This window comes from Neltuma alba, unplaced genomic scaffold (genome assembly GCF_004799145.2).
Source record: "Neltuma alba isolate B1F8T4 unplaced genomic scaffold, ASM479914v2 tig00011585_pilon, whole genome shotgun sequence".
Taxonomy (NCBI): domain Eukaryota; kingdom Viridiplantae; phylum Streptophyta; class Magnoliopsida; order Fabales; family Fabaceae; genus Neltuma; species Neltuma alba.
Genome location: NW_021636238.1, coordinates 484,925 through 557,013, shown reverse-complemented (window position 1 = coordinate 557,013; position 72,089 = coordinate 484,925). Strand labels below are relative to the sequence as shown.

Genomic DNA, 72,089 nt, shown 5'->3' with positions numbered 1-72,089 from the left:
TTTCAATGTTTTCCAAGGGCCTAGGGAAAAAGCTCGGCAAGAGGTAGCATTTTTCCAACTTCTACAATAATTAAATCTATGTTTGGTTGTTGTCTAGATCATGTGGATGCCCTGTTTGGATAAATAAGGTTTATCTCAAGTTGAATATCTGAATTTTCTTTTTTGGAAAATGATTTGTTTGACGTTGCTAACCATAGGTACATTCTCATCCAAATGTAAAGGCATGGATGTGGAGAAATGAAGATTTATCTTAGAATCCTCTATTATGCCATTATTGAGCCATAAGTTTGTATAAATTGTTTTAATGATTTCAACGATGTAAATGGTGGTGTTCATGCTATAAAACTCAACTATGATGCATTATTAAAGATTATCTAAATGATACAAATACCTATATGCATGATTATGATGGATTTGAGGATAATATCTCCATAATGCAAGGAGTAGTTTTGTAAAGTTGAGTGCGGAGAGAGGATTAAGAGCGTACCTAAACCTGTACATTGGAATATTAAATGCACACATCCTAAGTTTTTAAATAAGTCCTAGATTATATTGTGTCAATTAAATGCTATGATTTTTCATTGTTTGGGTTAGAAATTTGAAAACTTCTGGACCAAATGAACTTAATGAGCACCACCTGAATTTTATTTGCATTGTCTAGGTTTTCATACAGTTCATGTTTACCCTTTAAAGAGAATTTGATAATACTTCATTAAAGACTTTGAAACACCTAGAAACAATTGATGAAGATCTAATTATGAACTTTTAAAGCAAAACTTTTAAAAAATGCCCAATGAACACTGCTCGAGAAATACTTTTCTAGGTCAAAGTTTTTTTCTTTAAAAGTTTTAAAGGTTAAAATTATAATATTCCAAATCTTAAAATTACGAATTAATAAAATGTGTAGGAGGCTTAAAGAATAATTTAGCGCCTCAAGAAAATAATTTACTCAGTAAAAGCCTATCTTCTGGTTAGAAATTCAGAAAAATCAAGGAAGAAATAATTATTAAAAATATACAAAGGTCAAAGTAATTAAGGAAAAATTACAGATAATTATTTTGAAAAATATATAATTATATGAAACATTTTATTTCTAAAAAGTAAAAGAGAATTTTTGAAATTAAAGGCTTATTTTGTTTGAGAAATTCCAAAAAAATTGTCAGAGGTTAATTTTTAGCCAATAAATTTAGGAAAATTATTTTATGGGCTAATGAAGCTAATTAAGGAATAAAATCCTTATAAAGTATTAACAGTTAATTTTTGGAATTTAGTTGGCAATTAAGGAGCGAAAAGGGTAAATTGATCACCCTAGGCAGCAAAAGTAGAATTGGGCCACATATGAGCCCAATTCCTGAAGCCCAAAACGTGATGCCCATGTTAACGAAAATCTCAGATTTTAAATTTTGGCCCAATGTGATGCCATGCAACAAAGCTTGTGTGAAGCGTTTTTAGCTTGGACCGAATACTGGCGGACAAATATGCATATGGATATATGTGTGTTTCCACGCTGTTTGCATTCCTTTTTTTTTTTTTTTTTGCCCCCTCTCTAAATTTTAATCAAGCTAGTATATGATGATGGAAATTAAGGATGCTGTCATGAGGCCGAACTGGTTGATGAAATTGAAACTGACCATACTTTTCTTCCCCTCTTTTAATATCAAGCTGAATGCTTGGGTCTGATTGTTCTTAGCTGATTTAGATTTCATTAGGCATGGGGAATCATATTTAAACGATGATGAGGATATTTGTAGGTCCCTTACCTTTGAACAAAGCTTCTTGTCAATTGTCAATTTCAAAAAAATGAATTTGAATATGTTGAAGGACTAGAGGTGTTTTATTGTTTCTTATATGAGAGATGCTAGAGATTCTAATGAAATAACTGCTAATTTAAAAAACTGAAAACGTTTCAGAATTGGTGAAGTGCTGTTCGTAGTATCTTAGGGAATCGTGGAATGGTCAAATGATATAATGTTATGAAATAAGTATTGTTTACATGCTTATTGAAGGAAAGCTGGTGGAGTCCGAAATGTTTAAGTGAAAATAGGAAGGAGGCTATTGCCTCATGCTCTCAAATGCTAGATAAGGATATCTGTGCATGTATGGTGCTGGAATTTTATTTGGACTTTGCTGTTTGATGCTTCTTTATGCTAAGTAATTATATTAATTAAATTGTGCTAGAGATATTTAAAAGATGTTTTTACACTTGAAAATAATTTCAGACTAAATGAGCGGGGCTGTCTGAAGTTATCTTAAGCACTGAAGTATTTGTATGTTAATGGAATTGAGTTGTAGGAATTGGAGGGTATATGGTAAACTCATGTTGCCCGAAAAATTCCGTGGAAGAAGGTGTTCTAATCTAATTTTACGGTATGAGCTTGGTTGCTGTAAATGTGAGAATATATATATATATATATATATATATTATGTATGTATGTATGTATGTATGTATGTATGTATGTATGTATGTATGGACATACAAACATATATGGGTGGATATGGGTGGCTGTAACAGAATAGAAGCTGGATATATATATATAAGTTATGTCGAATGCTTCCTATGATGAATTGAATTATGGATACTTGAAACTAATTGTACCTGCTGTCTGGATATTTCTAAAGACTAAGCAAGTATTTCAAAGTAACGAAACATGACTAAGGATCCTGAAGTGGTGACCTAAGAATGTTTGAATATAATTGAAATAGAAGAATAAATGTATAAACTTATTGCATACAAAACTAGTTGTTGTTATCCGATGAAAGGATTTCTTTTAAAGCTGAAAAATATGCATGTTGTTAGTTATGCCAATTGAAATATAGTTAAAGGGTTCCTTTGATAAGCTTGAAGGTGTGTTTGATATGTTATGCATAAACTTAATTTTATTATTATTGCTTTCTATCCGTTTCGGCCAAGATAGGCTAAGGGAATCAGGGTTGTGTTTGACTTGCTTTGACGACTTCAATGAATTCAATACGAAATAGTGAACTCTTAGGTAAAGAAAGGGCAGTTTAAATGTTCTTAAACATAATAAGCACATGTTTTTTAAGATGACCAACTATTACAAAAAGGGAGAATTTATTTAACTGGGAAATAAGGGAATTAGTTAGTTGTGAAACGTAGACATTGCAAGTACCGACTCTCCTTACAACCCTGATGAGTGGGAACTTGCAAGGGGGAAGGAGATGGAGGGTCGGTTGTCACTGGTCGGAGGACCTTTCAGTGATGAGGGAGGATTTTTGGTGGAGGGTTGTTATTTTATCTTGAGGGTATTTTAGTATTTTGTCATTTAAAATATATATTTTGATTAAAAGTTATATATGATTTCCATGCTCATACCTGACATGTGTGTTTATATCCCATATTTTCCATATCCATTTCCATATCTATCTCCATTTTTATTTCCACCAAAATCAATTCTGTGTACCAAGCGAGACTTTTCTTGTCAATTGTACTTATACAAATTGTGACTTTGTGTAATACCCTAACTTGTCAATTGGGCCATGGTAAGTTGTCATTTGGTGTACTTGTCAACTGAGTCACAATAAGTTGTCAACTCGCACCCTTTTACTTGACAATTTTGCATCACGGAGTGACAATTTATATAGACAGAATTAACAAGTAAATAAGTTGGAATTGACAAGGAAAGGTGGAGAGGATGACAATCTATATATCAACAAGAAAATCTGGTCAATTCACAATTGCAATCTCTCATCCACGGGTTTTTTAGGACTTAAGATTAATTGAAACATTTCAATGAATCTCGTAGTAATACAATTTCTTACTTAGGACATGAGTGTAATTTCTCATTTTATTATCTTTACTTATTTATTTGTTTTGTTTTAGTTTAATTCACGTGCATGCTGAGTGAGAGCTATTTATTGTTTAATTTAGTAAGCATTCATATCAACTCTAATTAATAGATTAAAAGTATAAAGATCAATATCTATAAGTAAGGAAATTATAAAAACCCAATAAAGGAAAAAGAAAAACTATAAGTACCTAACAAAAAATTAATAAAACTATAGCAACTAACATACTACCTCCTAGTCCTAATTATAAAACCTCATTGGTAGACTGCAAATGAGGTCTTATAATTAGGACCGGAGTAGTATTATATTTCCCTTAGTTTTAAAGAAAATCAAGAGATAAGAAACATGTGGGAACAAACATTATGAGCATAGCAAGGAGACATCAACCTTTAAATCAAGACCAAATGACTCCAACTTGTTAACTGTTGCATAAGTTATGGATTTTCAATGTTATGGTTTACACATTGTTCGAACCGCAAGTGCACTAGTCGTGACAAGTAATATAATGATGAGAAAAGATCGTTCCCATAGAGATTTGTGCAAAAATCAAGATCAAACAAAAGACTAAGTGAATTTAATTAAGTTGAGCCAAACAAATTTTTGATGGGAAAAGTTAATTTTGAAAACAAATTTAATTTAAAAATAGAAAGTAATGAAAATAATTGATTCTTAAACTTCAAGGAATAAAAGGGCCCAGGATTATTCATTTCCCTTGCATTTCATAACCTTTAATTTACCTCTTCTCATAAAGGTTTTTAATGAAAATATTTGTTAGTCTAGGATTCAAAAAGGACTTGTAAAAGCTTTCTCAAATCAAGTATAAGTATTTAATTCCATTAATTGCTCAATCTCTTGTTACAATTAATAAAACCCAATTTTAAGCTTCAATCCTAAAGTGACTATGCAAGGTTGGTAAGTATATCTCTACCTTACCAACAAAACTATCCATTCAACAAGTAAACTTCAAATTCTTACACAATTTTACCCAAGTTCTACACTTAACCTAACCTTCTCAAGTATCAATCAAGTGAACAAATCAACTAAATGGTGATCAAGTATTTAGAAGCATTAAGAAAAGAGTAAAATAAACACATATATGTCATTAATCACAAAGAGAAAGGAGCAATCAAGAGTTAATCCATACAAGGGTTCAAAATAATCCTAGAACAAACTATTTAGCTACTTATAGTTAGCCACAAGCCACAAATGCAAAGGAAATTCGTAGTCATAGCAAATTACAAGAGAGGAAATGGAGGGAGAAGTAGAAAAAAACAAGAAGATGAAGCTCCAAATCTCTTTCAAAGCTCAATCTCTTGTTCCAAACTCTTCAAACACCCAAACCGTAGCACACAAAGCTCCCAAGAATGCCCAAGACGTGTAGAATGCCATCCAAGGTCAAAATTTGTAGGCTTAGTTGAGCTATGCATTTTGCTATCAGCGAGTATGCTGTGGCCAAGTTTGTCTCTATTTCAGTTGGGCTGCAGCTACGTTAGAGAGCACTGCGGCTCACTTTGCTTCTGGAAAATTAAACTCCTTCTACATCAAATAAGGATCTCTACCCATGTTTTCACTTCTAATGATTCTTCTTTGTTCTTATAATACCTTCATGACACAACCTTGATCCTCAAAATCTTTGAAAGGCTTCCAAAGTCGGCTTGACATTTAATTCTTGGATCAAAATATACCTTGCAAAAGAGCAACTCTATAAGCTCATAAATAGCAAAGATTAAAGCCAAAATATGCACAATTAAGCAATAATGTGTAAACCAAAGACATCATGCATATTTTCCTATCTTTGAGTATTAAAATATGCACCAATGCACCAAAAAGTATCAAAAGCTTAAGAAAAATGTGCTGAAATGACATGAAAATCTAGAGGTTAACACACATCCAAATGCTTTTTTTTTTTTTTTGCTTATAGAGGATTCAAAGGTTTTAAATAAAGAACTAGAAGTAATGTGACGCGATTTTTTAGAATTAATTATAATGTTTAAAGTTAATTAGACCCAAAAAAAAAATGAAAACACCACAAGAATCGTAAACAGAAAAGTGAGTTTGAAAATTAAGATTCGGTTCTTTCTTGACCTATGGACTTCTAAGATTCTTCGTATCAGTTTGCGTAGAAAGGTATTAAAATAAGGGTGTGACAAATAGTACTCTTTAGGTTCAATAATTAACCAACGTGAAAGACAACAGACAATGTATCATACACACACACACACACACACACACACATATATATATATATATTACAGAAAACAGTAGTACAGCAACTTGCATTACATGTTTACAGATTTCTCTCATTCCCATCGATATAAAAGAAAACAATTACGTATACCATATGTAAGTCGCCATAATTGTATCATTTTATAGATTTATAAAAACCTTAATTACTATATCGCTTCATTCTTATTTTTACTTTCTAGCTTATTTGAATGTTGCACAGACTTTTAGTTAATAATTACATGAAGCAGTTTCTATAGTCTGAAAAGTCATAACGACTTGACTTTCAGCTTCAGTTTCTTTTGCTTGTCAATTAGATTTATTTAGGAGTGCAATTCATCTTCAACCTTGGGACCTTTGCTGAAGAAATTTCCTCGAAACTCTGCACATGTCATGGATCTGTAAGTTGGTGTGGAGCTTCCATTGACTAAAACTTTTGCAGGCTCTATAATGCTTTCATTTGAAGGATAAACGAAATAGGAAACACTTGTTCGTGAAGTGCTTGAATTTGTCACTACTCGGTGTTCAGCACCAATAAGCCTTCCATTACTGATTATCTGTTTCAGTCAAATATAGTTAATCAAGCTATTGAGTTAAGTAAAACAGACAGATCAAATAAAAAGTTTAATTACTGTTAGGAACATTCAGGTTTGCAAGGTGGGACATGCCGTAAGCTTACTAGTTCATGTCAATAGCGTAACTATATACAATGAATCATACTCATATTAATTAACTAAACTGATTGACGTAATCATTTATTTTAAGAAAACATTTTCTTCTTTGTCCGTACAAACTTGATTATGTCAACGACAATAACAATTGGAATAATAATGGCATACATCACCCAGGCATAAACCAATATATGTATAAGTAACATACTCCCTTATTCCAAACGTAGGGGCTAGCTAGTTGGGGGTTTTATTTTGTTCTTAAATGTAAAATATCAGTCTATTTTGTTTCTCAAATTTATAATTTTTTCCAACAGGCATATTTTTTTATTGTATATATTAAGGAAGTTTCTATCAAGAAATAGTTTTAATGCAAATGATTAGAATATTTTACGAAAAGCAACATACACTTTTTTTAAACAAACAATTAACTTAGTAACTAATTTTTTTTAATCTTTGCAAAATAATTATCTAGTTTTTATATTTAACGATGGCAAAAAAAAAAAAGTTCTTGTATTTAAGACAAAAGAGAATACATTATTTACGGACGAAACTATGCAATCGGCAATTAATGATACTTTTTTATATGAAATATAAATAATACCTGTAAGATGAGCCCTATGTTAACCACAAAGGCATTAGGAATAGGTTCAACTCCAATCCATTGTCCATCCTTGACAACTTGAAGTCCTTGAACATGTTCCTCTTGAAGCAGAATGGTTATGAGTGTAGGGTCTCTGTGCTTTGCCAAGCCTAGGGTTAAACTTGGGTCAGGGCAAGGAGGATAGTGATGAACCAATATCATTGGATTTTCAGAAAGATCTCCACTGAAATAACCAGGGTTTAGTCCTAACCCTTCACAAAGCAGCTCCAGAATTTTCAACCCCAGTTTTCTCAGTTCTCTTGTGTATTTCCCAACAACCTCACTAAGGAAAACCGAAAGAAATCATGTTAGTTGTTACAATTAATTGTTTAATTTAATCAAGAGAAATTAGAGAAAGTTTACTTGTGTGATGTTGGGAAAGAATTGAATACAAGTTGATTCTATCTTTCAAATATATTTATAATTTTGATAATATTAATGCAGCCGGGTGACCTAGATTTTCTCGTTACGTCTTTAGTTTTTTTGGAATTAAATTTTTCGTCATCTAATTGAAGGCGAATATTTCATCGATGTTTGATTATTCTATGTAATGATATGGAATGAACTACAATGAAAAACTCAAAAGGGTTACAAAATAATAATATATACATTCTGAATCACTCCCTCTGATTTTAAATATATGATTATTCTATGTAATGTAAATTCTCAATCAACTTAGCAAACATTAAAAGAGTCTTTTATCGATGCGGTTTTCCAATGAAAACAAGTAAATGAGGTATTTTAGAGAAATCAAAACACATTTTTACAATAATAACTAATTTTCTTAATATTTGTTAATTAGTTATCTAATTCTTCTTTCTCGCCAATATTATCTGACTCCTATATTAAGGTGTAGAGGATTGTTATAATGTTGACTTAATTATTACCGATAATTAGTTGGTTTGTGAGGCCAATACTGAATGAAGTCTCCAGAAGGAGGACACGGGTGAGTCAACGAGTCCTTCCAATACTGAATTGCGTCTCTCTTGTGATTCTGGCTGCTTGTGTACAGCTTGCAGCTTCCATTTGGGTCCTTTGAGCATTCCTCTATCTTCTCCTTCCCAGACATCGCATGAAATTCCTTGTAAATGCTCACAGTCTCATCCATCAAATCCTTCGAAACTCCATGGTTCACCACCTACTTCACAGTTTAATTGATAGCTAGGGGTTACCATTAAATCGATTAGGAGAAGCACGCACACATACACACACTTCCTTCAATCTTGATTATAGGAACTAGATAGCTAATTTATAGATATTAAGAAAATTAGCTAAGTTAGTTATTTATAATAAATATTTATTGATTTCTCTATAATAATCCCTTTTAGATCATTATGTGCAGTACCCCATTGATGGAAATCCCTTTCATATATGCAATCAATAAAGATAACTTGAGAAAAAGTTTATAAATTTAGAACACAATGAATTGAGGTTTTATATTTTAGACCAAAACAAATACTTCAACTAGCCCCTATATATTTAGGATCAAAAGGTGGTGTATATATATATATGCACTTGATAAAGACATCAGAGAGAGAGAGAGAGAGAGAGAGAGAGGAGATTCAAGATGAGATTTATCTCAGAAAGTAGGGAAAAGATTAAGAAACCTGGAAAAATCCATACTCCTCGGAAGCTTTCAAGACATGCCTCACAATATCAGCTCGATCATGTCCTCCAAGATCTATCACCGGAATTGCCTCGCTGGAAGCAGCAGCTAGATTCCCCGGTCGGCATTCCGGTGGCTGTATGTACGATGATGGCACGGAGGAACGAGCATTATACCAGCTTGACACAAGCATCTCATCCAACGTCTCCATGCTCATGTAACTCTCAATATAATGATCACAATCGTCTTTAGCTGCAAATTTTAACAATAAGAAGCCTAGCCCTATATAGATGTTCCCATAAACTACATAGAGAGAGAGAGAGAGAGAGAGAGAGATCTGAGAAGAAGTCTTTTTCCTTGGTCTCTCCTCTCCCCTATTGGAATAAGGAATCGATCATTGTAGAACAAGAATATTTAGAGATACATATGTCATGATATTTATTATATTATTTCGGATATTATTGTTTATTATCATTAATTAACTAGTCATTGTGCTAATCTTCAATAATTTGAATAGATAGATACGTTTACGTAATGGTGGAGTTGCTTTCATACCCTTGTTTGGAAAACAGATACGCTTATGGATTAATTTAAAAATATGCAAGTTTAGAGAATATCAAATTAAAGGAGTGCCTGCTTTCTTAATTCCACAATGTTTTTTAAATTTTGTTGAAAATATGACTATATTGAGTTTGAATTTTTTTTATTAAATCTATATTCCAAAAAATATTTCAACACACATATATATTAATTAAATTAAAATGCTTTATTTCAGATCCAATAACGGAAGAAATTGAAGTAGATCTAATTAATAAGAAAATATACTATCGATCAACATCTATATATAAATATATTTTTATTTAAAACCACGCATATAATTGACATATGAGTCCAATATAAATTATATAAGTATAATCATTTAATAAAAAAACAATAGTGAGTCACAACTTTTATTAAGTTGTGAAGAACGCGGAATTCATTTTAGGCTATGTACAAAGCATATGACCTCCTCCAATTATAATAAAATAAGTCTAAGTCATCCCTCCATCAAACAATTAATTCCCAAATAAAAAAAATGAATTGATGTTTCCTTTACTTCCATTAATTGTTCTCAATTTAAAAACCCCAATCAATAAAATAAATCAAAATTGGCGGGTTTGACTTGTAACTTCCTGTACTGGAGCTCAAAACTGAATGATGCACATGCATTATTGTAGTTAGGCAAATTTAATACTCCCTCTTGTTCCAAATATAATATTTACTATATGAATTTATTTTGATTTTAAATATAAAACCGTAATTGATAATTTATTTTGTCTCCTAAATTTATAATTTTTTCTAAATTTTTTTATTAATTGCAGATATTAGTTTTTCCAATCAAAGACATAGTATCCAATGAAAATTATTAAAAGGGAGACTTTAGAAAACTTGACACATTTTTTTATAAATACTTAACTTAAAATAATTTTTATAATATTTATAAAGTAATTATTTAGCTATTATATTTAACACTGGAGGAATAATAATTAAAAGGTCAACTAGCAGCCAAGCATGTGCATTCATAATTGATTTATAGAAAATTGAATAAAAGTTAGTTCCAATCTATTATAATGCACTCAAAGTTCCACTATTAAACCATATTTGTCTTTAAAAACCTAGGCTTAATAGCATTAACCCTTATTATTTATAATGTACAGAATGGCCTGTCTCTCTTGGGTCTTCTCTCCATGGTCATCGGGTGTTGTAAAGTCTCTATCTCTTATATGGAAGAAAAATCGTAAATATTTATAATTTAAACATTATTTAAAAACCATACTTATCCTCCTAAGGCATTGGAAATAAAATAAAAATAAAAATAAAAACAGTTTCACTGGCTATTTGACAATGCAATCCTCTTTAGTGGAATAGTCTTCATTATTATCAAACTCACATGTTAGTTCTCGTGTTTAATGTTTTTACAGTTTTAGTTTATAAAATTGTGTCAACTCACTATTAAATTAGTGATAGCTATAAACTTGATTGAACCTACAAATTCACTCACCAAATTTACCATTTTTATGTTTTTAACTTATAAAATCATGTTAACCCATTCTTAAACTCATGCTAAATTTTTTAATTTGATTATGTTCAGTGACTTTATATGTGAATTTCATAGAAATTTTCTTGTTGTATATAGTAAATTATGAATGTTGTTGGATTTAATTTCAATTATTTGGATTCAAAATATATTTAGATAAAATTATTTCTATTTTTAATATTTTAATTATTTATTTATATACTTTTAATACTAATTTATTAATAAAAGTGAACTCTTACGAATTTACGGCTCGAGTTTATGATCTGACCTAGCATCCTTATCACGAGTTTGCTTAAACTCGTGAGTTTGACAACCTTGATAATCTCTCCTTTTACCAATTTATTTTTAAAAAATGAAAACATATTTAATAAATATTGTGCTGAACCGGTCCATTTTTTCAGGCGATAATATTAATCAAATCCATATTTGATTCGTAACGAAATAGCATCTACCTTGAATCGGTCGTTTGAGATTAAATTAAATTATTCATAATTGATTTTTGAATATATTTTAATATAGTTTATCTTAAACAAATTGAGATAAAAACTAGGAAAAATGAAACTTTGGGACATTGTAAGGAGATTAATTATGGTTAAAGACGTAGAATTGTAAAGAACCGAAAATAGTGAGAAGTAGCAGAATTTCAGTTGGAAATTACAGAAGTTCAATGAGCAATAATCCTTGAATATTTAAGATCCTTACTAGCTAAGTCCCAAATTATATTTTAAAAATATATATTATATATCTGATTTTAAATATAAGAACTAGTGAAAATATTTATTTTAGTTTGAAATATAAAACTTCAATTGACTTTATATCTTAAGTTAATTATATTGCAGTTACTAAATTACGAAATAGTTTTCAATTTAAATAATTAATAAAAAGATATTTTAAAAAACATTGACACACATTTCTTACAAACAATAATATTAACTAATTTGTCTAATATATGCACAAATTAGTTATATATCTAACTCTTAATATATATATATATATAATAAAAATACATTTCAAGAGAAGTACCCGGAATCTAAATAAGTCACTCTGTCATATATTTAAAGCAACTGATAAATACGAAATTAAATTTCTCAATAATCTTATGAACTGGCAAGTGTCTATCACCCTCAACATGGCGCGCATATTTTCCTATAAAAAATTTTAGTAAGTTAATCAATCAAACAAATGACAAATTTAAAATTCCTTGATAAACATAAACATACATAGAGAAGGGAGAAGAGTTGGTAAAATTAAACCCTCCGTGCCTTCGCTGAAAAAGGAGAGAGATAATAGGTGGGCATGGCCTACTAGGCCAAACCAAAACCAGAGGGGATCTTGACCATTAGGTATATAGCTAGAAAGGGAAGTTATTAGCATGTGATGTATAATTATTAGTACTATAAAACTTGCCTCAGTTATACTGATGTTTGATTTTTGATTGCCAAGTCACAACTAATAATTCTTTATTCAGGCCTAAATTTAGGTAGCCAATCGATCCAGGCACTAGCTAGGCCACAGTATTGAGGGAAAAAAAAGGAAGTACATTTTAAGTGATGATCGACATTTTAGGGAAAAGGAAATAGACCAAATAATCAAAATATTATCCTATAAATCCCAACATTTTTTTGGTGACTAACTTTAGAATAATTTGTGAATTCTTGTATGACACCCTGACGGCCTATTTATGCACAACTTTCAAAACCTAAAAAGGAGTGGGCAAAAAAGTTTATAAAAAACTTTGAAATATTAATATTCTCATAGTCATGCTATCTTGTTAAATCAGGATTAACTCGATTATAGTGATTATGAGTTTTTCACATGTTGCTGTCAAAAGTTAACTAACTAGATGTGTATTTGTGTGTCTGTGTTATTATAATATATATTGTAATAAAAAATTATTGAGAAGGAGATCATCTTAGTTGACAATTTTGATAAATATTATCAATAAAGGTTGATCTAGTTAGTAAGATGTTGATTTATAATCCAAAAAATTCTAAGTTACATTCAAATCCTATAATTGATGTGAGGACCTTGTTGGTAAGACATACTCTGATCTTGATAAGTTCTCGAGACTCAACTCACATAAGCTTTTGATTACAAAAGAAAATTGATAGTGGTTAAAAAAACGCATATCATTAGAATTAGTTATTTGTTTTAATTTAAAAAATTTTTAGAGTTGGACTGAAATAAATAAAAATTTTAATCATAATATTACATCATATTTAAACTGAAAATCGACCACCTGGTTTTTTTTTTTTTGAGCGAAAAGAGATTTTATTAAAATAATAGATGACAGAGGGGTCTTTAGAAAAAAGGAAAACAACTTAAAGATTACCTAGTGAGTTGCTTGCGAAACTCAGCAACTCTTATAATTTGATCAGTCAAAGAAAGGACTTCATTAACCAGTCTTTGAGGCTGGGTTTCTCCTTGGCTGAAGAGTCTTCTATTGCGGGCGTCGACCACCTGATCTTTTTCTTCTTGTTATTTTCCACTTGACCTATACGTCGTAAACCGAATGAGTTCTATTCAGATACAACAGCATAGGCGGCAGCATGAGTACTCATTGGACTTTTGATCTCTTGCCAGGTGTCATTGCGCTGTTTCTTTGGTTGGTTTTCCATGTTGAGACTCTTTTGTTTCATAGTGGATGGTTGATATTTTTTATTTAATACAATTTAAACACATGTAAAAGCACAAATATATCAACTAAACCTAAGACCTCATCTAAACATGGTAGGTGGCATTACCGTTAAGACAACTAGCCGTTAATATACTGATATTATTTCGATGTTCATGAAGCAAGATATATGATAGATTAAACTAGATTTTTTTATCATATGATAAAAAAAAGTTTCTTTATGGAAAGTGATAGTTAAACTCATTTAAACCTACATTCTAGTCAAATTACACTGTATCGAAAAGTAAAGTAACAAGTAGAGTGTCAACAATCTAATTGACCATTTTTCTTTGGCTCAAAATCTAACTGAGCATAAAAGCTATAAGTTACACTGAGTAAACAAATCAAAGATACGGTCAATATTGTTAGTGGTGATTTAGGTACCCAAGTTGTAGTTCGGATTATTATAATCATGATTAACTTCTAATTAAGTGTATTACTTTCTCCTCTAATTTAATTACAATTAAAATTTTATTATCTAGTTTAGGCCTTTTAATTACCCGTACTAGCATCTTTCAACCCACTAAGAACATTTCAATTATATTAGGCACTAATTTCTTAGGTGATTATTTAATTAGACTTAACTAAGTATCAAGTCTTATAGAAAGAAAGAGAAAACTAGCAATTGGTTTTGAATTTTTAATCTATTCTACTGATTTTTTTTGGCTATGTATGGATAGATATCTTTCTATTGGAGACAATTCTATTTAAAATACTATCAGGTGCTAAATGTAGACATCTCATATAATAAGAATTTAAATATTGGCTTATCACGTTATGAATGATTAATATATTGTGTTAGACTGTATCCTGTTTAGTTATTCTGCTTATCTTTTGCATCCCTAAACCATGATCAACTTCCTATGTCATGAAGCCCATATGGCTATGCTAGCAAAGTCCATGTGCCAAGAAAAGCCCAAAATTTTGAGCGCTTTATCACACCTCATAGCCGGCAAAGAGCGCACTTCATCAAGTCGACCTAATTGAGTCCATGAGAAGATTGACAGCCCACTGATGAAGAAGGGCCCAAATGATGGACACTAACAAATTTTATGGGTAGTTAGTAGTTAGGAAGTTGTCAAATGATGAGCCTGATTCAAAAAGTTTAATTGATCTGATTCATGAAGAAGCGCACAATATAATATTGCAGGTTGGTGCTCCTTCAGATTACTAAACGATGGCTTACAATTGGCATTTGGAAGTTAGACATATATCTAGAATCTACAACATGGTGGTCGATGCTTCGGCTAAAGTTTTCTTATGTTTGTCCTACACATGGGATCAGTTTGGGTATTTATCATAATAATAAACACTCTAAACTCATCAGATTTTATTTTAATAAATATAGAATCTAAAATGAGGATAATTTTTCAATTATAATTCTTTAATTTCAAAAAATAATTTTTATTTAAAAAATTAATTAAAATTTTAAATTTAGACTGTCAAGATCTAGTGAGCTAAACTGAGTACCGTAATCATCATCTCAGGACTTTAGTGCAGAAAAATAGCATTGGATTCATCCCCCCTCTTGTTTAAGCTTTTCTTTATTTTTGGCGTTTAGCCCTCTTTTGTAATAAAGGAAAAAAAAAAGAAGAAAGAAAGATGGCAAAGACATTTTATTTTCTGAAAAAAGATCGAAATGATCATATACTAAAAATGAAAGAGTAACAAATCAGACCTAATAAAAGGACAAGAGCTAGAGAGTTCAGACATACAAGTTATCAAGTTAGATAGAGTTCAAAATTAAGGGATAATTATTAAAAATGAAAATGTTTTGCTTCCTTTAATCATTTGAAACCTTTGAATAAATTGTAATAAATATTTCCATATATGTCATAATTTGAGTCATGAAGCATGCTCTAATTTGGGTAAGTTAGCAAGATCTAATTCGCCTAAATTTTTTAATATTACAAAAAAAAGAAAATCAGAATATGCTTTTTGAGCACTGTAGAGCAAAGTTAGTCGCAGTGCTTTTTATTATCTAGTTTATGAAAACTATAAGTTTGAAGCTCATAGACATAACAAGTGTTATAGGTGAAGTTAACAGTTATATAGTTCTTTTTGTCGTCATATAATTGCAATTAGTGCCGCAATATTGGATTAGATTAAATTACTAGAAGCAAGTATATTAGTTTTAGAAATCCTTTGATGACTCAAAATACAGGTGTCGATCCTTTGAGTGTGTATATATACATATACTCCTTTAGTCTTTAATATAGGATCTAATTGGGAAGTTAATATTAATGCTTTATGTAAAACCTATTTTACATGTTTATCAATTTCTTTTTAAATTAACCTATTAATATTTTCTTAACAATAATCAAGTAGAAGAAGGAAGGAAGGAATTAAGAAAGATAAATATTAACAAATTTAACTAACATCTTTAATATACTCAAATTAGTTAATTAAGTTTTACATTAAAGACCATGGGAGTACAATCTAAAAGAGCCATGACACCTTGTGTTCTTTTAAGAGTTTATAATGAATGGGTTACTTCTCAAGTGTGTTAATGACTATAGTTACTAGAAATTCAAACGCAATTACTAAGCCTATATAACACAGCTAGACTCAATACTCAAGTGAAGAAGACTACCAATCAAAAGGTGACTTAGTGGCTAGCTAAGCCATATTAGTGCATGACTAGCTAATGTGCACAAATGGCTTAGAATAAAGTTACTAAGAATTCAAATGTAATTATCAATCCTATAATTAAGTACTAGACTCAAGATTCATATGAAAATGGCCATCAGCATCAAAAGGTGAGTTAGTGAATTAGGTTTTCTTCTTGTTGTTATCTTCCTCAATCCTTATATTATAACACCTTATGGACGGTATAATTGTTTTTATATTAATCGATACAATTTCAAAAATTGATGTTTAAAACGTTAAATTATTCCTGAAACATTAAAGATAAAAATATCCTTCAAGTTTCAATTGTTCAAGCTTCATTTCCTTACGTACATAGTCAATGTGTTTGTTGAAAAAAAATTTCTAAACATGTATGGATCTTCTAATTAAAATGACTTTAGCAGTGAAGGGTGTGATTAAAACATGACGGTTTGCATTGTTTTTAACATATGGATCTCATAAGAATATAGGCCAATATTTTGTATCTGTTTGTCTCTTCACTTCTTCGTTAGTGATCCTGTTCTTCAATTTCAATGAATGTAAATGATCTTGATATTTTGTTATTTACATTACAGGAGGTACTATATTATTATATTATAGGGTGTTATGAGATATTTTACTAATTTCAATTACCCTTTATCTGGCATAGAGCATGTAAAAATTTATCCCAATAGGTATTAGTTACTCCTCCAATTCTTAATATAGAACTTAATTATTGAGTTAATTTTAGTCCTAAATATAATATTTATTTATCATATTTATCAATTCTTTTTAAATTATCCCTATTGATACTCTCTCAACTATAATCAAGTAAGAGAGGGAGGGAGGATATTAAGGAAGAAAATTACGGTGTTTTAGGAAAAACATGTCATATATCTTATAATTAACCAACTTACTTAACTTTCTTAATCTAATCAAATTAGTTAAATAGGTCTTATATTAAGAATCAAATGAATATATATATATATTTATATAACTAAATGCTTCCATTAATTAGAAGCTAAGCCAATAGTTAGAATGTTCCATAACATCAATACATTAACACAGAAAGGTTAGAATATTCGGATATTCTTACTTCAAGAGTTTTTTTGATTAAGAACTAAGCGAATCAGGTATGAAAAACTACTCTTAGGGGTGTTTGGTTCAACTCAAGCACTTTTAAGGAATGTTTTTATACAAATCGAGACAAAACATACTTTTTCGTATACTGTAAAATTATTTTTAAAATCATAGTTTGGGTTCTATTTAAACACTCCCGTATTCAATGAAAGTATGAGTTCATCATTTCATATCACCCAAAGCATTAATTTATGGCTCCATAAAACATTTATTTTGACTAACACAATCTTTTTGTTGGTACGCAAAAAAAAAAAGAAGAAGAAGAAAAAACTAACACATCTATTTTTAAATGAAAATTAAAAACAAAATTTTCAAATTTTGAGAGAAGTAACTATTGATAATTACTTATTAAACGAAAAGGATCAACAAGAAATCTCATACTCGAACAACTCGTTTCAAGTATTTAAACATTCGAAATACAGATACTTTGTTTGTCTGAAAAAATCGTATTTGCTTTTTTAAATGAGTTTGCTTTGATTCTAAACATAGAACTTCAATTCATTTTATCTTCTAAACTCATGCTTTTTTTTTTTTTATGAACTCTTCCTATTAATTGTATATATTAAAAGAATTTTTTTATCAAATAAGTAGTGCAGATGATAGAAACGGATATTTTAGGAAAACAATTTTTTTTAACAAATAACGAATACTTATTTTATTAATATTTCTATATAAGTTATTTAGTTCCTACATTTAGAACTAACATATACTTTTTTAATAGGGGAAATATCTACGCCCCTTGAAAGATACCTCATGATATTTAGTGGCCATCATTTTCTTTAAGCATTATAGCGTAAGCTACTTTAGAAGATCCTTGAAGCCTCTACAACTTTTGACTGATCCACCTTCACATTAAACAAATGTTTCATTTGAGTTGTTCAATTAAGCAATGTCCAACTATGCTACTGTATACAGTAAACATAAAGAGCCACGTGTTGACTTTATGACGCTCTTCCACGAGTAATCCTTCTATATTAGTTTACGTTACTCTATACAGTAAAAAAGCCATGTGCTGGCTAAACGATTCACCCTTCACAAATTGTGTTCCCCATATACCTCAAATACGAATCTTAAGCTGAGATTTTAGTGGTTTGTTGAATTCAGATAATCTTTAAATCACTATTCATAGATTCCAAGGTTGGTACAGAAACAAAAGTGCCAGGCATGCTTAGAGACTAGTATACTTTATTGTAATTGCTTTATAATCAACATCTAAAACATGGAAGGGTTAAGCGAATCCACCACCTGGCACAAACAGAAATGCCCCACGTTAGTTTTTGATTAGATCGACAAAGATTACGTTGTCCTCACTGAAAGGCTATTATATTGGCTGGGTTTATAAAATTTTGGGGATTAAAATAATTGTGATGTATATATTACATAAGCATGCAAAAATCATTTCAAATGTGGGGAAAATCATTCTTGTAAAAAATTGCATTTATATAATTATTGATAACTACTTGATTACTAAATTTTTTTCATCCCAAAATCAACTATTGTTTTCTTATATACATTTCACGTTTGATTAATTTGTAATTACGAATTTAATCTGTGAAAGTCCTTATACCCACTCGCTCCATTTTGATTAAGAGGACTTTAGCCATGAAGAAAAGTTTAGATGATCGCTGTGCTGACCTCACATTGAAGAATACAATGGAGATTTGAATTCAAAGTTCTTGGGTTCTGAATAATGCCTACAAGACAATTATTGGGCTGTCCCACTAAAGACAGGTAGGTGTCTATATATACATACATATATGGGCAAGAGAATAAACCAAGTCATTCATAGAATCCATTAGAGAGAAGAACAGAGATTGGAGTGAAATTGAAAGCGTGGTGCCCATCATGAGATTGAGAGGCTCAAAGAACGAGTGGAGGAAAGGCCCTTGGACTCATGAAGAAGATAAATTGCTTACTGAATATGTCAACTTGCATGGCGAGGGAAACTGGAGTTCCGTATCAAGATTTTCAGGTGATTAATTAATTATATATTTTGGTTCTAAACAGAAGATGATTGGAGAGTGCCAGCTAGAAAGGTGAAGATGGAGAAAGAACGGCCACTTAAGTTCTAATATATTCTCCATTTTCTTATTAATTGAGTCTTCTTTTTATAATTTAAAAGGAGCATGAAATGCAAATATAGACTAGTCCAATATTTACTAATATCTTTGTGTGTGTGTGTGTATACATATGTTTCAGGGCTGAATAGGAGTGGCAAAAGTAGCAGGTTGCGATGGGTGAACTATTTGAAACCTGGACTCAAGAAAGGCCCACTTACACCTCAAGAAGAAGGCATCATTATGGAGCTGCATGCTGTGCTGGGTAACAAGTAATACAATATATCTAATTATCTGTGTGTGATCTATAGAGTGTGTGTGTGTGTAACTGCTCTACGTACTCAGTCACGAACTGCGAACTATGTAACTTAGTTCTTTGCAAGTGAGATTATCTCTTGTATATTATATGTATTGGGTAATTTATTAGATGACTTTTCCGGCAAAAAAAAAAAAACATTAAATGACGTTGGTGAGTTGATATCTATGAATCGTGCATTTGAGACTAGACTACTTCCAAAACCAAAAAATAAATTATCCCGAGCAATGTTTTGGTATGCAAAAATCTATTTTCTTAAAAAAAAAAAGGATAATTACATTGCTTTTGATTGTCATATATTGTCAGCCAACGTACTTTTCCATTTTCTTTATGAAAAACACTTTTAAGCATACTAAATATTGCCTTAGCTTTTATACCTACCAAGAGAGAGAGATTGGATGATATATAACATGTATTTGATTGTGTATGATGACAGTGATTACATACAACTTATGTCATAATAAGAACCTTGAAAATTGCAGGTGGTCTACAATAGCTAGCTACTTGCCTGGTAGAACAGACAATGAGATCAAGAACTATTGGAGAACCCACTTCAAGAAGAAAGATTACAAGTCCTCTCACAATAAGATCGTCGAAAATCGAAGAGCAAAGATGCTAAGTAACCATCAAACAGTTCAAGATAAACAACCTGAAGAATATGATACAAAAAGCATATCGTCTCATGCGGAGGCAAAAAATGAACCAGGCAATACAACCGAGACACCCGAAAACAAAATGCAGGAGATCATGGACTTAATTCAGAACCCAAATTTCGAAGATCAGTTTTACACACCTTCAATGTGCCAAGAGACGTACTTTCCATCATCCATATGGCAAGAAACTGCAGGAGATGATAGCTTGTGGGTTAGTTTATGGGACCAGCTTGATGCATGAACCACAGTTCAGTATAAAACCACGATAGAACTTCACGTACTCTTCAATGACATATCTCCAGGGATCGATCAAGTCTACAATTTTAATTTGATACATTAATTAATTGTAATTCTTCTATTGGATATTGAGTTAGTCCTTGATGTCTCTTTCATCCTTTTTTGGAAGAATAATTCAGTGATTTCAAGTTCGTTGTGAGAGGAATAGGTTATGCAAAACTGTACTTCGAATCCAGAGTGCCATGTATTGTTAGTTTGGTAATGCAATGTGTAACGAATATGCTCTCGGTTATGATTCCCCTTCCTTTTTGTTCTGTATGTTTCAAAGAATTTGCATCTAAATTAAAAAGAAACTACACCATCTTTAGAGTATTTTGTTTTTGAAAATTCATAAAAAAACTACACGACTTTTTGCCCATGAGATATTAAAATGTCACTCTTCTATTTAAAATGTAATGATAAAAAGAAGCAAGAAAAAAGAACATTTGGAAAGTAGAGGAAATTTACGATGCTGCTACACATAACCAGTTTAGGTACTCACCACTTTTATGAGTACCCTAAAGTCATTAGATCTGAACCATTCAAATTTGATTTTGATGGTCCAGATTTGATTATTTTATTTTTAGTTTTCTAAAATAATTATTTTAATGGGTATATAATTAATATAAAAATAATTTCTTAACTATCATTTTTTCTTCAAAAAAACTAATTTTTTTCTATTTTAAAAATAAATAATTAAAAATTTTAATTCTAAAATGTTCAGATCAAATCTAGACGATTCAGATATAATAAGTTTAGAGTGCTTATCACCTTAATGAGCAGCTAAACTGGTTGCATTGTTACACATTCCAAGCTACCCTACAAGTTTAATTTCTCAAATAATTTTCTGAGTTTTCTTTTATAGCGAAACTGTATTATTCTCAGCACCACAAGTCCCCAAAGGTTTCATCCATGCCTTGGCCTTTCAACTTCAAATTAAAATCTTCATATGCTTGGTTTTTCCACCCAAAAAAAAAAAAAGAGTTCTTCACAAAGACAATAGTAGATTTGTTGTCACACAACACTCTTCATTCTGCTCAACCTTAATGTTTGAATTCTCATCTCTTTTCCGCAACTTGAAGAAAGTTAACCTACTCAGCTCATCTTAGCTGAGAATATCACTTTAGTCTCACAAATAAAGATGGGATTTTTTTGGCTCTTTTTTTTTTTTTTTTTTTGCTAAACTAACTAGCATATCAAAAGAATAAATGAACATCCAAAAGGGGCTTTAATTGGGTGTTTTGAAAATTTCTTATGACACTAACCTTTTATTTAGATGGGAAGTAAATCAGGGAGGAAATAATATCAGGAGAAAACTCTCTAAAGTAGTAAATTTTTTTTACCATTTCTTTCGAAAGTTTTCAGTTTTGGTGTTCCCTTCCCCTTATTTTCCTCACTTTTCCCTCCCTCCAAACATAGCCTAAAGAAAGAACAATGTAAAGGTCAAAATAACCCATAAACAAATTATATACACAAAGATAAACACAAGAGCAACAAATAGAAGAAATTAAGAAATGGAAGCACAACAGATTCGCCATCATTTAATCTAATCACCTCACGTATATGTCTAGTCCCCATGATTGATTTTCCACTATGTCTTCAGAAAGAATAAAAAACTAGCTTTCACTAGCCTCAATGTTAGACAAACTCAAAACGAAGTGTGAAAACCTATTTAATTTCCACTCTCTAACATGGTTAAACCCAATCGCCCACTTAAGGATACCTCCTACTTGAGTAGTCTCACAAAGAATATACTCTTCCTGTTCTAAATTTAAAAACCATTTTGTAGTGTAATTTACACTACAAAATGGCTTACATTTAGCACTGAAGGAAGTAATATATATTTCAAGTGAAATCTCTTGCTAAGAGTGGTTGTGCCAACGAAGTGTCAAATAGAGGTACATGAGAGCTTTAATCTAGAAATAAATGAAACAAGGTAAAATAATGTTATACTCACTACAAAAATATCACTTTTAAGTGTCAAATAGCGGCGACAAAAAAAGTTGCCACTAAAAGTAAAGTGGGACTTTTTAGCGGCGACATAAAAGTCACAGCTGAATGTAGGACTTTCTGCGGCGACTGCATGTGGTCGCCGCTAAAAGGTACAACCTTTGGCGAAGACAAAAAATGTCACTACTCAAAGTATGACTTTCAGAGGCAATATTTTTTGTCGTTGCTAAAAGAACTTTTAGCAGCGACATAAGAGAGTCGCCCCTGAAAGTACTTTCTGCAACGACAAAATTTCACTGCTGAAACATACTTTCAGCAACGACATTTTAGTCGCCGTTGAAAGTGTTTTTCAAATTTATTTTATTATTTTTCATTTTTATTAAAATTTATTATATTTATATTGTAATTGTTTTTATTGATATAATTAACTCTAAATAACTGAAGCTTTTTTATGTATTATTGTGTTAGGAGGAGAGTTAGAGAGAGATAATGTAGTGAGTGAGGGAGAAAGGAGGAGGTAGAATGGGTGGGGTGTGTATGAGATAGAGATGTTATAATTATATTTGTAAGATAGAATTAAGAATGTGTGTGAGGAATAGGGTGCAAGCATACATGAGAGAGATATGTACGTTTGAGATATAAGGAAAGATGGGAAGGTAGTGAGAGAGAGAGAGATGTAATATGTAATTAAAATATAATTGAAAGTGAGATAGTGTGTGAGAGAGAAATACATTATAATTGAAAGGGATAGCATAGTTAAGTTTATGAGGGAGAGATGATTATAGTTAAATTAGTTTGAGTGTACTTAAATGAGTGATAATATTTGATGATGAAGATTTGCATGAGAAAGATGAGTGGAAAATAATATAATTAAAGGAGATAATATAATTAGATGAGTACAAATTTCAAATGAACAAATTTAAACTTGATTTCTTATCGTTATTAAAAGATCATGATCATGTGATCCCCATTTAAAATAATTTGGAAAGGTAATAAAAAATGTTATAGCTTAAATATATGAATCAATATAGTATAAATATATAAATGAATTCGAATAAACTATTCATTTTGCTCCTTCAAATATTATGACTTGTTGATTGATGGTGATTAACTCTAAGTAACTAAAATCAATGCAGCTACTTAATAAAAAATTATCAAATACATAATAAAAAATTTCACCTTTTCTAATCTTAGTGAAATACTACATCCAATCTTTAATATAAGAGTTCATTTGACTTTTATTTTAGTCCTAAATATAAGACCCCAATCCACTTTGTCTCTCGTATTTATTCTTTTTTTTTTTTATGATAGTTCTTGTAATAATAGTAGTTCTAGCTAATACACTTGATTAGCAAGGATATTTTAGGAAAGACAATACATATTTATTACAAATAACTAACTTAACTAATTTTCTTAATCTACTCAAATTAGTCAACTAGCTCTTATATTAACGACCAGAGGTAATAAAATACTACTATATCTCAAATATATCTCATTTAACCATAGATTATGTATTTATTATTTTTTACCAATAATTTAAAATTTAGATATTTATTTTATTATATATATATTTTTGCTGAATTTTATTTTATATATTATATGGCCGTAATTAAGTTGATTTGAAATTTGATTATATAATTTATCATTTTAATGCTAAGTATGATTTTTTACAATAACAGTTTTGTTTATTACTTATTTTTGACACATATGCTGATAAATTAAATTAATTAAAGTTCTAATTTTTCTATTAAAGTAAACATTTAATTTTATTTTTAGATGTGTGTGAAAAATTATATCCCTCCACAAAATTTGCATATTCCCTCCATTTACAAAGGTAAATAGTATTTTACCTCCACAAATTTCACAGATTCCCTCTATTTAGGGCCTTTTCTCCAATTTCCTTCTTTTAAAAAATTACTTCAACATCTTAGGGTTTATTTCACTTATAAAAACCTCTTCACCTCACATCGTCTACCCCTCCAGGGAAAGCGCCTCCATTCCTCCTCCTAGCTCAAACCAAATCGCACCTGAACGTGAAGGTTTTGAGACTGGGAATGTTGGCCTTCCATTCACGTTCTCATCTTCGTTCACATTCTTCGATCTCCTCTCCGGCGTTCAAATTCTATTGCGTTCTCTTGGCATCCTTCATTTCCGTCACTACAAAAAAAAAGGCCATTTACTAGCGGTACATTTCTAGCGGTTAAATAAAACCACTACAAATTCAAAAATTTCTAGCAGTTTTCATAGAAACCGCAAGAAATCTGAAGCACTTTGACCAGAAAGAAAGTAGGCCCCACACATTTCTAGCGTTTATGACTAAACCGCTAGAAAGTTACCGCCACAACTATTCGTGCGTTTTGGAGCGAAGTTGACGCCATATTTCCAGCATTTAATTTCTAGTGGTTTTGTTGCTGGAACCATTAGAAAATACAAATTGTCGTTGCATTTTCTAGCTGTTTCATAACCATTAGTAATTTCAACTAAATTTCTAGCGGTCTTTTTTTGAAACCGCTAGAAATTTTTTATTTTTCCGGCGTAGTTGTGACACGTGGCTGCATGCAGGTGGTGGTGGATATAAACCGCTAGAATGTCTAACGGTTTGATTAAAACCGCTAGAAGTTTCTAGTGGTTCCCTGAAAACCGCTAGAAAATTGCGGCCTATATATACACCCCACTGCGTCATTTTCACTGTTTTGGCGAATTTTGAAGCGAAGCTCTGCCAAATTCTCTCCACAAAGTATATCCAGATCCAGATCCAGATCCATATTTTTAGATAAGGATAGAAGTTTATTTATAAATAATTTTTGTTTTTATTTATTTTATTATATTTTTAATATTGAGTTTAATAGACTGGTTTAATTTAGTTAGAGTTAATAGAAATTTTTTTTTATAGTAGACTAGTTTATATAGAGTTAATAGAAATAGTTATTTTTTTAACGAGTTAACGACAAATTTAAATATAGGAATATCTGTTTTTCAATTATTATTATTTAGAGTTAATAGAAATAATTATTATTTGATATAATTGTTTATTTTTAATAATTGTTAGTTGTAAAATATATTTTTCATTATAATTGCTATTTGCTATTATTAGGATGAGTCGTCGATCAGGGAAGGAGCCGGTTGATCCTAAGAGAGGAGGACCCAATGAGGATCATGGTGGTGGGGCTCATGATGCTGGTGAGCCATTCCCGAGCATTCATGACTACGATCTGAATGAGGAGGATATCCTGAACTTCATGGAGCATGATGATATCCAGCGGATTGAGGAGGCTCATTTCTCAGGGGATGAACAACCCCATGATGATGCTAGTGAGGAGGAGGAGGAGGAGGAGGAAGCAGGTTCAAGGAAATGAGAATCCCCATAATGAGCACATCTTGCTCCCAGACGCCAGACTAGTTTTGAGGTAGAATTTGAGGGTAAGTATTTATTTATTTATTTTAAATTTGACAAGTATTTAATTTATATAAAAATTGTTTTAATTAATTAATATATAATTAATTTCTTAATTAAATTTTGCAGACTTTGAGGGAAACAGGTTCTATAGGAGGCTGACAACCAAAAGCTATCCATGACGACGAGCGAACGGGTGGTTGTGCCACTGAATGAATTGGGCCAACCGACCAAGGAAGGTGGCCAGCTGTATAATAAGTATGTGTGCCTTCTTAATCAGCAGTCGACCATGTTCCCCATTTATGTGAAGGATTGGAAGAAAATCATTGCAGAGAAGAAGCAGCAAGGTTGGGAAATGATAAAGGTAATATAAAATTATTATTTATAATTTTTTTAATTTAATTAATTTGTTATTTATAATATTTTTAAATTAGTTAAAGGAATATATATTTTTTATTTAAATTACTTAATTGTTTGATTATGATGATTTGTTATTGATGTAATTTATTTTTATTTATAATATTTTGAAATTAGTTAAATGAATATACATATTTTTATTTAAAGTACTTAATTGTTTGATTATAAATTTTTATTTATTCAAATAATTTATTACTTATAATATTTTTAAATTAGTTGAATGAATATATATTTTTATTTAAATTACTTAATTGTTTGATTATGATGATTTGTTATTGATGTAATTTATTTTTATTTATAATATTTTTAAATTTGTTAAATGAATATACATTTTTATTTAAAACACTTAATTTTTTATTATAAATTTTTATTTATTTAATTAATTTATTACTTATAATATTTTTAAATTAGTTGAATGAATATATATTTTTTATTTAAAACACTTGATTGTTTGATTATAAATTTTTATTTATTTAATTAATTTATTACTTATAATATTTTTAAATTAGTTGAATGAATATATATTTTTATTCAAATTACTTAATTGTTTGATTATGATTTGTTATTGATGTAATTTATTTTTTATTTATAATATTTTTAAATTAGTTAAATGAATATATATTTTTTATTTAAATTGCTTAATTGTTTGATTATAATTTGTTATTTATTTAATTTATTTTTTATTTATATCAGCGAAATGAATATAATTCTTTATTTTCTTAATAACAGAGTAAATTTATTCTGGGGGAGGAGTTGAGGGCGGATACGATTAAGAGATTTGGGGTGGCATAGAAGAACAGGAAGGTTGACCTGTGGCGAGAGAAGAAAGGTGACGGGACGAGGCCCTTGCAGGAGATACTGACAGATATACTTGGTGGAGTCCCAGAGCAAGATTGGTTGAGTTATGTTTATTTTAAGATGTCGGCTGACCAGATAGTATGATAGTATTGCATTAATTATAATTTTTTTTCATTTTTTGTCCAATTTGACTAATTTAATTTTTTTTACATTTTGTTTCAGGCTTTTTCCCAGAGAAATACTAGAAGCGTCAGGCAGCAGACAATGCGTTATAGGGCTGGATCCAGGAGCTTTGCTATCACCTATGACGCGATTGTAAGTACTTGAAAAGAATTTGTTAAATGTGTATATGTATTTAATTTGTAATTAATAATTTCTTTCGTTTCATTTACAGAGGAAAAAGACACGGCAGGAGCAGGGATACACGCCTACCTATGGTGAGATGTGGCCAACTCTGTACAAGCCTTGAGACGGGTCTCCTGCTTCAGATGAGGTTGAGGAGATAGCGGTAAGTAATCAATTAAATATTAATATCATATTGTAGTATAAATATTATTTCATACTAATTAATATTTTTATATTAATTTTGATAGGCGCGGATGACTCAGGTCGATACTGAGCTGCAGGAGTGTCAAGGGTCTACCTTGGATCCCACCGCCTCACTTTTAGCGGGTCATGGCCGAGCGTAGCACCTTGGTTGAGTTAGCGGGCTCGGTCTTGGACCCACACTGACTAGGTTGCCCCGCTTAGGTTGCACTAGCCCTTCATACACTACAAGGAGCTCTCAGTCAGTAGCATCGTCCCATCAAGCGAGCACAGGAGTGAAGTGGCTGGGTTCCTCACCCTCAGACGAGCTACGAGAGGTGATCAGGCAAGAGGTGGCAGCCATAATAGAGGCAAGGATGGAGGAGCGTGATTGTCAGTTCTAGTTACAGCTTGACCAGTTGAAGGCAGCTGTTATGGCTATGCGTGATGTGGTGATCAGTTTCGCTCCAAACATCCTGATTCCCAAGATCCCTGACATATGCCTGCCACCAGTCCAGCCCTTGCATGACCAGCAGCCAGTCTACCCCAGCACGATCAATAGCCTGCCCACCCCCAGCAAAACCAACAGGAGGATCTAGCGCTCGACGAACATGATGTATCAGTGGTTTTGGTGGAATCGTGTTCATTTTTCAAGAAGTTGTGTGCGAAGGTCTTGATAACAGAAGAGCTTGATCAGCTACAAAATAAAATAATTCTTACACTTTATCACTTGGAGATGATATTTCCTCCATCATTCTTTACTGTTATGGTTCACTTGACTGTCCATCTTGTTCGAGAAGCAAAGGTTGCTGGCCCAGTTCACTATCGATAGATCTACCCTATAGAGAGGTACTAGATTATCTTTTATCCCCACCTCTTTAAATTTCACATTGTTATTTCATTTGCTCACAATTATTAATGGAATATTAACTTACATGTACTTGGAAAAATTAAAATCATATGTTAGGAATAAGGCGTGGCCTGAGGTGTCAATAGCAGAAGGTTATTCCAAAGTTGAGGTCCTAACTTTCTGTTTAAGGTACTTTGATGACATGGAGACATCTTTTAACCGCTCGCGTCACGTAGATGATTCTCCTCCTGGTCCTTCCACGTCAACTTTATTTCCTCCTGTAGGGAAACTAGTTGGAGGATATGAATTCTTAAGACTCACTCCCACATAGAAACTCCAGACACATAGACGTGTTTTGATAAATTGCAGCCAAGTTGAACCCTTCATGCAGTAAGTATTATATAAGCTCACTAACTTTTACACTTTATATTTGTTTCTCACTGACTCTTGTAACAAATTACACTTCACTTTAGTGAGTTTAGAAGTTACCTTAGGTAGAAGCTACGGGGGCATGCACGTTCCGCTAACATTGATAAAAGAGTCCACAAAAAGTTTTCTGGTTGGTTTACACGTCAAATACGTAATGACAACAGCCCATACACAGATGAATTCAAAGCTTTTTCCCTTGGTCTGTTAGACCATGCACAAAGGTTTACTGCATATAATGTCAATATCTTCAAGTTCTGTACAATTGGACGTGATCAGGGATTGCTCACACAAAACTCTGGAGTTTGCGGGACATTCAGGACGAGATATTATGCTAGCAGCAGTGACGGCGATATACGCTTTGGAGGCGTTCCTTACTATGGAAAGCTAATTGACATCATTGAGTTAAGTTACCAGCTTTTCACCATAACTCTGTTCAAGTGCTCCTTGGCAAATACGACAACTTCACGGGGACTCGCTACTGACCACTTGGGCATCATTTCTGTTAATTTCTCTAGACTTATTCATACGAGGGAATCTGAAGATGATGAGCCATATATTTTTGCCTTCGAGGCACATCAGGTTTACTATGTCAAGGACCAGAAACATAAAGACTGGAATATGGTCGTTCACCTCAAGCCACGGGATCTTTATGATATGGGTAATGGCGACATTACTTACGACAGCGAATCCTTCCAACCCACAAATTTTGAAAACTTCTTTCCTCAAGGAGACAATAATTTGGCCTTTATCAGGTATATGACTTTTATTAAATTATTTAAATAATTAACTACTAATTACTAATTTTTTCTAAATATATTATAATTCTAACAATAATTTTTTTAATATCTCCTTTCAAGAAGGATGATGATCAAGAATAGCAGTTTCAAAATTTTTTATCATTCAGATAATTTCTTTTTCATAAATAATTTATACAAATTAAAATTAGCTCATTTTTTTAAAAATTAAAAATTTGCAATTTCTAGCAATTAGAAAACTGCTAGAAACTGTAAATAAATAAAATTGTTTTTATCATTCAAAAATTTTTATCATTCAAATAATTTGTTTTTCATAAATAAATATGTATAAATTAAAATTAGTTTAGTTTTTTAAAAATTAAAAATTTGTAATTTCTAGTGGTTATAAAACCGCTCGAAACTGCAAATAAATAACAATATATTGGCTCAGTTTTTTAAAAATTAAAAAAAAATGCAATTTCTAGCAATTCTAAAACTGCTAGAAACTGAAAAACCGCTACAAAATGAATAAAACCGTTGCAAATAGTAAACAACCGCTAGAAACGTCTTGCTAATCTTTATAAATACCATATCACCTCCTCATTCATTTACCCCATCTCTTTTCCTTCCTCTCCTCTTCTTCTTTATAATTCTCTATTTTCTTCTTACTCTCACATGTGGTGATTTTTTCCTCTTCTTTATACGGTAAGATGGTATTCATTTTATAAATATTAATTTCTTTCATTTATCTTTATTTATAATTTACTAACATATTTATCTATCTTTTTCTTTCAGATTTTTCTTTTTCACATTTGTCATGCCTCCTCAACCGATTCAACATAAGAGTTAAGGTTCAATATTTTAAACTATCCCATCTCCAATTCAACTATCTTATTAAATTAAAAATTCAATTTAATTCAATTCATTTGACATAATCATAATTTAATTACCTATATTATTTATCAAAAAATTCAAATATATAACATCTAATACATTAGTAAATATACATATTAACAAAAATTCTCTAATATAATCTATTTAATGGTTTTTTAATTTATAATATTATATTTTTTAACAATAAAACATTTGAATTTTTTTTTTCACCAGGAATGAACTTTGTAGCGGTTTAGGAACCGCTAGAAAATTTTAAAAAAGAGGGAAAATTTTGCAAAATTCAAATTTGGTTGCACCTAGCGCCAGTTTTCTAGCAGTTAATAGCTGCTAGAAATTTTTGGTGCCAATTTGAAAATTTTGTTTCCTGGCAAAGACGGATTTTAGTACAAAACTTTCTAGCGGTTTTGGCGCCAATATGAAAATTTCCTTTCCCGGCAAAATGCAATTTCGTCTAAAACTTTCTAGTGGTTTCTGCAATTGCTAGAAATATTTTTTTTTAATTTTCTAGCGGTTTTTAACACTAGAAATGTCATCTCATTCACCTACGCTTGCTTGTTTTTTCTGACAGTTAGTGTAACCGCTAGAAAGTTTTTGGCATTTTGACCACACTGCATAACGGTTTCCTTAACCACTAGAAAACTGTTTCTTACACTTGATTTTCTAGTGGTTAGACAAACCGCTACAAATGTTATTTGTTGCGATTTAAACTGCTAGAGACGTCATAATTTAACCGCTAGAAAATACATATTTTTTTGTAGTGCGTCTTCGGTGTTCAGATTCGTTAATGGGTAGCTTCTTGGCATTCTATTTCTCGTTTTCATCTTCTGGTTCAGATTCCCTTTAAGATCTCATTCTATTTGTGGGTTATTTTTTATTTTCAAGTTTCATATCTCTTTTTCGGCTGTGTTGAAAATTTTTCTATTGGTACTAACTGATTGTCTTCACTTGTGACACTGCATAGAATCAGCACTTGATTTGGTTGATTGGATTCTCTGCAATTCATTCTACGAGATGGAATTTGGTAAGTATTTTCTTTTCTGGATGTCAAATGTTTTAAGTAACTTCTTTTGTGGAGGTTTCCTTATGGCTAGAATTAGAGTTATTGGTGTACATGAGTCTCTGTTTAACAAGTATGGCGGCTGCAGATTACTATACGATCACATTTTGATGCTTTGCTTGGTTTTTTGGATGTTTATATACTGCTATGTGATTTTTATCTGAAATTCTGAATCCTGTAAAGTAGTAATCTGTGTCCCTGCAGGGGTTGTTAGGAAAGTTGTTTCCTTTCTTTGTTATTCAAGCTTCCATACAAAAATTTCAAAACCAAGAAATAAATAAATATATTTGGACCATCAGAGCCGAATAGAGGTTCATGGGTGGGTGAATTTATTGTAGTTTAATTTGCTTTATTCTGTTACTATTTTGATTTGGCACCTTAGCTTTCTTGAATGACATTCAAATATAATCATCTAACAACTCAAACAGCTTACATAAACTTTAACCCATGCCCTCTATTTTATATTATGATGTTCATTCTGTTTTGACTTAAAAGCATAATGGATGATTAGAGAAGATAAAAAACATGGCATTGAATAGAACCTGTAAAAAAATTCTGCCTCTGGTCTTCAGCCTATTATTAACGGTATAAAAAATGGTACTTCTCAGAATTTTTTGTATGTTTTAAAGGATGAGAACACTAAGTTAAAAATCTATTGTCTTTGGACTATCAGACTTTGCTAAACTAGTTTTTCCTTTATAAAGAGGAAAGTGAAATGGATTGTACATAAATCTTATAAGAAGGGCATTGGAACTATGATACTAGTGAAAATTTGGTCTATTGGATTTTAATAAAATCTTATATAGGTGAAGGTTAAGTTGATGCAATTATATATATATATATATATTTTTTATAATTTTGCTATTCATATAAAAATTATGATATTTTGTTTCTTGTTTTTGTTCTATTTCTATCTATTCCTTTCTCTCAATGCTCATGAGTATCGCTTATCTCTTTACATGTGCACTTTAATTTTGCAAAATAGTTTGCCATGAATAAGGTTGATTTATGCTTGTTATTCTGAGTACTGCTTGGGTCAGCAGTTTTGGAAAGAAGTTTATCATGAATAAGGTTGATATTTATGCTTGTTATTTTATTTCTCGAAGATTGCTTTCAAGGGAAAAAGTAGTTAGTTTATTGTTGTCGATTGGAACATTAAGTATTGCTTCATGTATATTTCGTATGGATTTTATATATTATAATGTTTGTGATTTTTATTTATTCATTAGCTAATTTATGGCTCAATTTGTTTCTCCACAGTGACATTCAGTTTGCTATGACCTCAGCTCCAACCGCTTGTGACCCCAACAATGGTTCTTGATAGTTTAGCAATTTGGGAGATTTAAGATTTGTTGGGATTATCTTTATTGATGTATTTATCTTTCCATTGTATAATTTGTGTACTCTCTTTAATGAAATTAAATTATTTTTATGATTGTAAGAAATTATGTGAATATTGTATTTGATATATTACTAACATTAATGGTTAATTTTCTCATATAGCATGTATAGTGATTTTAATTTAGTTATTCATTATTTTCTTTTGATATTTATTAAAATAATATATATTTTAAATTTAACAATTTAATTTATATATTTTTAAAATATTTTTTTTACTTTTAGCGGCGACTATTAATGTCGCCGCCAAATGTTACCTTTAGTAGCAACAATTTAGTCGCCGCTGAAAGTAAATTTAACAATTTAATTTATAATTTATATATTTTAAAAAAAATTACATTTAGCGGCGACTAAATTGTCACCGCTGAAGGTAACGTTATGCGGTGACATTAATAGTCACTGCTGAAGGTAGCCTTTAGTGACGACTTATTGTCGTTGTTGAAAGTATATTTTTGACGGTGACTTAATTTTTAATGGCAACATTTTTTAGTTTTAGCAGTGACTTTTCAGCAGTGGTTTTTTTTGTCACCGCTGATAAGTATCAGCAACAGTTGCTACAACAACAATTTAGTGGCTACTTTTTGTTGCCGCTAAAAACTTTCAGTGGCGACTTTTTGAAAGTCGCCACTAAAAGTCAATTTTGTTCAATGCGCGCGTACACACATATGTGCTTCCAAACTTAGCTTGAATTATGCAGGTGTTTATAGATTTTCTATAGTTTTCAACCATTATAAACGTTAACTTGACATTGTTTTAAGAAAATAGTCATCAATTTATACCACATTATTTACAGGAAAAAAAACTATAACACACTATTTCAAGGCTAATATGGTCCACTATTGCCTTTTCAATTAATATAATAATTACAATCATCATGAACGTACATTTAAAAATAAACTATAAGATACACAGAATATTAGAAAGGGAATTACATTATACAAACATTATTGGCGCAATATGAAAAGTAAAATATTGATAATCCAACACATCACCTTCCGTCATTCAAGTTACTCAACACATGATCAATGCTAAACGCACCCGTGTTTCTATAATTGATACTATCCCGACTTTCATTAACACCAGATGTCTCCCCAAGCAATGGTTGAATTTCTTCTGAATTATTATCATTGTTTACCCATGAATGCTTCCTTGTCTTCCTTATTCCCTCTAGCTCCATTGCAACTTCTTTCATGCTTGGCTCAATGAGAGGAAGGAGAGGGGAGGGATTTTAATGGAGGGAAGGGGAGGGGAGGGGAGTGGAAGGATTTTAATATTATCTTGTTTGGATTTATAAAAAAAGAGGGGGAGGGGAGGGAAAAATATTTTAATATGGACAATTTTGCTCTTATTTTATTTAAGGTGTGGGCATAATGGTCACAACATGACAAAATATAGACATAATGGTCACAACATGACAAAATATGGGCATAATAGTCATAATATGACAAAATATTGCCCTTTCCCTCCAAATCCTCCCAATTTTGGAGGGGAGGTTGAGAAGGGGAGGGGAGGGGAAATTTTAAAAATTTTTCCCTCCCCTCCTAAAATTTGTGTGTTGCCAAACAAGGGGAAATGATTAAAATCCCTCCCCTTCCTTCCCCTCCCTCCCAAATCCCTCATACCAAACACACCCTTAAGCATCTCTCAGCAAGGGAGGCCACTTCCCTCAGCATCTCCTTATTATTTTCATCGTTCATTATGCGAACTTCAAGTAGTTCAAACAATTGACCTCTCTTCAAGGATGAAAGGAAATACTTGGCAAGACATCTTTCCTCTTCTGGTTTATCAAATGAAAGAGCTTTCTTCCCTGTCAGTAGCTCCACGAGCACCACTCCAAAACTATATACATCACTTTTCTCCGTGAGTTGGCTCGTTTGCATGTATTCTGGATCCAAGTATCCTAGAGTTCCTTGTACCATTGTGGCTAATTCTCTTTGATCAAGGGGAACCAACTTAGAAGCTCCAAAATCAGACACTTTGGCTGTGTATTCTTCATCTAAAAGTATGTTAGAGGTCTTGACATCTCTATGGATTATGGGTATGCAGGCACCAGAGTGCAGATATGATAGTGCTTCTGCTGTCTCTGCTGCTATCTTCAAATGTGTTTCGCAAGACATCTTGGAAGCCTTCTCTTCATCGTGAATGTGACCATAAAGGGTGCCGTTGTTGACAAGCTCATAGACTAACAAAGGAATTTCAGTTTCTAAACAGCATCCAAGTAGTTTCACCACGTTCTTATGATTTATTTGTGAAAGGACAATGATCTCGTTGATGAACTGTTCAATTCGGTTTTGATCCAAGAGTTTCGACTTCTTGATTGCGACAATTTTTTTGTCCGTCAGTGATCCCTTATAAACAGTTCCATATCCTCCTTCTCCAAGAATTGAGCTATAATGGTAGTTGTCGGTTGCCCTTTTTAATTCCTCTGTGGTGAAAATTTTAACTGTTTGGGAGGAAGCTTCTTTAACAGAGAGTCGTTGTTGCATGATGAAGCCACCATTTTGTTGAAACAATTTTTCCTTTTGCTTGATCAGATTCCACTTTTGGTATATCAAGTACAGCCAAGACACACAAACAACCAAAGCGACAATGGCTCCACTTGTCCCTACATATCAGTATTGAAGAATAGGAAACATTTTAGTGGTGGACTCTACACACACACACACACACATATATGGAGGAATGACACTTTAAGACCAATATTTCAATTCAATACAGCATGAGACAAAAAATAGAAAAAAATTCCACTAAAATAATTTTGGCTGTGAATAAACAAATAAAGTTACACAATTACCTTTTCCCCTTAATTTTTTCACGCTGGAGTTTGATTGATTGTGCAAGTTATTATATAGCCAGTCAATAGTAAATTGTAAAAGACGAGCATCAAACTTTGCAACAAGTACTTCCAAATTTTAGACTATTCAAATTTAGAGACTAATTTTGATATTGATAGAGGTCTAAGAATTTCACAGTGAGTTTCCTAATTTTGATATTGACACACACACACACACACACATATCTGTGTGTGTGAAAAACTTACGACAGATATTTCAACCTTATGGATGACCATATTAATTGGCAATTGTTTTTCCAAATTTTGGCATGAAAAATTTAAAGAGAAATAGTGATTATGTAATTTTATATGAGTATTATTAATGTAAAAACTACTTCTTTGGCCCAAAAAAAAAGCGCTACTTAACTAATTTAAATCAATTTAAAAATTAATAATTTATTAATTCTAACAAATGGGACATGATTTCTCTACGTTAGATTATATGGGTTTCTAATAAATTAGATAATTAGTTTGAAAAAAATGATAAATATGAGGAAAAAAGTGGGTTAATTAAGGTCTTACACTTCGGAATAAAATCATCTCCCTAACTAGTTAGTCTAACATTAAGAACCAGATGAGCATTAAGTGCGAAAGGTCTTTTGCCAAAATTTTGTTTCCAAATATCAAATTAATGAAATGTAATATGCTAATTGTCAAAGTTGTATTATGACCAAGTTTTATTTAAAGATTTATTGCAATTGTGTTTTAGAGGCATAAAGTTGTTAGTTTAGAACTAAAACTTGTTAATTGCGTAACTGAATTTATTTATTTTCAATGTTGTATTGTAATAAACTTTTATTCAAAGACTTACACAAGTGTGTTATGAAAATAAAAAAATATTAATTTAGAATTGAAATGTGTTAACTGTAAAATAAAACATATGTTAATTTAAAATTCTTCTCTTTTAGTTTCTAAGGCAATGAAAAGGGTATTAGAATCATTTCATAAAATTTTTAAATCATTTTTTGGATCATGTGACCTAATTAGGAATTTGACAAATTTAATAACCTAAATAAAAATTTGGATTATTTAAGTGTCTTTTTAAAAAAATTTCCTTTCTCCCAATCATATACACCCCTCCGTAAAATGGAGAAAGATAAAGTTAGAAAAAGTTACGCACAGGTCCCAAGTAACATAAATTACTACTAAAAGGTCCTGTAAAATCCTCAAACAACTAGGAAGTCTTAAGGGGCTTGAAACAACTAGGAGATTCAAAATGTCTAATTACTATTTTTCCCTTCATCACTTGAAACAAAAACTGAATCAGAAAGTGTAGGCTCCGCTCATTCACACAACGCTCTTGGTGACTCTGACTCTCGCTCGTCATTGCTCATCATCATCACTGGGCTCCTTGTGGTCGTTGTGGTCCTTATTCCCCATCACGCCTAACTGTCATCCGTACGAGATAAGCTAATAGGTATATATCATAATTTTCTCTGCTAATGCGAAAGACAACATCAACGAGGTGTATTAACTATCTAATTGGAAGCTGTTGATAAGTTAGGCAATGTCAGCTAACAACTAACTGTAGAGGATAACATAACCTCAACATAGTATCATATTATAACCAAATACTATCATGTAACAACTTTAACGCTAAAATGGAAAGCTGTTGAAAGTTATTAACAACTTTAACTAAACCTAATTGGATTATAGTAGAATTTTGTTACAGACAGCCATTAACAACCTCAACAGTGTGTATTAACAACCTAATGGGAATCTGTTGACAAGTTAGGCAGTGTCCGCTAACGGCTAACACCCTCAACATCCAAATCACACGCTGTGAAGGTTGTTAGTGGCTATCTAAATTAAGTTACTGATATAAGTTCATCATTTCATCTACTTTCAGTATTACATGCTTTCTTTACACTTATAAAGTTAGTGGTTAGCAGACACTACCTAACTTATTAATAGATTCTCAATGGGTTGTTAATACACACTATTGATGTTGTTAATGGTTGCCTGCAACAAAATTATTCTATAATCCTATTAGGTCTAGCTAAAGTTGTTAATGGCTTTCAACAACTTTTCATTTCACCGTTAAAGTTGTTATATGATACTATTTGGTTATAATTTGATCTTATATGGAGATTATGTTATCCTATAAAGTCAGTTGTCAGTGGACATTGCCTAACTTATCAACAGATTCCTATTGGGTTGTTAATACGCGGTGTTGAGGTTGTTAGTGGCTGTCTGCAACAAAATTCTGCTATAATTCTATTAGGTTTAGTCAAAGTTGTTAATGGCTTTCAACAACTTCTCATGTTAGCATTAAAATTGTTACATGATAGTATTTGGTTATAATTTGATCTTATGTGGAGGTTACATTATCCTTTAAGGTCAGTTGTTAGCTGACACTGCCTAACTTGTTAACAGCTTCTAATTGGGTTGTTAATACATGTCGTTAATATTGTCTTTCGCATTGGCTGAGAAAATTATGATATATACCTATCAGCTTATCTCACATCGATGACAGCTAGGTGCGATGGGAAATAGGGACCACAATGACCATGAGGAGCCTAGTGATGATGATGAGTGGTGACAAGCGAGAGTCAGAGCCATCGAGAGCATTGTGCGAATGAGCAGAGCCTACATTTTCTGATTCAGTTTTTGTTTCAGGTGATTAAGGGAAAAATAGTAATTGGACATTTTAAATCTCTAACCCTCAAGTCCCTCAGGACTTCCTAGTTGTTTGAAGATTTTGCAAGACCTTTTAGTAGTAATTTCTGTTACTTGGGACTGTGCGTAATTTTCCCATTAAGTTATATCCTTATGCACAAAATACTGTAATAACAACACATGCATCCAACACATGCTTCTAATGATGGCTTATTCTCTATTAAGAGTGCGTATCAATTAATTGAACCACCCCCTATGGATAAATATGATCCAGTTTTCAAACTGATATGGAAATGGAAAGGAGCTAACAGAATTAGAACTTTCCTGTGGCGAATTTACAATGACAGGCTGCCTATTAATACTTGGAGGATTAGGTGTTCTTCTTGTTTGCCCACCTGTGCTCAATGTCAAGATGAAACAGAGGACATCTTACATGTCCTGCGTGATTGTTTCTACGCAAAGAATATGTGGTTAATGCATCTCAACCATAGGTATGTGCAATCCTTCTTTTCCCTTTCTTTAAGAGACTGGATTGCTAATAATCTCAAATAAGGCATGGGGAGAGTAGATAATGACGAGTGGAATTTTTTCTGGGGCATATCTGTATGGAAATTATGGAATTGGAGGAATAGCGCTTTATTTAATGTTGACTTCATCGAACCAAGTGATCCTTCTTCCTATTTGAGGAATTGCTGGAAGTTTTTTACCTTCAACAACAGTGGTAGTGATACAAATGCTTTAATTGTAGCTGATTCTGCTGAACCCTCTTACTCTTGGATTCCTCCTCCCTGGGACTGGATAAAAGTTAATATGGATGGGGCTATGGATTTGGGTTCTAAGAGAGCTGGGTGTGGTGGCCTGTTGCGTGACTAAAAAGGACACTCGATAGCAGGATTTTCTCATGAACTTGGTACTTGTAGTGCTCAAGAGGCGGAAGAATGGGCAATTTATAAAGGGCTTAAGTTAGCCTGGGATTTTGGATTTAAATTGGTGATTATTGAATCAGATGCAAAGATGCTAATTGAACAGCTTAGGAAGGGGAATCAAAGAACAGATGGCAGCCTTCTACACTTCTAGATTCAGAATTTTGTTATGTTTTGACTGGACTGTAAAATTGGAATGCATTTCAAGAAGAAGGAACAGAGTTGCAGATGTTTTAGCAAAGATAGAGATTTCATCCTCGCAGTTTTTTGATGTTAGCCCAAGCAGCTTACGGGCTCTAGCAGAAGAATGTATGAGATACAATCCCATTGTCTCTTAATTTTTTCACGCATCTAGCCTCTTTTGTGGCAAAAAAAAAAAAAAAAAGTCAAAACAGGTAATTAGCTAGAACCATCGTTTTTCCTCAAATAGTAAGCCATCATCCATTCTCCTTTAATTCTGTACCATATAATTTGCTGGATTATGATGAACTAATGAGCACAAGTCACACTGTAAAAGATTTATACAACAAATTAATGTGAAGCAAAGGAAAAAATTGAACACAAATGAGACCACTCAGGTAACTCCCTTCTAGGTTATCTCGTTTCGATTCAATAACAATTCTTCCTTCTGCCTCAAGCTGAGTAATGAGATAGGTTATTAGGGAAACATCCGGTGCCTCATGGAGCCCAAATCACCCTTGATCAAAAGCCGATTTACAAAATCGCACATGAACAAGTTTTGTCATTCCCAAATTCAAATTCATTATCTAATCCATCCGCTTCGTTGCAAGAAAACAAGGGGAAATTAAAACAGTTGAGGACTAGATATGGTACCTTATAATTGCCGATAAAAAACACACAGCAAAATAAAGGAAAGAATGTCAAAACATGAGAAAGCTAGGAACAAAACATAAGAAAGCCTTCTGGTGTGCCGATGAGCGGAACTGGAGAGAAAGACCGTAGAGGCGATAAGAACGAACCGGACTAAGGGCGAGATGAGGGCAATGATTGTCTACAACAAAGTGGGTGTTGGCGGCTGAAGGAGGGAAGCCGACGAAGCGTGAAGCGACTAATAAAGAGGAAAAATGGTTTTAAATCCGACGGGTAAAGCCGGAATATTAAAACAAAGGAAAATCGTAACAAGATTTCATCTAAAAGAATTAAATACAAAAAGGTCTTTTAAAATTATCAAATTATTCTAAAGTCTCAAAGGACCTCATTGCAAAACATTTTATTTATTTAATTACCAAATTACTCTTTTTTTTAAGTATGTATTGACAACTAAAAGAGTAGTCGTTGACAACTTAAGGTATAATGATTAACAACTATTGTAGCAGGTATTAACAACATGTTACACCTTACTTTTAGATCATATTTTACCTCAATTAAAACCATTTAGAACCATATCTTATGGCCTTAAGTTAGAAAATTTTGAACCTTAAAATTTTTTAAATTCAGGTTACTATTTATTTTAATCCTTACAAAGACTAAACTTTGAAAATTCATAACTAATTCTAGAAAAATCGAAATGAGGTGGTTCTAAGTTTTACTTAAAGCTCTTAACATCATCTTTAGAGGAAAAATAGTCACTGGTATTAGAACTCACCAAATAAACCAGAATTCGTGCAAACTGGTACTGTTCATATAGTCATTTTTCAATTTTTCAGAATTTATGCCCAACTTTGGAAGAGCATAACTTTTTGTACAAAAATACAAATTTAATGAATCACCACTTGTTTTAAAGCTAAAAATATGATTTATCTTCTTGCCAAGTTTCAGCTCAAAAATCATCCAATTGCATAAAATTTTGTTGGTCAAACTTGACCCTTAAAAAGTCAACTTTTATCTCCTCTTTATGAAATTCTTGCCTTTTTCTCCTCTTTTCAATTCATATAACCATTCTAACATAATCCAGCCACATAATACAACATATAATAAGTCATCCTTCATAAATTACAACCCTTGATAGTCAACCAACACATAGTCATAAATGTTACAAAGGTTGTACATAATGTTCAATATACATTCAATACAATTCCATAACATATTTCCTTCATGGGAATACCATTTCCTTGCCCTTTGCTACACCATTTGAGGTTCCTAATAGTTGTTTGTACATAGAGAGGAATGAGATTTCATAGAAATCTCAATAGCAAGGAATTACAATAATAATGTCAAACATGCAAGGTAGATTACAAATAGATTTATGAACATTCTATGCCATGCAAGTATCATCACAATCCACTCATAAATAACATGTTAATACATGTTTTCAAGATATACAATGCAATCAACTAACATGATCATTTTCATCAAATAATCTCAAATACAATATAGCATATATTCAAGTAATCATATTTTGTACAACCAAGCAAGTTAACATTAAAAATTATAAATTCCATATTACCTCTTTTTAATCCACAACTTCAGCCTCTTTGATTCCTTTGGGTTCCTTCTTGTTCTCTTGGACAATGCCTTGATTAATCCTTGATTCTTGCTTGATAATTTTTGCTATATTTTTGCATGTTCTTGGCTCCCAAATCCCAGCTTTTTCAGCAGCAAAATCTCCCCCTTTTGAGTGTCTAAAAAAACGAAATTGAAGGCTTGTGGGAGGAGTATATATAAGCAAAATTTTGGTCCTATCTTGCCTCCAAGTGTGCCCAAAAAATCTGGATAATTTGGGGTAGGTGGACACCTCAAAATGCTGCAAAAGTCTGGAGGTGTACAAGTGCTCCTTAGGTAATAATTTTAAGATAAAATTATGTGATATTTTGTATTATTTTTTACCATAGTTATGTGCAACACTTGGCCACGAATTAATGTTCATTTCTAGCCCAAAATCAAGTCCAATGGGCTGGAGAAAGAAGGAATAAGTATCACTTTGCATCTCCAAACATTTTTCTATCCGATTTTTTCGTATAGGCTAAAATTCTTTTCTAATTTTCAAAAAAAAATTTCTGGACCTCCAAAAATTAATTTCTTCCCATAAATAAATCATATTTTAATATAGGAAGGTCTCCTGAAATTTTCAGAATTTATCTCAACCTCTAACTATTTACTTTGAATTTTCTCCGAAATTAGTCTTTACCAATAAGATTTCGGTAATAAATATTCTAAAATTAATCTTTTCACCTACAGGGCTTGGAAAAATTTTTATAAACTCAAATAAATCCTTAAATGATTTTTTTCATATTTTTTCTAGAATTATTGAAGCCTCTACATATTTAAAATAATTGTTTCATACTAGTTTTTTTACTGTTTTTCTCCAAAAACCTCAATTTATAGAAAATTTTGTAATAATGTATTTTCATGCCATTTCCACTTTTAGGGTCTCAAATGGAGTTCCAAAACCTTTAATTTATCTTTTTACCATTTTTTGAGAATTTTCTGAAAATTTTCTCCAAATTTCTTATTTTGCCCTTCCTGAATTGATAATTTCAAAAATATCAGTTCGGACAAAAGTCGAATCTTAACTCCCAAGTTGTTTCACCTCTAAGTCTACTTTACTATTTGACCCTCTATCTAATTTATTATTTACATTCCCGTGGTCAAATTTGGTGGGATGTGACACAACACATTTTCTTAGCTCATCACAAAATATAATGCATGAATTGTTAATATCTGTCGTGATAGTTGTTAATCCTTACATCTTAAGTTGTCAACGACTACTCCTTTAGTTTTCAATACACATTTAAAAAAAATAAGGGCAATTTGGTATAAACAAATGAATTTTCTTGCAATGAGGTCCTTTTGAGACTTCAAAATAATTTGATAATTTCAATGAATTTTTTGTATTTAATTCTTTTGGGTAGGAGCTTATTGTAATTTTTCTTTGAAATAATGATGGGACAATTTAGCCAAACTGTGATACATTATTTCTCTCCCTTCCAAAACAAACCCCAAAGGAGGAGGGATGAGGGTGGAGGGTAGGGAAGCAACAAAAAGATAAAAATTTCCTTCCCCTTCCCACTCTTTTTCTAAACCAAACAACCTTGCTTTTTCCTTTTTCCTTCTCTCTCCTTTCTTCCTTTTTTTTTTAAAAAAAGAACCCAACCAAACACTATTTAAGAGGAAAAATGTAATTCAACGTAGTATGTCAAACCAACGGATTAAACTGAAAGACATGACATCCCATTCGTAATGGCTGTGGTGGGTTCGGAACGCAACAGGGTGTTTGGTATAATCAAAAAGTACTTTTAAAAAAGTACTATCATGCAAATTAAGATAAAACTTATCTCACATATTTATTTCATATACAATCACGGTTTAGTTTTTAGTGTCTACCCAAACATTCCTTTTTAACAGAATAAATCTACTCTTGAATCTGTCCTCTAACCGGAATAAATCTAGTGATCGATATTTTTAACGGAGATCTTGGGATATAGATCATAAAAAGGCAAGCACATTCAATGCTTATCAAAGAAGTAAACATGTAGTGCTCATCTTGCTCATCTTAGTTTTGATAATGTAAATTGATTTTGGATGATCCACATGTAATTTAAATTGTTTAAAGAATTTTTTATTTAATTATAAAATTATATATATAATTTCATAACGAACACTTCTTAAAAAATAAAGGGAAAATGGCAAATAAAGATCCCCAATATGTGAAATTGTGATTTGGGACCCTTAATTTGAAAAATAGCAAATAAAGACTCAGTCCCATATTGCAAATATGAAATCTTGGTGGAATATCTGAAATGCCCCTCAGCCAAGTTGTGATTTGGTTTGCCGAAGTTGTCATTCGCTAAAGTGAACTTGTCATTTCCCATAGTCAACTTATCATTTGGCATACCCTTAGTCAAGTTGTGATTTGGTCTACTGAAATTGTCATTTGCTGAAGTGAACTTGTCATTTTCCATAGTCAACTTGTTACTTGGCTAAGGAGCATTTCAAACATTTCATCAAAACTTCATATTTGCAATATGGGACTGGGTCTTTATTTGTCATTTTTCAAATTGAGGGTCCCAAATCGCAATTGCACATATTGGGGTCTTTATTTGTCATTTTTCTAAAAATAAATTTATTATTAAAAAATGTTAAATTTTAAATTTTAAATTTAAACTATCCAGACCATATTTTAAATGGTTCAAATTTCATTATAGCAATGAGCAGTGATAAGCACTAAATGAGAACTGCATAAAAAAACGTACTTTTCCTTAAAATTAGTCTAAAGGGGGGACAAGGGTAATATCTAGGGTGTGTTTGGATGAAACCAAACCATGGTTTGAAAAAGTGATTCTGGAGAATAGATTCTGAGAAAAAGTGATTATGAGAAGTGAGAGTGTTTGGATAGTTATTACCAGAAGCACTTTTTACATGTCAAAATTACCAAAAAGGGTATAAGTTAATATGATAATTATGTAAGGAATAGATTTTATGATATATTTTGATTTGAGAAAATAAAATTGTTAATGAAAAAATTTTTAGTAACATAATTAATAATATATAACATAATATAATTAATATATAATTAATATGTGTATATATATTTATAAAACATAATATTAAATATGTTTATAGAAAAATGAATTTTTTTTTGGCTAACAGATAATTAATTAATTTTCTTTAAAGATTTTAAATGTGAAATATATATATTTAGAGTAATTAATTAATTAATTAAAAGAAAAGGGAGCAAAACGGTGCGCACCACCCCCAACCTAATATACTATATTCAATCTTCTTCTTCATCTTGGCGGAGAAGCTAAACACGAGGCGGAGCAGGCTAAGGGAGAACATGCCGAACGAGCAGAGAACGAAACACACACACACGGGGGACGGTGGCTGGGAAAAACAGGGGACCGAAGCATAAACACAAGACGGAGACGCTGCGCGACGGTAGAGGGGGAACCTCCCTTCATCACCATCGTCTTCATCCCTTCTTCTTCTCAGCACGACCACAGAACCAGCGACGGCACGAGCTCGATGAACCAGTGAACCAGAAGGAGTGGGCTACAAGAAACTCAAAAGAAAAGAACGTGCGACAAGTGGGGTTTCACAAAGAATATTTGACAGAAGCACATACTTCGACGGGAAGAATTTCATACCTGAAGAGCGAAGCGGCGAGCAGAGAAGGTGAGCTTCTTGAGAGTGAATGCCCGAGCAGAGCGAAGAGCGAAGATAGCGGAAATTGCGAGCAAAGCGAAGCGAGCAGAAGAGTGATCGCGACGCGAGTAGAGCACAGTGGAGAGAATCGCGAGCACAGCAAAGCGGAGAGAATGCACGAGCAGAGTAGTCCGTTGCCTTCAATTATTGGGTGTCGGCCAACAGATTTCAAGGGTATTTTTGGGTCAAATGCGGTTGCCTTCAGTTATTCAGCCAGAAGCGAGAATTTCTTGCTTATGATGAAACCATGGTTTCATCAGTGGAAACCATGGTTTCAAGCAAGACCACGGTTTATGCAAAATGTCTGCCTGTTTGGATGACATTTTGTGCAAACCATGGTTTGGCCTTCCAAACCATGGTTTCCAGTGTCATCCAAACAGGACCCTAGTCTAGAGATAAGATGTTTAAATATTTCAAAAGTATCCACAAAGGAGCACCCAGTATCCGAAATTTTTTTGCTCTTATATGTCTTGAAAATTTATTTTCGTAGCAAAATTACCTTAGCTATTATTCATAGTTAAGTTTAACTGTTAAATTATACAGTTTGATTGATGTTTTTAATGATCAAACTTAACAGCAGATAACGATTCAAGATATAAATGTTATGAAATAAAACTTCCAGGGCATATGAGAGCCAGAAAAAAAACTTCCAGCTGTTAGGTGCTCCTTTATGGATATTTCCAGGGTATTTAAGCACCTAATCCCTAATATCTACAATAAACATAGCCTTAATGCACCCAAATTCAGAACATCACGAAATGTTAAATGGCCTACCTGATAAAAGAGATGGTCCTGCTGGAAGGATACTATAGACGGACATAGTACAAGCCATTTATAAGAGGCTCAAGGTTTTCAAAGCTGTATATATTGAATTCATCAGTAAAGTGCTGATTTATTACATAGTAATAAACTTATATAGAGAATATGATGATGAAGCATCATTTGCACATTGCCAGCAAAATTGCTTACATAGGCATCATCACTCAAAGCATCCATCCTGGAATAAACCCATTCGCTTGATGACCTTGTGTTGTTGCTGCTATCTGATCTGAACCCTCAGCATTGTACCTGTAATCAAATTCACGCTCATCAACTTATACACATATATTGTCTATCATTTGCATGAGTGGTAATAGGAGCCAACTCGCAATTGGCTTTCAGTCAATCCGAGCCCGCCTATGAAAGGTGGTGAGCCACATTTATTCACCTCTTTTCTTTTGTTTTCTTTTAATTTTTTTTTTTTCATTTTTCCCCTTATGCCATTTACAAAAAACGAAAAAAAAAGGAAAAAGAAATAATTGTTTTTTCTTGAGATACTTGATTGAAAGTACCAAGTAAGTGAGATAAGCATTTTTTAATTTTTCAAATGAGATATGACATATAATAATATTAATAACAACAACAAAGTCTTATCTCACTATGTTGGGTGGCCATTGAGCTCTATCAAAAGACCAAATTGGTAAGAAGTTTTTTCTTGTGTAACTTGATAGGCTGACTCACCCATTACTGGTTAGCTTACAGGAAGCTCAATAAATATCACGTTTGTTTATCCTAAATGATGCAACTTAAAGAAATAAGGATACCATAGTTTAGGCCCAAAAGGTTTATTATTAAATCAAGGATTTAATAAAATAATTGTGATTTATGTTAGGCTAACATAGGAAATCTACAAGTATACAGTTTATGATTGTGTTCTTGAAATATCAGTAAGAATATGCAGGAAGTATGTATGAGATATTATATACCCAATCTGTAATGTGGGATTGCAGTCCAAAGGCTGGAAGAAGCCCTGAGAGTTTGCATTCTGGGAATCATATTGCATGCTTTGATCACCACCTTCCCAAGATTGCCTGTAGTTGTTTCTTGAAGTGATTTCTTCAAGCTGCTCACAACAGTAATGTAATTAACCAACAATAATGTAAGCAGATGCAGAGGAGCTTGGTGCCAAGGCAAGTTTCAGGGTTTCAAGAGACACATGAAACGCATATTTATTGGTATTTCTATTACAGAGGGTAAAAATCATTACAAAAGACGGTGTTGGACTTCAAGAAATGAAACTGATACAAGAAAGTGAATAAAAATGTTTGAAGGTGTTCAGATTAGCTTTTTGGAAGTAGTTTTACAACATATAAGTGAAGTATGTGGAAGAGTTTTGTTTTGACTTATATGAAAATGTTTTCGAAAGGCTAATCCAAACACCTCTAAAGCAAAAAGATGGATTAAATTCTTAGCTGATACATGAATTCTGAATTGTAACGTTTCCAACACAAGGATCCTAGAAGAATACGAAAAAGAGCATGTAAGTTACTAAAAGAAGCCTAGAAATCGCTGTAGGGTTTCAGAGACATCACAGATAATTAGTTGTATAAAGTTTTTGTTATTGTACTTCTCTAGAAACAACACAAAGTAGACCATTTTCAAATACATTACTAGAGGTGGCTTTGCACTTTGGAGAATGTTACAGAGGAATTAATTGTCCGAGTTAACATTAAGAAAACCAAAACCAACCTTTGATCGTACGACATGCAATTAATGAACTTGTTAAAAAGTTACCTTCATAGTCAAAGCTCTGTTTGCATCAACCAGAATCTGTTCCTGTATTAGAATCGCGAGCTTGCAAGTATTAGACACAGAAAATAATATATATAGTTCTATTGTGCCAAACAATTTACCTTATTTTGAAGATCGCTCAGCTGGTCCAGCATGAATTGGGTCTGCAAAGTAATATTCCAGATATTTGTCAGGAACCATTTTAAGCTTATATTGGAAAGTTGAAAGATAAAGACAGAACAAATTATGATTTCAATCTTAGGTGGATTTTCTTGTAGCCAAATCAAGGATATAAAATTCACTAAACTTCCTTTATTTTGAGAACAGTCACAAGCCTTACAATCACACAAAATCAAAATGTAAAAAGTATGTCACAAAGTGATGAGAAATTTAATGGAGAAAACTACACTAACCTTGAGGCTAGCCGGAAAATTTACATTTCACATGAGGACGTACAAATTCATTACCTTGATGGACCTCACTTGCTTTAGAGATGAATCAAGCTGGCGCTCAAGCTGCTCTAGTTCCTTTGAGTTCAATGGACCCAAGTCTTCTCCTAGAAGGTTTCTACAATGACACCCCAAAAAGAACAATGGCATGGCTTTAACATTCATCAGCTATTAAATAACTTTCTTCATTTCAAAACAATTGTCACCTTCTAGCTGTGCACACAGATTAAAAAAGCTATTAAACAGTCTAAATTTTGACAAAATTTAATGATATTTAACTAAAGTATTCTTATTAGAAATACTTCTTTTTCATTGATAAGCGCTTGTTGAAAGGTAAAATTGTTAATACAACACTTGCTTCTTTTTTTTTTGGGGGAAATCTGAAGTGTTAATTATTTAGAAATAAAGTCAAACTTCTAGTAGAGAGAACCCCAACTCCTTTAAAAAGCATGAAAAATTTGAATAGAGTAAATAAGCCTAAGGAATCAAGCCATAATGTTTATAGTTTGAAAATTATACATTTTCTTATAAATTTGATGTATGTAAGAAGTTATTACATCCGAAAATATAGAAAAAGCTGCATACTAGCCAAATTTACTGTTAAAAATGGAAGCAGAAAAGACGAAACCAGGCTGTTCTGATTTATTGAGTTGTATCTTAACGATGAAGAGCTTAAAATATTATGATATAATTATCACCTTTGGGTCCTCTGGAGAGATTCCAGTCTTGCTTTCAGCTTCAAGTACTCGCGGTAACTGGTCTGTTATGAGCAAGAAGATGAAAGTTTACTAACAAAGCAAAAGTTGGTATGATAATACATTTCTTAGGAAGACGTAAATTAATCTGCAAAAAGTTATAGCAGTGATAAGAATTTTACAATTGAGGTAACTAAAAACATGATAAAGCTTTTCAAAATTAAATTGTATTGACCGAAAGTGATCAATATTACAAGAGACAGAGCAAGAACTAAGAAATGTAAGTAAGAGACCTCAAGCTCCTTGGCTGGTTTGCTCACTTCCACAGAGCCATAACTGCACTTTTGGTATCTTTCAAGTGTTTTGAGCATGCTGATATATTTCAGACACATAAAAGAAAACACATCAAATAATATATTGATGATGGTGAATTACTTAGTAGTGGTACAACCATAATGCAGTACCAAAATAATAAACTCTTCTGATCTTATTTATAAGTCACTTTCAACATGTTTCATACAAACTAATAAAAACTTTAAACTTCATTAATTCTCATTTAAAATTCAACAATTTCTTAATTTTATCCCTATTTAATATACAATATATCATATGAGAACAAAACTAACACAATAATGAATGAAAGGTAAAATTATATATTCATGTGAAAATTTTCTCTCCTTGTCCTATAAATAGAATAAAAAATTTTCTTCTCTCTTTGTCATATAATAGGACTAGAGGAGTAGACATTAAGTGACCAAAATGTCCTCCTCATCCTTGTGTTAAATCAGCGTGCTTGGGATTTTTGGGCTGGTAGATGTGTGCTCTATTGTAATTTGAATTGTGTGATATTAAATTCTGTTAAATTTAAAAATTAAGGAATATGATTGGTTAGCATTCAATTTTGTTCAATTAAAGTCTTTTTTTAAATATAACTTAACTCTCTTCTCCATGTTATCATGTAACAAATATTCTGTTTGTGTGTCGAAACCTTGTGAAATACATAGAATATCCTTCATTACGATTTACAACTCTGTTTGAAGAACTCCTTTCACTACTCTCTTAAGGTCTAGTACTGCTTGTTACCAATACAAATGAGATTTGAAACTTAATCTAACTAAAAAAACCAGGTAACACGGTAACTCTGGGCATGTTTGAATTTATTTTGTGTTTTTTTTTCCTCAAAACGATTTTATAAAATTGTTTTGTAAAACAAGTTTCAAAAACAAAAAATAAAAAATATCTGTTTCGATAATTGTTTTAAAAAATTATATTTGAAAATAAACATACAGAGACTAGAGGGTGAAATTTCAATTAGAACTCGAGTTCTCAAATGAAGAAAAAGTCACCAAGTAAAAAAGAAAGGGTGTCTCAATTTTCTCAAACAAAAAATGAGAAATATTTTAAAAAAAACAAGAAAACAACTAAAAATTGTTTTGGTTTTTTAGTTTTTAAAAACAGATTTTTGTTTTTAAAAATAAATTACCAAACAAAGTTTTTTATTTTTTTTTGTTTTTAAAAATTAAAAACTGCTTTTAAAATAAGAAACCAAACAAGGCCTCTGTTTCTTTCTTCTTCTTCTTTTTCTCCTTTTCTGGCTCTAGCTAAAAGGAAAGCATTTTTCAGATTTAACAGGAAAGTATTCAAAATCAATTTTAACAGTCTAGATATAAAATTTTTAACTAGTGATTTTTAAATAAAACGTTTATTTTTTTAAAAAAAAACTTGCAATTAAGAGATCATATTTATTTTGGATCATGTACCAGTTAAAAGGAAACCATTTTTTAGAAAACAAAAACATTAAATATTAAATCTCATCCGTCTATATTAAATTTGAATGATTAAAATTTGATAAGTATCATGATGCTCATCACTATGATGAGTATTGAAACTAATTCCCTAAGACAATGAGAGTTAGACCAAGGGAAAAAAAAAGAAGCCAAAGATCTCTATTAATGAGATTAATGATGTTTGTGTTTTTGTCGCTCAAAATAATAAATACAAAGCAACAATATCTTCATTTAATATGTTTAAAATCTAATAAACAGATAGTTTTTCATTTTCTTTTACATCTTTAGTGAAACGAGCAGGGCTAAACAAATTATTTCTCCGTTTTTAGGGAGATTCCCCAAAAAAAAAAATATCTTTAAATTTTAAAATTTCAAATCAATCTTGGTTACTATACTCCAATAACGAAAAGCAAATGACAACACATTTTTATAGTTATTTCTAATTTGAGATTTTGAAATCTGAAAGATATATATATATATATATATATATATTGAGATTTCCCCCTTTTTTATGTCAAAAAACAAAGTAATTAAAATATGAAAAAGTACGGTACAACGTGTTTCAGGAATAGTAGATTAATATATACTCTTCCAGTCTTAAATATAAGACTAAATATAATACCTATTTTGTGATGCAAATTATACTACAAAATAGGTTTTACATTTAGAACAGGAACAATACCATATCATATTACATCAAGTGTTTTATTAACCATGTCCACATGTACCACATAATATATCGTGGCCTTCCCCCACCCCGGGACAAAAAACGGACACACACACAAACACACTACTTTAAATCAAATTTCATTATTTAAAAAATATATTCATTTACGTTGCATTTTTACTATATTTTTGTTTTATTCATGCGTATTACCATTGTCATTATCTTTTTTATGCTATTATTTTAGTTTTTTCTCTCAAGTACATTCCACAAAACTTTTAAATAATTATGTGCGTATGCATGGAATCACGGACAATGCACTCTAGTTCTCTATAAATGTATAAATTATGTGTACATTTTTGTCAATGCAAAATGCTAAATTTCACATGAGTTTACATATCACTTATACTTCTTTTCTCTGAAAGTTAAAATATACAGATTTTCTAATTTACTACTTTTGGTCCTTAATATAAGACCCTGTTTGATTTTTATTTTGGTCCTAAATATAAGATCCCAATCCATTTTGTCTTTCATATTCGTATATTTTTTGTCAAAGTAGCCCTTCTAATAATAAGAGTTCTAGTCAATACACTTAATTAGCAAGGATAGTTTAGGAAAGACAACACCTATTTAGGACAAATAGCTAACTCAACTTACTTCTTTAATTTCCTCAAATTAGTCAATTAGCTCTTATAATTAGGACTGGAGGTAGTATTTATTATGGTTCCAAACACAAACTGAATTATAGTGATACATAGTTGAGCAAGAAAGTTAACAGAAAAACCAACTGATGAGTTTTTAGGCATAAAATAAATAAACACAAGAACAAGGACATCACACAAAAGTAATATCATCCTAAATATAAGACTTATTTTATAATATAAATTATACTGTAAAATAAGTTTTATGTTTAGGACAGAAGGAATAATAAAATTAGAAACAAAACACAAAAGAGGAAAAGAAAAAATTAAATGAGAATGAGAGAGAAATCCAGAGAAAAATCCTGTCAATCATCTAGACAAAGTACGAACCAGTTATCAAAGGACGAGATATTGATCAGATCATGTACTACATATTAACAGATCTCATAGATATAACAGAAACGAAGAGAAGTTACATGAGATCAAATCAAATCTAAAACTAAATAAGTTACTTCACTTGAGCACGTGATGAATATGACTGAAGCACCAGCAGAAGCCAGAAAACAAGGGAAATAGTACCAGAAAGAGAGAGAAGGCGATAGATCTGATAGATCAACAAAAAAATATGACAACAAAAGAAAAGAGAAATAAAAATAGAATGAGGAAATTGAGGGAGGTACGAACCTAGAGGTGCTACAGAACTCATAAAGCTTGCCACGGTTGGAGAAGACGATGAGGGCAACTTCTGCATCACAGAGAACAGAAAGCTCATAGGCTTTCTTGAGAAGGCCATTTCTTCTCTTAGCGAATGTGACTTGCCTGTTTATCTTGTTCTCTATCCTCTTCAGCTCCACTCTTCCCCTCCCCATATCGCCTTATTATTATTATTATCTTTTCTATTTCTGTACAATCTCTTTTCTTCCTTCACTTTCTCTCTCTGCTTTCTTCTTCTTCTTCCTCACTGATCTCTTCCAACGGGGGTAACCAGCTGGTTCTTCTTTTCTGGGTTAGTAACCAAATGGAACCAAATTTGTGAAATGGTGAGAAAGTTGGCAACTTTGAAAGCCCTGGAGAGAAGGGCCAAAAAGCAGAAAGAACAAGAGGGAAAAAGAGAGTTAGAGAGAGAGATTGATTACTCTTTCTCTTTTCTATAGTCTTCTGATTTATCTTCTGGTGGTCCTGCAATCGCCACAAGAAAAGAAAATGGGATGGAGGTTCGGGTTGGTGTTCTTTCCAGTTTCATACAACATTCCTTTTCCCATGACGGTCTATGTTAAGGTATTTTTGGCAAGAAATCTTTTGCCCAGTCTCACTGGAGCGCGTGCTTCGCACGATCCCGTGTGTGAATGTTGAATTTTCGCAATTGCGGGTTGGCGCGTAAGTACAGCTGTCAAGAGCATTATTATCAGTGATATTTTCGTTTTTCCTCGTGTAAGTAATCTGAGTCATTCTTCAGCGTCTCGTGAGAACTGAGAAGTATCAGAACGTCGTCCTTCATCTTAAAATGGACCCCCACGTGTCATGTTGTCACTGGCACTAAATTTCTATCATACATAAAAAATATATTTAAATTTTGAAGAGAAGTATTTACATTTGATGTGTAATAAGTCTCTAATTAATATAAGAATATATATGCATTAACATAAAATTAATTTATGGTAATTTTCAGAAAATCCTTTGTTTTCACCAACTTGTTTCCAAAAATATATATACATCGAGGCACCATTATTTTAATCCTGGTAATATTGTTTTTAATTTTTAATATAAGATTGAGTTGTATATTGAGTTTAGTTATAAATATAAGGTTTCAAACTATTTATTCTTTTATATTTATCAGTTTCTTTCTAAATTATACCTATTGATTTCATATATTAAAAGAATTTGCATTAAAGGTTAATTTCAATACAAATGGTTTAAAAGGGTATTTTAGAAAAATCAAGACATATTTTTGACAAATAAATAATGTAATTATTTTTCTTAATGTACTCAAATTATATTAAGAAGATGTTATATTAAGAATCAAAGTTGCATAATACTACCTCCAGTTCTAAATACAAGAACTAATTGAAAATTCAATTTGGTCATAAATATATAAGAACCCAATCCACATATTGTCTCTCATATTTCTTCAATTTTTTAAAAATCTTTTCATTCTAATGCACATGATTAACAAAGATATTTTAAGGAAGCCAACACATATTTATTATAAATAACTAACTTAACTAATTTTATTAACATTCACAAATTAGTTATCTAGATATTATATTAAGGATAAGAGGTTGTATTATTTTAATTTGAGAGTAGGATTTGTGTTGAACATTAATCTAGTTATTCAACCATCAAACCGTCACTTGCACTAAGGCATTATTTTTCTAATCCGATTGATTTTGAACTTAACAAAATTAAATAGTTCTCAGGTACTCACACATTATATTTTATAACTTCAAAAAAATAGAGTTTTGTGTGTATATAACAATGTACTCAAAGAATATAATAAACAACAAAGCTTACGTATTAGTAACATCTGCCTAATCAAAATTACGGTAATCAAAGTCTTGCAAATGATTTAATCTAGCCAAACCCCCCCCCCCAAAAATCAGTTCCCCTTTTGTGTCTCTATATACAAAATAATAGGGGTGTTCATGGGCTGGGCTGGGCAGGGCATGTCCCCTGCCCGATGCCCAGCCCGAAAAATGAGCGGGCTGCATTTTGCGGCCCGCTGCCCTGCCCTGCCCACAAAAGCCCTAACCATTTTCGGGCTGGGCAATAACGGGCTGGGCAGGGCGGGCTTTCAAGCCCAAATAGTGATACCTTGGTAAAAAAAATTTTAGTTAAAGTAAAGGTATCTTATAATAACTATAAAGAAATAAATACTTGAATAAAGAATAAATTCAACAAATTAATAACTTTGCTTTGTTTTAAATTGATATATCTTTTAATATAACACTAAAGTGAGCTTGCTTTTGCATCTTTGCAAGACAACCAACAATAAAAACAAACTAAAAGATACTAAACCAAATTAAAAAAAATTAAAAAGATACTAAGAAGGAAGAATTACGCATACCACTAAATGTATCTATGGCAAATGAAAAAGGAGAGAATAATATATATTATTATATATCATTATAAGTATTTTTGGCAAAAAAAAAGAATTATAAATATATATATATCACGGGCAGGGCCAAATGGGCAGGGCAGCATACCATGCCCGCAGCCCTGCCCTGCCCATAATATGCCCAGCCCAAAAATGCCCATTTTTCTTTGGGCTTTTTTTTTTCCGGGCTGGGCAGGGCCATTTTCTTGCGGGCTCGGGCGGGCATACCGGGCTAGCGGGCTTGATGAACACCCCTACAAAATAATTAGACTCAACATTGACTTCTATGCAAAGATGTCTAGTTATACACACTTACACCAATCATATGTCCTTTTTGTCCTTCATAATTCTAGACCTATGAAAGCACCTAAAATTTCAGAGATAACAAGAGGTTTTGCTTACAATTGACTAATTTTTCAACTAGAAGATATCTTGGCCTTAATTGACACTACAGGTGTAAATAGGTCCGGCCAATTTTGTAGTAGTCGATCTGAGCCTGACCTATGGTGTAAAGTTCCTTTCTAAAACTGAAAATTTGCTCACTTCAAAGTCGTTTAAGACTTTGCTATGGTAGAAAAAGAAAATGGTTATATAAGGCTACTATAGTAGAAAGGTTTTAACTCATCTTTCAAAAGCATTCTTGAATAAAAGGATTTCGAATAATTAGAACAAGCGTAACCACGTTAGAGAGGAATCAAACCCACTAACATGGCTATAGGGAAACAGGGCCCTGATCAACACGATTATCAAGTAGCCTCCTAGTGTTAAGCTTAGAACTAAAAACAACACCAAGCCTACCAACATCAATGGAATACTGAATACTACACATCATGTATCATAAACAATCAAGGTGGATCCACAAAAGTTGTATGCATCACCCTAAGGCTTTCGACCTACTGCCAGCACTCAACCACAATCCGGTAATCAAAATACAAGTAAACAACTCTCTAATCAATAGACAATATGCAAAAGAAAAGGAACCCTAGGTGACAATATACAATCCATCATCACATGCAAAAAGCACAGAGGCAGTACAAATATCTATATAAGTGTAGTCCTCTGGATTCTGTAACATCTCAAATTTTAGGCATAGAAGTATCAGAATTAGTCTGAAATGGATAGACTACTAGACCCCTTTTGGTAGAAGTCACAGAGGTTCCCTGAAGGGATAAAAAGATTTCCAAGGATTAAATCGAAAAAGGAAAGTTTTCAAGGACTAAGAAAAGAGGAAGTTAGAGACTGGGGTGAAGTCTTGAGGCCCAGGAATGAGAAATAGAAATGAATGTAAGCCAAAGGTTATATTAGAAACCTCAATGAGGTGAAGTATGGGGTTAAGCCAAACCATGGGTAAAATCGTAATTTTGTAAAGTTTCGGGCCGTTGAGAGCAACAATGAAAATTATACCTACAAATTCCAAAAAAATCCCAAAAAAAAAAGGGAAATGACATGTTAAGGCCTGTATGTGAAGAAAAATAACAAAAATTTCCTTGGGTTGACTTTAAATGAATTTTAAAGATTATAACTCATTTTGAGATATAAAATTAGATTCAATTATTTGACCCATAAGGACGACTCAGAAATGTAAGAAAACATAGGGATTCATGAGTTAAGAGATTGTAGAAAATTATAAAATTAGTATCATCCCTAGAAGGCCAGAAAATGGATTTAAGAATATTTAAAGTCCAGTTATGCCAAAAAAGGGCGTTTTGTAGGAAATTCAAAAAGAAATATTTACGAATTGAGTTATGGCCCGAAAAAATTAATAGATTTTTTTTCAAAATCAAAGGAATCTTATGGTATGAATGAATGAATTTTTGGAACTCTGGATTGAATAAAATGCTCTAGTCAAATATTAAATAATTTGTGTCCCCTAAATAAGAGACAAGATTAAAGAAAATATCTAAAGGCAATTATGAAGGTGTTGAGTCAGCGTGCTGATTCACTAAGGTGCAATTATGACACTGCTGAGTTATCTAATGAGTCACCAAGAGATAATTATACATAGTAGAAAAATCAGAATGCAAGATGGGTATGTTTTAGATAGTCTTCTGTCTACCTAATATAGCAAAATTTCTACTGCGTGACTTAGTGAAGCCAAGTAGTCTCTCAGTAGAGCTAATTATTTTCTTCTATGCTTCTATAAGATGGTGCCATATGCAGACTTATTTTGGATGAGAAAATGATGCCAGAACATGTTCCAATGGTCCCGAGTAAGTCAGGACTCGAATAAGTACCCGATGCGATACAAAATGGCAAGATAGGTGGAAGAATACCTAGAGGCTGTATTTTTCACAAATTTTATATTAATTTCCTCCCTATTCTAATGTCATAACAGTGAAGGGACATACAAGAGAGATGCATACAGTTGGATGAACAACACGTGTATGGTTAGATGAATGACACGTGTACGGTTCATGTACGGTTAGATTAAGGACATGTGGCTTAATGATGTAAGCATAAGGTACGCAAGATGATGTAAGCACGATGTCATGAGGACACATGTCATCATAAGACAAGGAGACAAAATGAATGACTAAGATTTAATCTTACAATTTCAAGATCAATGGTTAGAATTTGTTCATAAAGTCTATAAATACCCTTCCCCTCCCCTCATTTTCATCTAAGCTAATGAAAACCATGGGAAAATTCTTGTAAAATGAATTTTAGGGAGAGAAAGAGGAAGGAGAAGAGAAACACCAAGTGACTCCATGCAAGATCAAGCTCTAAAACAAGGTATGTTCATGGTTTTTGATGTAGTTTTCACTACCCTTGTTATTGTTGAGCTTCGTTATGGGTTTTAATGGTTTTTGGGAGCTTGAAACCCTTAGAGGGTATGCTACATGAAATTCCTAAGTATAGAGGAAGATGAAATTGATGTTAGAATAATGTTTAAAGGCTTGAAAGGAACAAGAATCAAGTGGTTTTATATTGAAATTGGTTAAATTTCATGATTGTGTAACTTGAGGAGATTGTTTGGCCAAGCTGAATTCTATGTCTTAGGGTTGGATTTTGATGATTTTGATGCTTCCAATGAGTTTAGAATGAAAAATTGTGTAGGGTAAAGGTAAGAAAACAAATTTGGAAGCATTAGAATTAAAAATGAAAATTTTAGACCTTAAGTTTATCTATTTGGCCAAGGCTAGAAATAGGGGAAAGAGTTGGATTTTGATAAATTCAATCTCATATTTGGATTCATCATGGAAAATTGTATGGGAAATGACTAAGAGAATGATTTTAAAGGCTATGGAAAAGAAAATGAAATTTAAGGTTAAAGAGGAATAAGTTTGAGAGTTAAGAGGATTAATGGTTTTTTATGGTCTTGATGGATTGGTTATTAATGTATATTGTGAATCTAGGGCCACGAGACACCAAGAAAGAGGAATGACAAGATTGTTCAAGCAATCTTGATGGTTTGGAAGTAAAGGGAGTAAGAAGAAAGCTTAAAGATAAAAGGTAGTGAATTTACCTCTCTTGGGTAATTGATGTGCATGCTTGTGTGTTGTTGTGTATTATATTGTTTGAAATGATATGAGATGCAAATGCTAGTAAGGTGCTCTGTTTCTTTGATGTTTTCTATGGCCATGCATGTTAATGTGAAACATTGAGCATGAGATATGTTATAAGTAAACATGAGCTAGATCGAGTAAGCATATCATACACTTGTATCTATCTTGCATGCATTGATGGTAATGTTTACTACTGAAATTCTCCTGAATCTCACCCTCCCTTAACCAACCATAATAGGTGCAATGATCATAGGAGAAGAAATCAAGAAGTGAAGTAAGGAAGAGAGAAAAAGAATTTAAGAAATGTATTATATTACATTGTATAATTTGTATGTTAATGTATGATATAAACATGCCACTAATATTATGTGATGGTAAACGATAATGATGGCATGTATAATTAGCTGTGATAATGTATGGGAATGGTTAATGCATGAATGCTGTAATATCCCAAATTTTGGGCCTAGAAGTACCAGAATTAGCTTGAAATGGGCAGGCTACCAGACCCCTTATGGCAGGAGTCCCAGAAGTTCCTTGAAAGGATAAAAAGATTCTCAGGGATCAAATTACAAAGCAAAAGTTTTCTGGGACTAAGAAAAGAGAATGTTAAAGACTCTCGTGAAGTCTCGAGGCCCAAAAATGATAAATAGAGATGAATGTATGCCAAAAGTTATGTTAGAGGCTTCAATAAGGTTAATTATTGGGTTAAGCCGAATCAAGGGTAAAATCATAATTTTGTAAAGTTTTTGGGCTGTAAGGGTAAAAATAGAAATTATGGCAAAAAATCCTAGAAAAATCCCAAAAAATATGAAATGGCATGTTAAGGCATGTATGTGAAGTTTCAGGGTCCAGTATAAGAGGTTGAGGTCATTAAGGGTCAAAGGTTGTGCTAGGAACCTCAATAAGAGGATTCTTAAGGCTAAACCCAAGTAGGGACCTAAATGCAAATTTTGTAAAATTTTAGGTCAAAAAGGATAGTGATGGAAAGTTGGCCTGAATATTTTAAAAAAATCCCAAAAAAAAATAAGAATAAGGTTCAGAGGCTTGTATAAGGCTAAAAATGACGAAAACACCCTTGGAAGAAATTTGTAGAATTCCCAAGGTTTTGGCTAATTTTGAATATTAGCATAAATTGAATGATTTAAAATATAGGAAGGCCTTAGATAAATGGCAAATATAGGAGAAAATACTTGAGAAATTATCACAGGTTTTAAAAATAATTCCATCACCAGAAAGCGAAGAGTTGACTTTAATGGAATTTAAAGCTTATTTATACACTATTGTAGAAAGTCAAAGTAAACTATCTAGAGGTTAACTTTTGACTTAAGAAAAATTGGAGAAATTCCCTGTAATGAATAAATAGCATTAGTAACTAGAGACAGATTCTCAGAGTCGTGGACCGGTAGAAAGAATTCGATCAAATTTATTCCAAAATAAATATTATTAATTGTTTTAATAGAAGAACAAGGGAAGAGCATCATTTCCTCTTTAGGCATGTTATATAATGCTATGTAGACTTATTTGAGGTGAGAAAAGAGTGCCAGAACATGTCCCAGTGGTCCTGGGTATGTTAGGACCCAAAAATTACCAGATCCTGTACAGAATAGCAAGATAGGTGGAGGAATGCCTAGGGGCTATATTTTACACGAATTTTTCATTAATTTCCTCCCTATTTTAATGCCAAAATGATAAAGAGACATGCAAGGGATTATGTGTACGGTTAGATGAACGACACATGTACGATCAGATGTAAGACAATGTATGGTTAGATTAAAGATATGCAACTTAATGATATAAGCAAGATGAGGTAATCATGATGTCATGAGGGCACTTGTCATCACAAGACAGAGGCAAAATGGACGGTTAGGATTAAGCCACCTATTTACAAGATCAAGGGCCAATATTCAATCTTGTTTTCTATATATACCCCTCCCCTCCCCTCATTTTGTCCTAAGCTTAAGAAAACCATGGGAAAACTCCTGCAAAATAAATTCTAGAGAGAGAAAGGAGAAGGGAAGAGAAAGACCAAGTGATCCTATGCAAAATCAAGTTCTAAAACAAGGTATGCTCATGGTTTTTGATGTAGTTTTCACTACCCTTGTTGATATTGAGCTTGGTTATAGATTTTAATGGTTTTTGGGAGCTTGAAACCCTAAGGGGGTATGCTGCATGAAATTCCTAAGTATAGAGGAAGATTAAATTGATGTTAGAATAATGTTTAAAGGCTTGAAAGGAACAAGAATCAAGTGGTTTTATATTGAAATTGGTTAAATTTCATGATTGTGTAACTTGAGGAGATTATTTGGCCAAGCTGAATTCTATGCCTTAGGGTTGGATTTTGATGATTTTGATGCTTCCAATGAGTTTAGAATGAAAAATTGTGTGGGGTAAAGGTGATAAAACAAGTTTGGAAGCATTAGAATTGAAAATGGAAATTTTAGACCCTAAAGGTATACCATTCGGCCAAGGTAAGAAATGGGAAAAGAAGTTGGATTTTGATAAATCCAAACTCATATTTGGATTTCTAATGAAAAATTGAGTGGGAAATGACTAAGAGAATGATTTTAAAGGCTATGGAAAAGAAAGTGAAAATTAAGATGGAAAAGTAACAAGTTTAAGAGTTAAGATGGTTAATGGTTTTTCATGGTCTTAATGGATTTCCTATTATTGTGTATTGTGAAATTAGGGCCAGGAGACACCAAGAAAGAGGAATGGCAAAGTTGTTCAAGCAATCTTAGTGGTTGGAAAGTAAAGAGAGCAAGAAGAAAGTTTCAAGGTTATAAGGTAGTGAACTTACCTTTCTTGCGTGCTCGATGTATATGTTTGTGTGTTGATGTGTATTATGTGATTTGATCATGTCATGAGATGTTAATGCTAGTATGATGCTCTGTTTCGTTGATGTTTTCCATGGCCATGCATGTTAATGTGAAACATTGAGCATGAAAACATATTATAAGTAAACATGAGTTAGATCAAGTACATCATAATTTATTTTTAGACCTCATTTTTACCTCAATTGGAACCATTTAGAATCATTTTTATGACCTTAAGTTGAAAAAATTTGAACTTTAAAATTTCATAAATTCATGTTACTATTCATTGTAACCCTAATAAAGGTCAAACTTTGAAAATTTATAACTAATTCTAGAAAAATCAAAATAAAGTGGTTCCAAGTTCTACTTAAATCTCTTAATGCAATATTTAAGGGAAAAAATACTCATTGATATCCAGAATTCACCAATTATTCCCAGAATTCACGTGAATTGGTACTGTTCATATGGTCATTTTTTAATTTTTCAAAATTTATGCCCAATTTTGGAAGGGCATAACTTTTTGTACAAAATTCCAAATTTAGTGAAGTACCACTTTTTTTAAAGGTAAAAATATGATCTATAAGCCTATCAAATTTCAGCCAATTCCCTAATCAATTGCACAGAATCTCATTGCTTAAACTTTACCTTTAAAAAGTCAACTTTTAATCCCTTTAATTGCCATTCTTGGTTATTCTTTCCTTTTCATATAACTATTCCAATCACATAATTCATGCCAAAACATGATTTCTTAATCAAATATTAATATGCATACTATTCTTTAATCATTAATACAAATATTCAACATAATCTACAATAATCCATAACAATTCATAATAATTACAAACATTGTTCAAGAGGCATAACAACTAATTATCTCCTCAAATGATCTCCTTTCCTTTGTCCTTGCTTGATCCAACCCCTAGTTGGTGAATGTTAAACATAAAAGAATGAGATTTCATAGGAAATCTCAGTAGGAATGAATCATAATAATCATGCTATGTAAAAATGTGCTATGTTATCATGAAAATAACATCATTATGCAACATTTCATATGCATATCATTTGCCATGGAAAGAGAGCAATCAATCAAGCCATTGTATCATTCATCATAACATATTGCCAAGGCATATTCAACATAGAATTCCATACATAGTCACCTCATTTGCTCAATCACATCATCGCACATAAATCAAATAACACAAACACATTTAAACAAGCAAGAAAGCATTCAATTTATGAGTTCAATGCTACCTTTTGATTACTTAATCAATTTGGCCTTTTTGCTATGATTGTGCTCCTCTTTGATTTCTTGCAAAATGCCTATCAATCCAAGTATAAACACATTTCAAATTACCAATAATCCAAGCATAAACATTAATGCTTGATATTAAACTCAATTAAACCCCTTTTTTCCATGATTTTTGACATAGTTATTTTCTCTTTGTTTCAATCAATTTCTTAGGCCATTCCTACACAATTTTTCATGTAGAATCCAAATATCAAATCAGATTTATCAAAATCACATTCCTTCCCCTTCAAATAGAGTTGGCCAAATAGGGTAACATTGGATTCCAAAATTTTTATTTTTGATTCTAATGATTTTAAACACTTTTTCTTGGTGTTTCTCCACACAAAACACCTTTTAAACTTATTGGAATCATTAAATCATATTGAAACAATCTCTAACCCCAAGAACTCATAGTGGCCAAATAGGGTCTATATAACTCTAACTTTGGTTTTCTTCCAAAATTCAATCTAAACATCAATTAATCATGCAATTCCAAGCTCATATTCATGATTTCTATCCTTCCCTCAATCATTCTTGAACTGACCAAAAAATCATAGCATGACACCTTAGGATTTGTCATGAAATTTCAATTAAAACAACCCTTAAATCTAACCAAAGTAAAGTTTAGACATACCTTCATGGAGCCTTTCTTGAAGCTTGATGATTTTCCTTTAATTTGAAGGGTTTTAGGTACTATTTAGAGGTAAGTTTTCAATTTGGTAGAAATTTTTCCTAATTTCTCCAATTTAGAAGGATATTTATAAAGCTACAAATTTGACCCCAAGCCCTCCAAAATGGCACCATGTCTTGCCACCTAAGGGGCCATGTGTCCCTTATCATATGCTCCAAAATTCAGATCAAGCCAAGTGTCCCTTCTCCTTGATTTTTCTTTTGAATTTTGGGCCTGAACTGGGCTTAAACTCTTTGGTAAGAAGGCGTGTGGGCTGCACGAAATTTTTGGACCCTCTTGGCCCAATATGAAGCCCAAAACTGATTTAAAATGGAAGAAGAAGTGTGGCCCAATCATAAATATTAATTTCTAATCAAAACTCACTATTTTAGTTATTATTTTCAGAAACAGTTCTGAGACTCCAAAAATTCATTTATTTCCATCAAAAATCCTCTTTTAATATAGGAAAGCCCCCTCAAAAAAATTTAAAATTTATTTCAACATCTAACTATTTATTTTGAATTTCTTTGAAATCGGGCTTTACCGATAAGATTTTGGTGATAAATATTCTAAAATTAATTTCTGTACTTTCAAGGCTTGGAATCAATTTTATAAATTCAAATAAATTCTTAAATAATTTTTTCATATTTTTTCAGAAATTATTGAGGCCTCTACATATTTAAAATAATTATTTTTGCTTAATTTTCATTATTTTTTCCAAAAAAATTCCTGTTTTTAGGACATTAAGTAATAAGCTATTTTCATGCTATTTTAACTTCCAGAGCCTCAAATATGGTTCTAAAACCTCTAATTTACTAATTTTTATTGTCAGAATTTTCTAAAATTTTTCTCAAAATTTCCCATTTTGCCTTTCCTATAACGATAATTTCAAAAATATCAATCCGGACCCTTTCTAGATTTTATGTTATGTCTGGCTTCGTCAGCCAGTCTACTTTCTCTATTAGCCCTTGATTTAATTTTTTTATACCCATTATTAGAGTAAATTTTTGCGGGATGTGACAAAGTAAGCATATCACACATTTGCATCTATCTTGCATGCATAATGATAATGTTTGCTACTGAGATTCTCCCAAATCTCACTCTCCCTTAACCAACCATAATAGGTGATAATGATCAAGCAAAAGATGCATGAAGTGGAAGCAAAGAAAGAGGAAAAGAATTGAGGAAATTTATTGGATTAAATTGTATAATTTTTATGTTAATGATAATGTTTGCATAATGATAATGTTTGCCACTGATATGAACATGCCATTAATGTTATGTGATGATAAATAATGAGCATGTATAATTGACTATAATAATATATGGGAATAGTTTATAGATTGATGGAATGATATTATGCAAGGAAAGAATTAATTATGAATTATTAATGCAAGTTAGGGGAATAAAGCATCCCTAGAAGAGCCACCAAATAGTGACAAAGTGGAAGTGAGGTAAATAATTGATTCTATCTATAAAATTTGGCATAGTTAAAGTACACATCCTAAAATTAAAAAAAAAACAGTAGATTACTTAAAATGGATGTGTGTGTTAAGAGTTATGCTTGATCAAAGTTAGGGTAGATAAACTGGAAAGTACAATTTTGACCAAATGAATAGTAAATTTTAATGAATAAACTGTACAAATTGGCAAGGGTTAAGTCTATTTTTATATTTTTTTCCTATAGAGAATTGGAATAGTTTCAAATAAAATTTTGAACTACCTCAATACCATTTTTCTATAATTAGTTATGATTTTCCAAAGTTGGACTGAAAATTTGAAAGTTAACCAGTAAACAATAACCCCGAGAACCAATTGCAAATTTTCAATCCACTAGTTTGTTTTATGATCCGTTTGAACTGTAACATTTCCAAATCCACATTTTGGGGGGTTTAGAGGAAGGATGTTTCAAATGGAATGGTATTATGCATGGAAGAATTAATTATGAATTGTTAATTCAAGTTAAGGGAATAGGTTACCCTTAATTGAGTTACGAATTAGTAATAAAGTGGAAGTGAGCCAAACAATTAATTCTGCTTGTGAAATTTGGTATGCTTAAAGTAAACATCCTAAGCTTTAAAACAAGTAGTAGATCATATAAAATGGATACGTGAGCCAAGACTTATGCTTGATCAAATTTGGGGCAAAGAAACTGGAAAGTATAATTTTTACGAAATAAACAGTAAATTTCCACAAATAAACTGTACGAATTAGTAAGGAATATGCTCAGTCTTATATTTTTTCCTGCAGAGAATTGAAAAAGATTAAAATAAAATTTTGAAACATCTCAATATGATTTTTTTATAATTAGTTATAATTTTTCAAAATTGAACCAAAAATTTGGAATTTCACAAGTAAACAGTAACCCGGGAACCAATTGCAAATTTTCAATCCACGGGCTTGTTTTGTGATCCGCTTAAACCATAACGCTTCCAAATATGTACTAAAGGAGGTTTGAGGAAGGATGTTTCAGGTTCTTCCCTAATGGCATGACCCTAAAGCTTTCACCTCAAAACATTGATTGAAATGGATAAAGTTCTTAAGAATTTTAAGTGTCTTGCTGATCATGTTGTGGTGTAGTATTTTGAGGAATGCCAAATTTATTACGGTTGCCATAATTAGTAGTAGTGATCAAACTAATTAAGAGTGATCACATATAAAGAACAACCTCTATTTATGGTAGAACATGGCACTCACCTTGTTGAGGTAAATGTATAACCATAATGAAGTTCTTCTAAAGTTCATAATTGATCATGCATAAAATTAGGAGTATCAAGATTAAGGATTTCATCAATTATAGAAGGAGTATCTCAAAATAAATAAGGGATATATCCAAATTGATTGGTGGTACTTTTATTTTGCAGCTTCAATCTCATCAACAAATTGAGTTAAGATCAATGGTAATTGAAATTTGGTAATTCATAGTGACTACATGATATACATAAAGGTATTCAGCTAGAACATGAATGTTGAGTATAATCTTAATTTCACATTTCAAGAAGTGAAATAAATTTCAAGTAAAGACATTATTTCATGATAGATATGTGAGATCTCAAGGCAAACAATATTTGGATATTTGTAAAGTTACTAGTGTGTTTATTGAAGATTCTCTATGAAGAAAGGGAATTAATTGTAGTGAGATATCATCTCCTATATTATTGAATAGGTCCTTCCATGTCATCATGATACCAATGTTTATTTTGAGTTGAAATTTTACTAGAATCTTTTCATTTTAATGTAAGGAGAGATATATGTTAAATTAGTAAATAGGGTCAAATAGCCGATATAAGGAGAATTTAGTTGGTAAATTCAAGGGTTATTTTGTCATGAGTAAGTCTCACAATAGTGATAATTAAAATATCATGATAGAATTACATACATGATCAAGTTGAGAATATCACACTACAAGAAAATGTAGAATAAGCAGCGGAACATTTCTAGCGGTTCAACAAAACCGCTAGAAATTCTAACATTTCTAGCGGTTTTTAGAAAAACCGCTGCAAATTACAGACGGTTTGACCATTGCCCGTACATTTCTAGCGGTTACTACCTAACCGCTAGAAATTTAGAGCTAGAAAATTTCCCGGGTTTTGGCGGGAACTTGGCGCCAAATTTGTAGCGTTTACTTTCTAGCGGTTCAGGCCAATAAACTGCTAGACACTGAAAATTTCTAGCGGTTGATGCATGAACCGCTAGAAATATTTTTAATTCCCCGAGGAGTTTAGAAATTTCTAGCGGTTCGGGTAAAAACCGCTAGAAATTTCTAGCGGTTCGGGTAAAACCGCTAGAAATTGCTAGCGGTTTTTACCCGAACCGCTAGAAAATATCTGCCAATTCGCGAGGACTTTTGACCGTTGGGAATTTCTAGCGGTTCTGTACAGAACCGCTAGAAATGCTCGGTCTATATAAACCCCTCCCCCACTTTCACTTCTTCAATTGTTCTGGAAGCGAAGCTCTGCTGAATTTTCTCCACAAACATATTCGAGTTCTGATTCAATTGCAGATCCTTATTTTCAGGTAAAAATAGTAATTTATTGATAAATAATTTTTATTTTATGTTTTATTTTATTTTATTTATTATGTTGTAGCTTATAAATAATTTTTCTTTTTATTTTATTTATAAATAATTACTATTTGTTGTTATTAGGATGACTCGTCGGCACGGGAAGGACCCAGTTGATCCTGAGAGAGCTGGACCTAGTGAGGTTCATCATGATGCTGGTGAGCCATTCCCCAGCATTCATGACTACGATCTCAGCGAGGAGGATATCCTCAGTTTTATGGAGCAGGATGATGTTGAGCGGACTGAGGAGGCTCATTTTACTGGGGAAGAGCAACCCCATGCTGATGCTGATGCTGATGCTGCTGACGAGGAGGAGGAGGAGGAGCAGGATCAGGGGAATGAGTATCCCCAGGCTGCGCAGCGTCCTGCTCCGAGACGTCAGGCTGGTTATGAGGTGGAATTTGTCGGTAAGTATTTATTTAACTTTTTAAAATTTTGATCAGTATTTAATTTATATAGAAATTGTATTAATTTATTGATATATAATTTATTTCTTAATTAAATTTTGCAGACACTGAGGGGAACAGGTCCTATCGGAGGCTGACAGCCAGAGAGCTGTCTATGATGACGAGCGGACGAGTGGTTGTGCCGCTCAATGAGTTGGGCCAACCGACGAAGAAAGGTGGCCAGTTGTACAACAAGTACGTGCGCCTCCTTGGTCAGCAGTGGACGCTGTTCCCCATCTACGTGCAAGACTGGAAGAAGATCACCTCAGACAAGAAGCAGCAAGGCTGGGAAATGATGAAGGTAATATAAAATTGTTATTTATAATTTTTTTGAATTTAAATAAATGATTATATATTTTGTTTTCAAATAATTTAATTGTTTGATTATAATTTTTTATTTATTTAATTTGTTTGTTATTTATAATATTTTTAAAAGTAGTTAAATGAATATATATTTTTTATTTAAATTATTTAAAATTAGTTAAATGAAAAAAATTTGTTATTGATTTCATTAATTTATTACTTATAATAATTTTAAATTTAGTTGAGTAAAAATATTTTTTCATTTAAATTACTTAATTGTTTAATTATTATTTGTTTTTGATTAATTTATATTTTATTTATAATATTTTTAAATTAGTTAAAAACTAATTATTTGTTTTTGATTATTGAAATTGCTTAATTATTTGTTTATAATTTGTTATTTAGTTAATTTATTATTTTAATCATAGAGTAAATTTATTCTGGGGGAGGAGTTGAGGGCTGACACGATCAAGAGGCTTGGGATGGCATGGAAGAACAGAAGGGCCGACCTGTGGAGGGAGAAGAAAGGTGACGGGACGAGGCCCCTCCAGGAGATACTGGCAGATGTACCTGGTGGAGTCCCGGACCAAGACTGGTCCAGTTACGTCTATTTTAGGATGACGGCTGACCAGATGGTATGATAATATTGTATTAATTATAATTTCTTTATTTTTTATCCGACTTGACTCATTTAATTTAATTTTTTTACATTTTGCTTCAGGCTCTTTCTAGGAGAAATGCTGGGAGCGTCAGGCATCAGACGATACGTCATAGGGCTGGATCCAGGAGCTTTGCGATCACTTATGACGAGATTGTGAGTACTTGAAATAAATTTATTAAATATGTATATGTATTTAATTTGTAACTAATTATTTCTTTGATTTCATTTACAGAGGGAAAAGATACGGCAGGAGCGGGGATACACGGCCACTTATGGCGAGATGTGGCCGATGGTGTATAGACCTCGAGACGGGCGTGCGTCAGATGAGGTTGAAGAGATAGCGGTAAGTAATAAATTAAATATTAATATAATATCACAGTGTAGATATCATTATATTATAATTAACTTCTTTATATTAATTTTGGTAGGCACGGATGACTCAGGTCGATTCCGAGTTGCGTGAGTCTCAGGGGTCTGCCTTGGATCCCACCGCCTCACTTTTAGCGGGTCGTGGCCGGCCGCAGCACCCTGGTCGAGTTAGCGGGCTTGGACTTGGACCTACACCGACTAGGTTGCCCCGCTCAAGTGGCGCTGGCCCTTCATATACTGCCGGGAGCTCTCATGCGAGTGCGAAGCGGCCGGGTTCCTCATCCTCAGAGGAATTGCGAGAGGAGCTCAGACAAGAGTTCGAGGCCAGGATGGAGCCAGGATCGTCAGTGCAGGAGCGTGATCGTCAGCTCCAGACGCAGCTTGACCAGCTCTTGGCAGCTGCTACGGCTCTGCGTCATGTGGTGGTCAGTATAGCTCCAAACATCTCGGTTCCTGAGATCCCCGACCTACACCTGCCACCAGTCCCGCCCCTACCCCCCATCCGCCAGTCCAGTCCCAGCAGGTTGAGCGGCCTGCCCACCCCCAGCCGGAGGATCCAGCAGAGGATGATCACGATGATGCTGCTTCTGCCCCTCACCCATGATTTATCTTGCTTTCATTGTATGGGATTTTATTAGAATTTTGATTTTACGGTTTTATATACTATTTAGATATTTATTTGAATTTTATATTTATTTGTTTACTTTATTTATTTATTTCTATAATTTTATTTATGTCAAGTATTAATTAATATTGAAATATTTATTTATTTATTACAACATCAACATTACAATTTATTAAACACGTTAAACATGTTAATTAATCAAAATAATTCTATAATCATTTATTAATTTAATAAACATTTATTTTTGTAATGTTATTAATTTATTGTGCAGTATTTCTATTTAATATTTAAAAATAATATCATTTGTAGCGGTTCTAAAACCGTTAGAAAATTCAACTGAATTTATTACATCGTGAAACTTTCTAGCGGTTTTATCAACCGCGCTAGAAAATCTAGCGGTTCATAAAACCGCTAGAAAATTACCTCATTTTCTAGCGGTTGATGAAAACCGCTAGAAAATTACCTAATTTTAGATAATTTTCTAGCGGTTTTATAACCGCTAGAAATTTCAAAACCGTTGGAGACAAAATTCCCGTTAAACCGCTAGAAATTTTTATCGGTTTGTAACCGATATTTTGAATTTCTAGCGGTTAATAACCGCTGGAAAGTGAAACTTTCCGTTAAAACCGCTACAAAAAAATGACCGTTCCACCAGCCTCCTTTATAAGCTGAAGCACTCCAACTGAATTCCATTTTAACTTCTCTTTGAGCTTCCTGTGTCATATTTTCACGAAATTTGAGCATTATTAGTGATGGATAGGTCGTGGATCAACTTGCACCGGTCGACTCCGCAATACTTGGCTGGTCTAAACTATTTCTTGGATTTTGCTTTCGCCAATGCTGCCGTAAATGGTAAGATTCAGTGTCCCTGTCCTAAATGTAATTTCAAAAAGTGGCATCCCAAGATATTGTTAGGGAACATTTAATCTTTAAGCCTTTTCCGCGAGAGTACGTATTTTGGCAACTACATGGGGAACGGCTAGATATGGGTGCTGAGTCAGTTCCAGTAGTTTCACGGATGGGAGTTCGAGTGGATGAAGCCGATGCCGTGAATGATGCTGTGCGTGATGCTTTTGGTGTTCACGAAAGCTCGAATCCCAACGAAGATGAAGTAGAGGGACCTCAACCGGAGTTTCTAAGAAACGAAACTGCTCGGGAATTTTTTGACCTCATGACCGAAGCTGACAAGCCTCTTTATTCTGGGTGCACAAAGTATTCGAAGTTGTCATTCTTGGTGAGGCTGTATCACATCAAATGCTTGTGCGGTATGACTGACAAGGCGATGTCCATGTTGCTGGAATTACTGGGAGATGCTTTCCCCCAAGCTGAATTCCCTCCATCTTTTTACGAAGCAAAAAAGATTATTAACAAGCTTGGCTTGAACTATAAGAAGATAGATGCATGCCCAAACGACTGTATGCTATACTGGGGAGATGATGCCAACAAAGAGATTTGTACGAGATGCAAGACGTCACGCTATAAGTTGGTACGGAAGGGCAAGAAGCAAAAGAAGAAACCGGCCAAAATTCTCAGGTACAAATTATTACAGCGTGTTACTTGTTCCGTCTCTAAATATTCGATATTTGAAATTCTTAAAACAATTGATTATGTCATCAATTTTTTTAAATTGAGTCAATATTTAGTATTTAAATATTCGGTATTTTAAATTTTTAATATATTATTTTCTTAGATACTTTCCTTTGAAACCACGGTTGCAAAGAATGTATATGTCATCAAAAATGGCTCAGCATATGAGGTGGCACGCGACTGAGGAAAATCTAGATGGTAGGTT

The 72,089-nt window shown here is 32.2% G+C and overlaps 4 protein-coding genes across 5 annotated transcripts; 1 reads left to right on the top strand and 3 right to left on the bottom strand.

Annotated features, from left to right (window-relative positions):
* Positions 1-5,210: 5,210 nt before the first annotated feature.
* LOC114715309 (protein DOWNY MILDEW RESISTANCE 6-like) lies at positions 5,211-9,284 on the bottom strand. Of its 2 annotated transcripts, XM_028900111.1 has the most exons (5): positions 8,949-9,284; positions 8,229-8,479; positions 7,303-7,624; positions 6,378-6,587; positions 5,211-5,492 (listed from the first exon to the last, which is right to left on the bottom strand). In XM_028900111.1, exons 1-5 carry the CDS (start codon positions 9,162-9,164, stop codon positions 5,412-5,414), a joined length of 1,080 nt encoding a protein of 359 aa, XP_028755944.1. In that variant the 5' UTR covers positions 9,165-9,284; the 3' UTR covers positions 5,211-5,411. The 2 variants fall into 2 exon arrangements, with proteins under 2 accessions (XP_028755944.1, XP_028755945.1); XM_028900112.1 differs by lacking the exon at positions 5,211-5,492 and having other exon boundaries at positions 6,061-6,587.
* Positions 9,285-19,290: 10,006 nt separating this feature from the next.
* Positions 19,291-20,712, top strand: LOC114715285 (transcription factor MYB57-like). The gene is made up of 3 exons (XM_028900083.1): positions 19,291-19,417; positions 19,645-19,774; positions 20,301-20,712. Exons 1-3 carry the CDS (start codon positions 19,291-19,293, stop codon positions 20,710-20,712), a joined length of 669 nt encoding a protein of 222 aa, XP_028755916.1.
* Positions 20,713-28,235: 7,523 nt separating this feature from the next.
* LOC114715284 (putative wall-associated receptor kinase-like 16) lies at positions 28,236-45,996 on the bottom strand. The gene is made up of 5 exons (XM_028900082.1): positions 45,920-45,996; positions 45,616-45,811; positions 45,238-45,520; positions 34,816-35,798; positions 28,236-28,394 (listed from the first exon to the last, which is right to left on the bottom strand). The coding sequence occupies exons 1-5, from the start codon at positions 45,994-45,996 to the stop codon at positions 28,236-28,238; spliced, it is 1,698 nt and encodes a 565-aa protein (XP_028755915.1).
* Positions 45,997-46,582: 586 nt separating this feature from the next.
* On the bottom strand, positions 46,583-53,445 carry LOC114715304 (developmental protein SEPALLATA 1-like). The gene is made up of 8 exons (XM_028900105.1): positions 53,144-53,445; positions 49,661-49,739; positions 49,371-49,432; positions 48,691-48,790; positions 48,346-48,387; positions 48,227-48,268; positions 47,419-47,555; positions 46,583-46,741 (listed from the first exon to the last, which is right to left on the bottom strand). Exons 1-8 carry the CDS (start codon positions 53,326-53,328, stop codon positions 46,657-46,659), a joined length of 732 nt encoding a protein of 243 aa, XP_028755938.1. The 5' UTR covers positions 53,329-53,445; the 3' UTR covers positions 46,583-46,656.
* Between the last annotated feature and the right edge of the window lie 18,644 nt (positions 53,446-72,089).

Bases quoted from the DNA above. Each gene is read 5' to 3' on its own strand.
- LOC114715304 (XM_028900105.1), bottom strand. From the start codon at position 53,328: ATGGGGAGGGGAAGAGTGGAGCTGAAGAGGATAGAGAACAAGATAAAC. The intron at 49,740-53,143 runs GTTCGTACCTCC...GAAATATATCAG, and splicing joins GAGTTCTGTAGCACCTCTAG to CATGCTCAAAACACTTGAAA. The intron at 46,742-47,418 runs GTATATAATATC...ATTTGATTACAG, and splicing joins AATCCCACATTACAGATTGG to GTACAATGCTGAGGGTTCAG.
- LOC114715284 (XM_028900082.1), bottom strand. From the start codon at position 45,996: ATGTCATCCAAACAGGCAGACATTTTGCATAAACCGTGGTCTTGCTTG. The intron at 35,799-45,237 runs GTATATTAGGTT...ACTGATATGTAG, and splicing joins GAAGAAGAAGATTGAATATA to GGACAAGTGGAGCCATTGTC. The intron at 28,395-34,815 runs GTATGAGGGATT...GGGGGTGGGCAG, and splicing joins GATGCTTAAGGGTGTGTTTG to GCTATTGATCGTGCTGGGGT.
- LOC114715285 (XM_028900083.1), top strand. From the start codon at position 19,291: ATGAGATTGAGAGGCTCAAAGAACGAGTGGAGGAAAGGCCCTTGGACT. The intron at 19,418-19,644 runs GTGATTAATTAA...CATATGTTTCAG, and splicing joins TTCCGTATCAAGATTTTCAG to GGCTGAATAGGAGTGGCAAA. The intron at 19,775-20,300 runs GTAATACAATAT...TGAAAATTGCAG, and splicing joins CATGCTGTGCTGGGTAACAA to GTGGTCTACAATAGCTAGCT.
- LOC114715309 (XM_028900111.1), bottom strand. From the start codon at position 9,164: ATGAGCATGGAGACGTTGGATGAGATGCTTGTGTCAAGCTGGTATAAT. The intron at 7,625-8,228 runs GTAATAATTAAG...GGTTTTCCTTAG, and splicing joins CACAAACCAACTAATTATCG to TGAGGTTGTTGGGAAATACA. The intron at 5,493-6,377 runs GTTGAAGATGAA...CTCTTTTGCAAG, and splicing joins TCTTCAGCAAAGGTCCCAAG to GTATATTTTGATCCAAGAAT.